The 60,948-nt window shown below is 49.7% G+C and overlaps 3 protein-coding genes and 1 long non-coding RNA gene across 4 annotated transcripts; 3 read left to right on the top strand and 1 right to left on the bottom strand.

Moving 5' to 3' along the window:
- Positions 1-9,761: 9,761 nt before the first annotated feature.
- On the bottom strand, positions 9,762-16,315 carry LOC144371542 (uncharacterized). Its single transcript, XR_013431498.1, has 2 exons — positions 14,658-16,315; positions 9,762-12,584 (listed from the first exon to the last, which is right to left on the bottom strand). It is a non-coding gene; the product is annotated as an uncharacterized LOC144371542 (long non-coding RNA).
- Positions 16,316-21,884: 5,569 nt separating this feature from the next.
- Cnbp (CCHC-type zinc finger nucleic acid binding protein) lies at positions 21,885-29,673 on the top strand. The gene is given in 6 exon segments (XM_005340445.5): positions 21,885-21,909; positions 27,018-27,134; positions 27,259-27,351; positions 27,493-27,691; positions 28,504-28,541; positions 28,544-29,673. Coding segments are annotated over 6 exon segments (519 nt in total). The 5' UTR covers positions 21,885-21,902; the 3' UTR covers positions 28,609-29,673.
- Positions 29,674-33,165: 3,492 nt separating this feature from the next.
- Positions 33,166-44,656, top strand: Isy1 (ISY1 spliceosome associated protein). Its single transcript, XM_078033912.1, has 11 exons — positions 33,166-33,750; positions 34,678-34,700; positions 35,268-35,319; positions 36,491-36,556; positions 37,233-37,275; positions 38,054-38,166; positions 39,245-39,362; positions 40,602-40,724; positions 42,050-42,174; positions 43,303-43,389; positions 43,945-44,656. Exons 1-11 carry the CDS (start codon positions 33,748-33,750, stop codon positions 44,050-44,052), a joined length of 861 nt encoding a protein of 286 aa, XP_077890038.1. The 5' UTR covers positions 33,166-33,747; the 3' UTR covers positions 44,053-44,656.
- Positions 44,657-47,240: 2,584 nt separating this feature from the next.
- On the top strand, positions 47,241-60,232 carry Rab43 (RAB43, member RAS oncogene family). The gene is made up of 3 exons (XM_078033914.1): positions 47,241-47,686; positions 58,299-58,482; positions 59,843-60,232. The coding sequence occupies exons 1-3, from the start codon at positions 47,489-47,491 to the stop codon at positions 60,091-60,093; spliced, it is 633 nt and encodes a 210-aa protein (XP_077890040.1). The 5' UTR covers positions 47,241-47,488; the 3' UTR covers positions 60,094-60,232.
- The last annotated feature ends 716 nt before the right edge of the window (positions 60,233-60,948 follow it).

The following is a 60,948-nucleotide window of genomic DNA, read 5'->3' on the forward strand; positions in this document are numbered from 1 at the left end:
CTGCCTGCCATCAAGCGAGTTGCATTGGAGATGGCAGAGCCGGGGCATGATGAGCAGGCGCTGCAATGCGCAGAACTAGCTTTTCTGGGGAGCAGGGGACCCCAGCACTGGAGTTGAGGACCAGGAGTCCCGGTGAGCTCAGTGGGAAGGGGACAGGCAGGGGCTGGGACAGAGGATCGTGGGTGGGAAAGGTGGAGTGACCTAGGAGGGACCCGGCTTTGCGGAGGCTGAGGTTCTGGTGCAGATCTGGAGCCAAGTTGAAGTTGGCAAGAGCCAGAAAGATGTTCAAAATCTTGAACCCTCCACCGCTCCCCTTTATGCGGAGGAAATTAACCAAAAAAAGGGAAACAGAGTTGCCCATGGCCGCAGTTTGCAGCAGGATAGTTGCACAAATCTATCAAGAAGGGAAGAATGGTCAGCCGAGAGCGGTGGCCGTCGCTTGTAATTCCAGGAGCTGGGGAGGCTGAGGCAGGAGGATCACAAGGTCGAGGCCAGCCTCCGCCAAAGAGAGGCACTAAGCAACTCAGGGAGACCCCGTCTCTAAATAAAATGCAAAATCGGGCTGGGGATGTGGCTCAGAGGTCAAGGGCTCCTGAGTTCAATCCCTGGAACCCAGGGTGCTTGACCATGAGGTACATCCTCAACCCTTTTATTTATTTTTAAATTTTTTTTTAATATTTATATGTGGTGCTGAGGATGGAGCCCAGTGCCTCACACATGCAAGACAAGCACTGAGCCACGACCCCAGCCCCCCCCTTTTATTTAGAGGCAGGGTCTTGCTAAGTTGCTTAGGGCCTTGCTGAGATGTTGAGGCTGGCCTCCAACTTGGGATCCTCCTGCCTCAGCCTCCCAAACTGCTGGATCACAGGTGTGCGCCACGGCATTGGGACAGGGTCACCTGTTGAGTATATATGCATATTAAGGAGGGGAACTGCCAAGCGTAGTCAAACTTACAAGATCATGTCAATTGTTTATAGAGTGTCTTCCAATTTATACTGTTACTCTGGGTCCTTGTCCTCTCCAATGTGCTAGAACCAAACTATTTTTTTTTTTTTTTTTTGGTGAACACAGTGGGTATGAAGTGGTATCTCACTGGGGTCTGATTTGCTTTTCCTGAAGCTGAAAATCATTCATCTGTTTATTGGACAGTCGTGAAACTGGCGGGTTGAGCTCCACCCACATGCACCCCTTTACATTTTAATGTCACCCCAAATCCCTGGGCAGAAACACCTAGGATAATGTTTGACCACAGATCTGGCCCTAAAGGCCCAGTTCGGTTGACACACAAAATGAACAATCACGCTTGTATCTGTCATCTCTTCACCTTCATACGTCCCTTGTCCAGGTGCAGGGGGCACACACTTATATGATTCCAGCAGCTCTGGAGGCTGAGGCAGGAGGATCGAAAGTCGGAGGCCAGCCTCAGCACCCGGTCTCAAGATCAAATTTAGAAAAGGGCTGGGGATGTGGCTCCGCGGTAGAACACCCACTGGGTTCAATTCCTGGTACAAAAAAAGGGCACGAGAAAGAAAGAAAAGAAATCCCTTCAGGTTCACTAAAACGGAAAACACAACATCAAAGTTAAATGGATGTTTGAGGGCAGAGAGTTGCATTTCTTTTTTGGGGGGGTGGGATACTGGGGGTTGAACCCAGGAGCACTTAACCCCTGAGTCCCATCCCCAGCCCTTTTTTAAATATATATTTTATTTAGAGACAGGGTCTCGCTGAGTTGCTTTAGCGCCTTGCTAAATTGCTGAGGCTGGCCTCCACCTTGCGATCCTCCTGCCTCAGCCTCCCCAGCAGCTGGCATTAGAGGCGTGCGCCCCAGGGCCGGGCATTGCGTTTCGGCGGAGAAGGGACCATCCGCAGGCTCTCCCCACCCTGCAAGAAGAGGCGGTGTGGCCGGAATAGCTATTAGTGACTCACCAGGGGCTGGTGGCCATGCACAGGAAAGATCTGGAACATCTCCACTAACCAGACTGAAGAATTGGGGTAAATTCTCCTATAAACCAAGGGGAGTGTTCATAATAAGGTCTCAGGGGCTCATTGTCCCCCTGAGGTGGCACTTCCTCCTGCAAACCATTGCACTGCGCGCGGCCAACACGCGGTGGCGCCTGCTGGATGCGATCCCAGGGGCATTTTTTCACAGCAGCTAAAATGCGCATGCGCCAAACTGTGTGTGTGTGTGCGGGGGGGGGGGGGAGTGTCAAATCACACTCGTGTGCAAAGCAGGACACATCTCACAGGCAACCACGTGGGACCCAGTTCTGTCGGAGGCCTAGAGGACATTAAATTAATTTTGGGGGGGGAAGGGACCAGGGATGGAACCCAGGGGTGCTTAATCACTGAGCCCTGTCTCCTGTCACCAGCCATCCCAGTTGGGGACCTAGGCTGGGCTCACAGATCTGACCGCTTCAATGACTTCAGGACACACTCAAGCCCAGCGGAGGACCTTGTCCAAAGCCAGGGCGGCTCTGCGACCTTAGGGCCCCGTGGGAAAGACAGAAAGAGTATGCACAGAACATTCCATCCACAGAAGGGAGGCTGCCTGCCTCCAGGTCAGGGAGGCCAGCCTCCACATTTCCATGGCTGAACGCTAGGGGGCGCTCAGCTCCTACGTGGCAGCTCCCGACAGTCAGTGCCCAGCCCCTTTTTCTGTTTTATTGAGAGACAGGGTCTCGCCAAGTTGCTGAGGGCCTCACAAAGTTGCGGAGGCTGGCCTCCACCTTGCGATCCTCCTGCCTCAGCCTCCAGAGCCGCTGGGAGGAGTGACAGTGGCCATTTTCTTTCCCCTTATTGCCCACATCCGATTCATCTGCATTCTTCTTGATCTCTTTGGCAATTAGACATCCGATTCCTCTTAGGGACCCTACCGTGTGGGCTTCTGGGGATCAGCCACAAACAGCACAGGCAACATCTCTACCCTCTTTAGGCCCCCGGTTTAGCCAAAGCGTGAGCTTTAAACCAGTTTCCTTAGCTGCACGATTGGCATAACATGGGACTGATCCCACGGAGTTGGGGACACAAGGACAAAGTGAGCTAATAAGAGGGAACATGCTTACAACAGGATCTAGCATGCAGCAGGTGCTCAATAAATGCTCGTCATTATTGTTAGAGAAAGCGAGGAGACGTATAAATGAAAAACAAAACAACAACAACAATAAAACAAAGAAGCAAAAGAGAAGATGGTCTGCATCCTGTCGAGATGGCGCACACCTGTGACCCCAGCAGCTCGGGAGGCTGAGGCAGGAGGATGGCAAGTTGGAGGCCAGCCTCTGTAATTGAACAAGTCTCTAAGCAACTCAGCGAGACCCTGTCTCTAAATAAAAAAAAATAAAAATAAAAATTACCAATGTAGGAGACCTTGTCCCCTAATAAAAAAGTGAATTAAAATAAAATAAGATTGTGCTCTATATGTGTAATAGGAAATGAATCGCATTCAGCCGTCACATGTAACAAAATAAGTAAATCATTGAATTAAAAAAATAAAATAAGAAAGGGACAGGGAATGTGGCTCAGTGGTAAAATATCCCTGGTTTTGATCCCCTGAATTAAAAAAAGGCTAAATCTATTTCCCAACTTTAAAAAAATACTATATATTCCTCCAAAAAAAGGTAAAAAAAAATGTCTATACATGTCTCCATCTATAAAATTGATGATTGTATTTTCTTTGGGGGGTGTTAGGGGATTGAAACCAGGGGCACTGAACCCCTAAGCCCTGTCCCCAGCCCTGTTTTGCAATTTATTTAGAGACAGGGTCTCGCTGAGTGGCTCAGGGCCTCACTAAGTGGCTGAGGCTGGCCTCCACCTTGCGATCCTCCTGCCTCAGCCTCCCGAGCCGCTAGAATGACAGGCGTGCACCCGTACTGTGATTTTTTAAGCCAGATTGAATATGTCTTCATAGTCAATAAACCAGAGTGATGGGATTCTCGGTCAGCCCCTGACAGATCCTGCTCCATATCAAGTCCAGCACCGGCTGGGAAGGAACGTGCCTGGATCATGCCCAACTTGCAGCCCAGGCGTAGACCCGGCAAAAAAAAAAAACGTCCCCAAGTTCAAGGGGCTGGGGGAGGCAGCTCAGCCGGACCAGATCCATCACGCATGCGCCAGGCCCTGGGTGCCATGGTCAGCACCTGCCAAATGAATTTTTTTAAAAAATAGTAAGTAGTAGTTCATTAAAATTCAAAGAAAAGAAAAACCTTGCAGGTAGCCCTTGGCGAGCGCTGCTGTGGCCTCCTCCTCTCTCCCAGCCTGGATCAGATTCCCTCCCGCCCCTTGTGTCCTGAACAGTTGTCAACTGTCAGCATGTCCCAGTGACCCTGCTGGTCCCTGGGCCCCAGCTGTAACCCAGCAACAGGCTCTAAATAACTCTCCGGAGGCCAGGCCCGGTGACAAGGCTTTCTCAATATAGTCTGTGATTTGCTTTCCAAAGGTCAACAGCTTGCGTGAAGGTTTCAAGGACAACCAGATGGCTTTGGAGTGGACGGGGGACTTTTCTGCTTAGCAGGCCAGAGCACTGGGTTCAGGCCCCGACACTGCAAAAATAAACAGGCCTCAAAAAAAAAAAATCATTTTAAATCATTTCAGAAAGAACCGAGAGCCCTTCAGAAACTGGGGAAACTCCCATTTGGAAAGCACCATCGCGATATTTTATTGAGAGACAGGGCCTCGCTTTGGCGGAGGCTGGCCTCCACCTGGCGATCCTCCTGCCTCAGCCTCCCCAAGCCACCCTGCGTGACAGGCGTGCGCCACTGCGGCACCCCGGCTAACACTGTAATTAAAAGGAAGTCTTCTCGTGGACACTCGGCTTGTTCTAGTTTTTCAGTTTTAATTGAAACATCTTGGTGCACAGGTCTTCCTCTGCGTGTTCAATTAATTACTTTCGATGATTTCCCAGGAGGAAAACTGTGGGTTTTGAATAAATGGTGCCATTGATAGACTACACTGGTAACTTGAAGCAACAGCAGCAGAGTCTTAGTGACGATTTCATAGTTGAATTAAAAGTGAGGATTGTAAGCCGGGCCTGAGGGTGCACACTCATAATCCCAGTGGCTCAGGAGGCTGAGGCAGGAGGATCGCCAAGGGTTGAGGCCAGCAACTTAGCAAGACCCTCAGCCACTCAGCCACTGTCTCCGGTGCTGGGAATGAACCCAGGGTCTTGCTCTGCCACTAGAGGTAGAGTGGGGCAGGTAGGGGAGGCAGCACTAAGGGCTGAGCCACTAGACCCAGGAGGATGTCACCACGTTGTGACTCCAGAGCCCACCGTTTATCTTCCACATCTGTTTGTTGGAACTTGTTCAAGTTTACAAAAGCCCTTCCCTGCACCAGGAGTTTGCTTTTACTCTTCACAGCCCAGAAAATCCCTTCTTCAAGACTCACAAGAAGCCAGGTGTGGAGTGGAGCGGGCCTAGTCATCCCCGTGACTCTGGAGGCTGAGGCAGGAGGATCGCAAGTCGGAGGCCAGCCTCACCGATTTAGGGAGGCCCCGAGCAACTCTGCGAGAATTAATCAATGATTCAAGTGGCTGAGGCTGGCGGCCTCCAACTTTCAATCCTCCTGCCTCAGCCTCCCGAGTTGCTAGGAACATGGGTGTGGGCCACCACCCAGCCCAAAGGACATAGTTGTGAGTTTGCCTACACATGGGTTAACACGGTGGCCTTGAGCAGGCGACAAAGATTTCCCCGCCTCACTGTGTCCTCTATAAAAATAAATAGGTGAGTAGTTTATTGCAAGTAGTTATCCTTAGGGGGATTATATCATTTTATTATTTATTTTTGGTACCAGGGATGGAACTCAGGGGTGCTTAACCACTGAGCCCCATCCCAGCCCTTTTTTTACCTTTTTATTTTGAGACAGAATCTTACTAAGCAGTGGAGGCTGGCCTTGAACTTGATCCTCCTGCCCCGGCCTCCTAAACCACTAAGAGTATGCCTCCACCCCTCTGTATATTTTAAAGGCGGTTTAAATTCCCTTCTATGGCTATAATGATAAATATATAAATAATATATATATATTTAAATAGTAATATCAAATTTGGGGGCCGGAGCTGGGGCCCAGCGGTAGAGCGCTTGCCTTGCCTGACGGAGGCACTGGGTTTGATCCCCGTTGGTGACACATACAAATAAAGACAAATAAAAGCATTATGTCCAGCCACAACTAAAAAGAAGAAATTAAAAAAATAGTAACACAGAATTTTATATATATGATATGTTTATTATACGTGTATATTGATAAATTCACATTAATTTACACAGAATGCCAATACATCCAAACCATGTATACAGATAAAACCCATCATTTTGACACATCTGTTGTTTGCTCTTTTTCAATATTAAGATTTAGTATTTATGACATTAATATTTTAAATAATTTTTCAGGATTTTTTTTTAATGAAAAAATCCTACAGTGGTAGACGCAGGGGCCTAGGCCTACCATCCTAGCGACTTGGGAGGCTGAGACAGGAGGATCGAAAATTGGAGGCCAGCCTCAGCAAATTTGTGAGGTCCTCAGCAACTTAGTGAGAGTCTGTCTCAAAAAGAAAAGGAAAGAAATTAAAAATACAAAGGGCTGGGGCTGGGGCTCAGCGGTAGAGCGCTTGCTCATCCTCAGAATCACATATAAAAATAAATAAATAAAATAAATCACATAAATAAATAAATCACATAAAGAAATAAAATAAAGGTATCATGTCCTCTACAATCAAAAATATTTTTTTTTAAGAAAAGGGGGGATGCTGGGGATGTGGCTCAGTGATGAAGCCCCTCTGGGTTCAATCCTCGGCACTAAAACACCAAACCAACCGAACCACCAATGGCCTCTGGTAATTGTTATTATTTATTAATAAATAAATAGTAAGGATAAACAATAATCTTCCAGCTGAGGATTGAAGCTGGAGGTGCTTTTCCACTGACCTACATTCTCCAGCCCTTTTTCTATTTTATTTAGAGACAGGGTCTCGCTGAGTTGCTCAGGGCCTCGCTAAGTGGTTGAGGCTGGCCTCCACCTTGCGATCCTCCTGCCTCAGCCTCCTGAGCCCCTGTGCCAGGTCTCTTGACATTTCTGTTTAAACCCTAGAATGGAAAACACCTTTGACGTCCCCAGGTGGCCTCTCACAGAGGAGAAGCAGGTCTGGAGGGGTGTCCCCCATTTCCCGGGGCCGGCCCCTGCCTTGCTGAGTGCTGTTCCTCTTTCTCTTGGTCCCACATGATTACTGAGCACAAAGTGCTGGGCCAGCCAAGATGACTCAGGGGTGAGGCCCAGGAGGCTCAGGGCGGGGTGTGGGTGGAGGACTGGGCTTGGTGGCTTGCCCAAGGCAGAGACTCAGACAGGAAGCTGCAGAAGGCTGGAGCTGGGCCAGAGGAGGCTGGCTGGAGCCCAGGGCAGCCTAGAAGCTGCACAAAGTGGACGTGGGGAGGTGGAAGACAGAGGGATGTGTTTTCTTTTTCTTCTTTCTTTTGGTCCCAGGAACACTCAACCCCTGAGCCCCGTCCCCAGCCCTTTTTCTATTTTATTTAGAGACAGGGCCTCGCTAAGTGGCTGAGGCTGGCCTCCACCTTGCAATCCTCCTGCCTCAGCCTCCTGAGCCGCTGGGATATGATGGGTGAGCACCACTTTCTCCTGCAACGTGTTGACGTCAGAAGAGACCTCTGGTCAGGATCCACAACCCAGGCAATGAGGACTCACGGGGGGTAAGAAGGTGTGAGGCTCCCTGACCTGCAACTGTCCAAGATGGTTCCAGACTTGACACAAGACGCAACTGATTCTCAAGTGGCCTGGACACGACAGTGTCCAGAAATACCACATCAAGGTGTTCAAGTGGAATCTTGAAATATATTATGATTCCCAACCTATTCTACTGCACCTATGTCACTGCAACCGTCCCCAAATTGCAAACTTTGGATTTTCATGGATCCATTTACAACCCAAAGAGCTGATATAATCTAATCGCTGTCCTGAATCCAGGTGCCCGTGGCTCAGGCCTGCAATCTCAGCAGCTCAGGAGGCCGAGGCAGGAGGATCACCAGTTGGAGGCCAGCCTCAACCATTTAGTAAGGCCCTCCACAACTTAGTGAGCCCCTGTCTCAAAAATTAAAAAATAAGGGGGCTGGGGTGTGGCTCCGCTGGAGAGCGCTTGCCTGGGTTTGATCCTCAGCACCACCTAAAAAAAATTAAATAAAGATTGTGTCCAGCTACAACTAAAAAATAAATTTTAAAAATTAGGAGCAATCATGAAGACCATTCTTTAAAAAAAAAAAAAAAAATGAAAAATGAAGACTGGAAATGTAGCTCACTGGCTTAGCACCCCTGGGTCCAATCCTCACTGAAAAAAAAAATTTACATATACAAAAATTTACATATAAATTTACATATGAAATTTACATATATAAAATTCACATACACAAAATTTACATATAAAATTTACATATATGAAAATTTACATATAAAATTTACATATATGAAATTTACATAGATAAATTTACATATATGAAAATTTACATATAAAATTTACATATATTAAATTTACATAGATAAATGTACATATATGAAAATTTACATATAAAATTTATATACATGAAATTTACATATAAAATTTACATATATGAAAATTTACATATAAAATTTACATATATTAAATTTACATAGATAAATGTACATATATGAAAATTTACATAGATAAATGTACATATATGAAAATTTACATATAAAATTTATATACATGAAATTTACATATAAAATTTACATATATGAAAATTTACATATAAAATTTACATATATGAAATTTACATATATAAAATTTACATATATGTGTATATATACATATGAATATTTAAATAATATAAAATATTTAAATTAAATCAAGTACAAAATTAAAGCAAAGATTTGAAAGTATTGCCATTTTCCTATAGACTATAAATCTCATGTCACCAGTTAATGCATATTTTTTTCCAGAAGATTCTCCTGATGCAATTCAATCTGTGATTTGTCTTGCAGTGGCTTGTCCCAGGCTGGGAAGCTTGAGATGCTCTGCCCAAGGACTTTGCAGACTCATTGGTCTTGTATTTCTCAGAAACACACTTCCAGAACTCGGACTGATTATCTGCGCACTGGCCGGATAAAGGAAAATATCTAAAAGCAAAGGATGTTGATAGATCCTCCGACTCAGCACCATTTAGAGTCTCTTTTGGCAAAGAACGTGAACCAATGTTCTCTGACTCCTCAGCTGCGGTCAATGGAGATAGCTTGGGGCTCCCTGTTGAAAGGCAGCCTCTGGGGACAGTGGCCAGGGACCAGACACTCTGCTGGTTCTGCAAGGCCTCAAGTTGGCTTGGTAGGTCCGTGTGCAAAATCAGGGCTGATTCCTGTTGTTTTAACTTGCAGCAAAATGAAGGGAAAGAAATCTAGAAAGAAGCCGGGAGCCATGGTGCGTGTGTGTGACATCCCAGTGGCTCCGGAGGCTGAGGCAGGAGGATCGCAAGGTGGAGGCCAGCCTCAGCAATTTAGGTGCTAAGCAACTCAGCCAGACCCTGTTTCTAAATAAAATATAGAAAGGGCTGGGGACGGGGCTCAGGGGTTAAGTGCCCCTGGGTTCAATCTCCAGTACCAAAAATTTAAAAAATGAGAAAAGAAAAGAAAATTTTCTGGAAGAGGGTTGAGGCCCAGACCAGGAAGAGGGACAAAGCCTGGCCTTGGACTCGGGATCCTCCTGATTCAGCCTCCCAAGTAGGCGGGATTACAGGTGAGTGCCATGACATCAGCTAGGATCATTTTTATAATAGGTTTATTGAGATAAAGAACAGACATACCATAAAAGTCACCCTTTTAATTATTTCTATTTATTTATTTATTTTGGTATCAGAGATTGAACCCAGGGGCCCTCCACCCCTGAGCCCCGTCCCCAGCCTTATTTTGTATTTTATTTAGAGACAGGGTCTCCCTGAGTGGCTCAGGGCCTTGCTTTTTGCTGAGGCTGGCCTCCACCTTGCCATTTTGAATTCCAGTTCTGGGGCGTCTAGTCCACTGTGTCATCGCAGAGGTTAGCAGAAAAGCCAAGCCAAGTGCTGTCACCAGCAGAATCAGGTGGGAAGGTACTTAGGAACAGGAAAAGCCTGTGCGGGACGCTCTGTCTGGGTGACTCTGAGGAGCAGGGCCAGGAGCTGGCCTGGGGACAGATGGGGAGGAAACTGGGCCACTCAGGGGTGACCCCAGGAGGCAGAGGGACCGCCCAGGCACCAAGCCTCAGCTTCTCTCTGGAGTCATCCTGAGACATTTCTGCTCTCAGACTCCCTGTGACGGTCCCAATGAGACATGTTGGATCCTTTGTCATCGTGGATCTAAACTCTCAGGTTTTGTTTTTGTTTTGTGTTTGCGTTTGGTCCTGGGGATGGGACTCAGGGGCACTTTACCCCTGAGCTCCCTCCCCAGCCCTTTTAAAAAAAAAAAATTGAGACAGGGTCAATTGCTGAGGGTCTGGCTAAGCTGTTGAGGTTTGGCCTCCAACTTGCGATCCTCCTGCCTCAGCCTCCCAAGTGGCTTGGATTATAGGTATGTGCCATCTCATCAGGCTCTACTATTTTTTTATATAGGAATATATAAAAGTGGGTGTAAAATAAAAATAAAAAATAGAGGCCAGGCGTGGTGGAGCACGCCTGTCATCCCAGTGGCTCAGGAGGCTGAGGCAGGAGGATCGCAAGGTGGAGGCCAGCCTTAGCCGCTTAGTGAGGTGGAAGCAATTTAGCAAGACCTCGTCTCTAAATAAAATCTAAAAAGGGCTGGGGATGGGGCTCAGTGGTAAAGCACCCCTGGGTTCAATCCCTGGTACCAAAAAAGAAAAAAGAAAATTTTTTTTTTAAAAAAAGGTTATTTTGGTCTATGAATATTTTGTAAATGAATAATGAGGGTAAAGTTTCCAATTGTTGGTTCAGCTCTGCAGACTGTCTCTGGGTGGCCCTGACCAGAGCTGGGCTCCCTCAGTCAGAGGAGGAGGACGATTCACAGGGATCCGTGGGACAGTTCCTGTGACCCGCAGCTCCAGGGTCAGGACTGCAGAGTACCAGCTTCCGCTTCCGTCCAGGGAGAGGGCAGCAGCTGAGCAGAGGAGAAGGGAGAGGAAAAAGTCTGTCACCTGACATCACAGTCACTTTGGGCCCCTCACAGCCCCGTGTCTCCTTCCAAAGTCACTGTGTGAGCACGGACCATACTAGACTCACCAGCTTGAAAAGCTGATCCTTGAGAGGCTGAGGCAGGAGGATTGAAAATTAGAGGCCAGCCTCGCTGGGGGCCACAGTAACACCAGGGGAGGACAGGATGGCCGCCTTCTAAGGGCTGGTCAAATGTGGGACACACTGTGACTTGGGGTGAGACGAGACACACATATCTGAAAGCCTCCAAAACCAAGGCCAAGGTTTGCTTTTATACACAGTGGAATATTACGCAGCCTTCAAGAAGAATAGAATGATGGCATTTGCTGGTCAATGGATGGAGCTGGAGACGATCATGCTGAGTGGAATCAGCCAGTCCCCAGAAACCAAAGGCGGAGTGTCCTCTCTGATATGGGGACGCTGACCCACAATAAGGGGGGATGGCAGTTCACTGGATGAGACACAGGGGAGTGGAGGGAAGGGAGGGGAGGGGACTGGGAGAGACAGGGGAATGAATGGACGTCCCTTTCCCATGGTCACATAGGAACCCACGACCAGGGACACCCCACAGCAGGTCCAGCCACAGGAATGCAAAGTGATACTCCACGTATGTGTGATATGACAAAATATCCACTACTGTCCTGTGTGCCTCAAAAATAATCCAAGTGGCTCAGGAGGCTGAGGCAGGAGGATCTAAAGTTGGAGGTCAGCCTCACCAATTCAGCAAGGCCCTGAGCCACTTAGCAAAACACTCAAAATAAAAAAGGACTAGGGACGTGGGTCAGTGGTATAGTGTTCCTGGATTCAATCCCCAGTCACTCGCGACCCCCAAATTTGGCTGTAGGTGGACACAATAATTTTATTTATTTGTAGGTGGGGCTGAGGCTGGAACCCAGGGCCTCGTACGTGCTACGTGAGTGTCTACCACTGAGCCTGAGCCTCAGCCACAGCCCCCAGAAAAAGCTTTTTTTAATGAGATTCGAACTCAAAACCTTATATCCTTGGTTCTTTTTTATTTCATTTTTTAAATTTTGTTCTCATCAGATAATACTTTAATAATGAGTACTTTCTGCCTGGCATTTTATATTTGGGGTATTTTGGGGGGGGATTGAACCCAGGGGTGCTTAATCCCTGAGCCCCGTCTCCAACACTTTTTATATTTTATTGAGAGACAGGGTCTCGCTAAGTGGCTGAGGCTGGCCTCCACCGTGCGATCCTCCTGCCTCAGCCTCCCAAGCTGCTGGGATGACAGGCGTGGGTCACTGTGCCTCGCCTGGTATGGTTAGAGGAGCTTTATGTATACAATATTAAATGATGAGTTATTCGTTGCTGATTCCTAGTTCAGGACGAAGCTTCGGGAAGCAGACACGCAGGATGAAAACATCAATTTAGTCTCCTCAACCTCAGCCACATAGTTTCCAAGTCGAGTCACAGAACACCATTTTCCTGTTGGCAGAGAAAAACAAAACCCGGAAAGATTTATCTATCATCTCAATAATAATAGCAGAATCTAAGGCATGTGCTCTGCAGTTGGCCCTTTCAACAGAAACGAAGAGATTTTTTGGCAGCCAACTGCTTCCCATTTTAAGGAATCCTGAATCATGCTGAATCAGTATTCTAGATGGTCCCTCTTGCAGAATTTATATACCTTCTGGGGGATTTTTTTTTTTTCTAGAACAGGGGATTGAACTCAAGGGCACTTAACCACTGAGCCACATCCTAAACCCTTTTTTAAAAAATTTTTTTTTGTAGTTGTAGATGGACAGAATGATTTTATTTTATTTCTTTATTTTTATGTGGTGCTGAGGATCAAACCCAGTGCCTCATGCATGCTAGGCAAGTGTGCTGCCATTGACCCTCGTCCCCAGCCCTTTTTCTATTTTATTGAGAGACAGGGTCTCGCTGAGTTGCTCAGGGTCTTGCTAAGTGGCTGAGGCTGGCCTTCACTTTCGATCCTCCTGCCTCAGCCTCCTGAGCCACTTGGATGACAGGACTCCCAACACCAAGCGGGGTCAACACCACTTTGTGTTTCCATTTTTTTTTCTGCTCAAGTCTTTTAAAACTCACTAGAAGTTTTGTTTATTGAAAATAAATAAAAAAGTTTTTATTTATTTATTTAAAATTGATTTCAATGAATTTTATTTATTGAAAAACACCATTTTCTTTAGCTGGTTTAAAAACGTTAATATTTCAACCCTATTTATGGCCGGGAGTGGTGGCGGCGCACAGCTGTCATTCCCAACAGCTCCGGAGGCTGAGGCAGGAGGATCGCAAATTGGAGGCCAGCCTCAGCCACTTAGGGAGGCCCTGAGCAACTCAGGGAGACCCTGTCTCTAAATAAAATAGAAAAAGGGGCTGGGGATGGGGCTCAGGGGTTGAGCACCCCTTAGTTCAATCCTTGGTACCAAAAAAAAAAAAGAATCCATATTCATGTCCCCTGACACCCTGACAATTTTGTCTTCCTGGTGTGGGGTGAGGCTCGCTGGTTGGACTTCGTACTGAGCGTCCTGTGCTATACTGATTCACTGCAGTGTCTGTAATCACCTTTACCTTGAGCTATTACAAAGATTAATCAGATTAAGCAGGAGAGATCTATAAATCTATAAAGCTGCGTCAGCTTCTTGGCCTACAACTGTCTAAATACAAAAATCCCATTTTATCATGGGGGGCTCTGGTGTTGGAGCTCAATGCATAAAACTGCCAGGCATTTATGAAACCTTTTCATTCTGAATTTTTAAAAGCATTTTGCCTTTAGATGGTTGTGGTTTAAAGAAAAAAAAATGGAAAATATGATTGATCCTTGAAATCACCCAGATATTCCCTCCTTGGTAATCGTTACCTTTTATGGACTCTGTATACAAATTTATCACCCTGATTTGATAAATGCTTTGCAATGACTAAGCACTAAGGATGGAAACCCAGGTTTAATGCCTGACTCAAACCTTGAGTTTTATTTTTTTATTATTTTTTTTGTACTGGGGAATTGAACCCAGGGATGCTTTATCACTGGGCCATATCCCTGGTCCTTTCAATTTTTTTTATTTTTTATTTTTGAGAGGGTCTAGATCAATTACCTAGGCCGGCCTCCAATTTGCAATCCTCCTGCCTCAGCCTCCTCCTGAGTGGCTGGGATTACCATGCACCACTGTGCCAGTAATCAAATCCTTAAAACTTTCCAACAATCATCCTTCTGAAAAAAAATTTTTTTTTTTTTGGTACTGAGTGGTTAAGCGGCCCTGGGTTCAATCCCTGATATCAAAAAAAGAAGAAAAAAAAAGTAAAAATCTCAAAATCAAAAATAGGGGCTGAGGTTGAGGCTCAGTGGCAGAGCGCTTGCCTAGCATGTATGAGGCACTGGGTTCGATTCTCAGCACCACACAGAAATAATTTGAACAAAATAAAGGTCCATCAACGTCTAAAAAAAATAGTAAAAAAAAACCATAAGCCTCCACTGTTGGGAACACCAGCCACAACTTGGAACAGACCCTATTTTGTATGAGTCTATAGTCATTCCAGTACCTTTTGGAGTTCAAGAGACTTGACAATCTTCCACTTCTTTCTTGCTTCTAATAAAAGCCATTGCAAAAATGGGACAGAAAGTACTAGAATGTTTTGATTCAGAATGAATTTTTTTTTTAAGTGTTGGGGATGAAACCCAGGGTCTAAAATGAATATTTTCAATTAGATGAAAACCTTTCAGATTTTTTTCTTTGAGGATCTTGGACAATACATACTTTTTTTTTTTTTTTTAGAAAATTCCAAATGCAAGGCTATTCTTAGGGGTGCACAGCAGTGCACATCTGCAATCCCAATGACTTGGGAGGCTGAGGGAGGAGGATTGCAAGTTGGAGGCCAGCCTCTGCAGCTGAGAACAACAACAAAAAAATTTCTGGGGATGGGGCTTATTGATAAAGCCTTTTTGGGTCCAATCTCCAGCACCAAAAACAAAACAAAACAAAACAAAAAAGTAAAGGCTATTCTTGAATGTGATAGCCCAAGTCAAGTGGTCTCTCTGGCCTCTGTTATAAATCCTAGGGGACATCACAAGCCCTGTTGTCATAAACATAGCCCTGTTCTTGTCCTCTACATCTTCCCTTGGGAGGGAACACCAGGTCTTTTAGGCTCTGCCCAGGATCCCTCTCAAAAACCCCCAACAATCTCAGCGGGGGTGGGGTTGGGGGTGGGGTGACAGTGACCCAGGCCTCTAATACCACCTGCTGGGAAACCAGGCAGAAGGATCTCAAGTTCCCAGGCGGCTTTGGAAATTTAGAGACCTTTGTCTCAAAAGAAAGAAAAAAAAAAAAGAACAAAAAGAGAAAGCCGTGGCGGCGCAGGCCTGTCAACCCAGCCATTTGGGAGGCTGAGGCAGGAGGATCACAGTTGGAGGCCAGCCTCAGTAAATTGAGCCTGACCCCTCAGCAACTCAAGTGAGACCCTGTCTTTAAATAAAATACAAAAACAGGGCTGGGGACTTGGCTCAGGGGGTTAAGCACCCCCTGGGTCCGATGTCTCTGGTCAAAAAAAATAAAAAATAAAAAAAAAAATAAATTAAAAAAAAATTTTTCCCAGAGGCCCCTGCGGCCCTAGCGCTGCAGCCACAGGAGGAGCCCGAGCGGGGGGCGGGGAGGCCTTTCCCTCGGTTCCACGCCAATGAAGAGTCACCGCCCTCGGAACGCGGCCCTCCGCACACTCCCAGGGTGACACTGCCCAGGGCGGGGTCGGCCGACTTCCCCGGGGGCCAGGGCGGGCCTCGGGGAGCCGAAAGGAGGAAAGTCCCGGGAGGAGATCAGGGAGGGTTGGGATCCGGGCGGGAAAAAGGCCGCGCGCGGAGCACGCCGGGAAAAGCGGCGGCCGCGCGCCGAGGCCAAAAGTCCGAGCCGCGTCGCGCCGCGCTCGTGCCAGGGTCGTCCTTCCTTGCCCCGCCCCCTGCCCCTGCCCCCGCCCCCCACCCACCCACCGCGGGCGTCCCTGATTGGCCGGCCGCGCCGTGCGCGCTGATTGGCCGCGTGGGCGAGGCGGAGGCGAGCCGTGCGCAGCGGCGTGTGTGGGGCCGTGTGCAGACCCGCGTGTGGCGCAGGCAAGGACCCTGAAAATAAACAGCCGCTGCCTGGCGAGCCGCCTTCTCCGGGCCTGCGTCCCGAGTCTCCGCTCCCCGCGGGCCCGCTCCGACGCCGAGAGGTGAGGGCCGAAGGGGGCGGCTGGGGTCCGGGGGTCGGGGAACGGGGGAGGACCGCCACGGCGGGTGGGTCCCGCGGCCCAGGCGGGCACGGCCGAGGGGGAGGCGGGAGAGGAGGCGGCGATGGCGGCCGCCCTGGGGCCTGCGCCGCGGCTGCTGCGTCAGGCGGGAAGCTCGGCGGCGGCCGCTCGGGGGCTCGGGGACCCGGCCAGACTGGGCTCGGGCGACCCTTCGTGTCCTTCGTGGGGTTCCCGGGGACCAGGCCGCGGTCCTCGGGTCGGGGTTGGGGGGGAACCTCTCCCGGCGCCCAGGCCGCACCCCAGGCCTCAGGCGGCCCGGGCCCGGAGGGTGCCCTTGGCGCGGAGGCCCGGGAAGCGGGGGGGCCCCCCCAGGGTCGATTTGGCGGGAACTTTCTGGAAAGAGGCGGTGGGGTGGGGACAGGCCCGGGAGCGGGGTTGGGGGTCGGGCGACCATGTGCGGCGGCGGCGGCGGCGGCGGCGGCCGGGGGCCATGTGCCGGGCGGGGGCCTGCGGAGGCGCCTGCGGGTCGGGGACACGGGGGTGGGGTGGGGACACTCCGCTCTGCGAGGTGGGCTCTGCCTGTTGTCCCCCCCCTTCCCCGCTCGGGCCATGCCGCTGCCATTGCACGGGGGCCACTGTCGCCGAGTCACCCGCACTTTTGACCAAGTCCAGGGGCCCCGGGACCAGGAAGGAAGGGGAATAAAATCTTATTTTTTTGGGGGGGGGCGTCCAGCGTCCACGATCTGGGCAGCCAGCAGCGGCCCTGGCCGTGGCTTCTTGGATTAAAGGGGCGCAGGTTGCAGACGGGGACCCGGGGCTCCATCTAGATCTTTCCATAGCGAGGGGACCCGCTTTGAGAGCGGCCTCTGGGTTGGGGTTTTATGGGTGGGTGAGGTTGGGTGCTGGTTGCCACATGCTAAGCACATGGCCTCGGCCCACAGGGCACTTGGCGTGCCTCTGTCTGGTCCTGGCGGGGTGGGGTGGGGGGGTCTCCCCAAAGCATACCCCTGGCTCGGGGACCGTCTGTGACTTCACGTGGCGCGCGTCATTCTGGAGGCAGCCAAGGGAGGCTCAGAGGCTCGGAGTCTGTGGCCTTTTTTTTTTTTTTTTTGAAAGCAGAGGGGGGTGATTCCTGTGTGGGGTCCCCATCCTGTGCCCAGATTCCATTTTACAAATGAGATTCCCCCCCCACCCTTCCCTTTCCCTGGCGTCTGACCCAGTTTGGGAAACATAACCCCGTGGATGTTTGCATCCAAGTTAACCTTTGGGTTTAAATGAGCAACTTTGTAACCCGTTTGCTGAAGAAGTATAAATTGAGTGTAAAAAGCTTAGGGTTTAAAAAAAATGGACGAAGTGTCGTCCTTCTCTCCTGTTTCTTTTTTTTTTATTTTAATGAGTTTAACCTTTATTTATTTTTAATTTTTTTTTCAAGTTGTCAATGGACCTTTATTTTTTTTTTCTATGCGGTGCTGAGAATCGAGCCACAACCCCAGTCCCCTGTTTTTTTTTTTTCTAAATAATTACTATTTTTTAAATGTTTATTTTTTAGCTATGGGTGGACACAATGTCTTTATTTTACTTTGTGTAGTGCTGAGGATCAAACCCAGTGCCTCAAGCATGCTAGGCGAGTGCTCTCCCTCTGAGACACAACCCCAGCCTTCATTATTTTTAAAAAATATATATATTTTTTAGTTTTAGGTGGACACTATCTGCATTTTATTTTTACGTGGTGCTAAGAATTGAACCCAGTGCCTCATGCATGGTAGGCAAGCGCCCTACAACTGAACCCCAACCCCCAGCCTCTTTTCCTTTATTTTTTTTTAACATTAAAAAGATTCATTTGATTAAGGCTTATCAAACCAGTGTCACTGAAAAGATCCATTTGATTAAGGCTTATCAAGCCAATGTCATGTCCTAGATACACATAGTTTTCAAGTTGTTGAGCCTGATTCTTGTCTACAAGGAACTCTTTGTGTATTGGAATATAAAAGGAATAATTTATTAGATTCCCAAGGGCTAAATGAAGGACTTAAAATTTTTTCTGTTTCCAAATTGCAACTCTTGGCAACAGTTTCCCCAACACAAGCTAACAGTATATATCTGTGTACTTCCCTAAATATTTCCTATCAGAAAACTATGGTTTTTCAATCCAAGAGCCACGTTTTCTTTTCCTATTGATTACCAGAGAGGTAATTTATTCCAAACAGATGTTGCAAGTCTCTCAAATATTTTGAACCAAACCAGGAGAAGATTTAGGGGGCATTTCGTGAGGCAGGCAATTGAACATCTGGAACAGGCAAAGTGATTTACAGGTATTACTTAAAGGGATTATACCTGAATCATAGATGAATTTGGTAATATGATTTATGCTTGTGGATTATTTTTAGCTTCTCAAACATGTGGCAGGTCTGTGGGAAAGTTACCAGATTGGTGCTTGTAAGCACTAGAGTCGCAGTTGCACTAATTGGAATGATTGGTCTGTTGGCTAAACAGCTGACCACAGACAGATTTTTCTTTTTTCTTTTTTCTCTTTCCCTGCAGGAGGGAGAGTTTAAAACAAACTGTTGGCTCCTCTGCTCTTCCTTAGCCTCCTGACAGTAAGTGGAGAGCCCGAGGATAGCCACGCACCCTGGCCTGCTATGTGGACCAGTGTGTCACTTAGTAGACGCCCAGTCTGGCAGGGGCAGGTGGTGCTGCAGCCAGGGAGTACTGTCAGGAGATCCCAGGAGCTGTATGCAGTGCTCTCTGGTCTTGTTAAAAAAAAAAAAAAAACAAAACTGCTGGGATAATAAAATAACAGCTTGTGGCCACCATCAGAATTCAGGTTGCAAGTTGAAGGACTTTGTTAATCAGGAACCCCTACAGTGTAACAGGGACCACCTGAGTGAATCTGTAACTACCCAAGGTGAAGGTATCAACTAGTGAGTCAGGAGGCCAGTGTTGGTGTGGCCAGGGGTGCTCCCCAAGTTCTGCCTCACAGGAGGTTAAGAGGAAAAATGACTTCAAAATTCAGGAAAACTATGTGAATATGTTGAGAATGGGACTACATATTTTTTAAACTCATCTGTCTAGTTTCACTTTGGTTTACCTAAAGAGAAGCAATGAATACTTAATAGCATTGAAGTTCAAATCAACTTTTTAAAAAGTTACTTGCCCTATTTGCTCATGTGGTATATTTGAAGTAGGGAGAGATTGGTGCTCCTATATTAGCTTTTTTGGTACCCTTTATCACTTAACAAAAGCCTCTGCAAACCATTTACAGCCAGACTGTTAAAATCCTGGTTTTGGTATGTATATGTGTTTAAATATCTTTATTTTGTATGTGGTGCTGAGGATCGAACCCAGTGCCTCACATGTGTAAGGCAAGCGCTCTGCCACTGAGCTACAGCCTCAGCCCCAAATAATATATTTTTTAATGCTTGATTCATAGTTCACGTTGAGCTCTTAATTCATACTTTCACAGGTAATCAGGGCAGAGAGAAAGAAATGTAATGAACCATGGTTCGGCAGTAAATGCAGGAACCAGGGTAACAAAAATTGCTCCTGATTATGTGCCAAGTTCTCTGTTATTTTGACTGGAAAGCAGGTAATGCCGAATGTATCTTGCTTCCTTCTATTGTATCGGCAGTTTATTTTTATTACAGCAGCAAAGTGTTTGTTGCACCGTGTTGAGACACCCAGCTGACTTACTGGAGCATAATGATCAGTAAGAACATTCAGGGCAAAGCTCCACTGTTGTCTAAATGCATTTAAGTCAACAATACAGAGACAGGGATCCCCCTGAGCTTGGGGGACAGAAGGAGATTCCAGCATACAGATGTGAGCACATAAAGATGTGTTGGTAGAAACAGGGAAGTCACTAAGCTGCACCGTCCACTTTGTTAGCGTCATTTTCATTCCCCAGCATTCCTGTTAAAGAATTTAAACATTTTAGGGTGTAGTTATGATTGGTTTGTTCGTTGGAACTCTTTTTAGTCTTAAACCTAAGGGGGTTCTTGATGTTTTTTAATATATTTTTTTAGTTGTAATTGAACACAATGCCTTTATTTTATTTATTTATTTTATATATATTTAGTTGTTGAAGGATCTTTCTTTGTATGTGGTGCTGAGAATCGAACCCAGTGTGTCACACATGCTAGGCAGGCGCACTACCACTGAGCCGCCACCCCAGCCTCTATTTTATTTTTTTTTTTATTTTTATTTTTTTTTTAAATTTTTTTAATATTTATTTTTTAGTTCTTGGCAGACACAACATCTTTGTTGGTATGTGGTGCTGAGGATCGAACCCGGGCCGCACGCATGCCAGGCGAGCGCGCTCCCGCTTGAGCCACATCCCCAGCCCCAGCCTCTATTTTATTTATTTTTATGTGGTGCTGAGGATTGAACCCAGGGCCTTGCACGTGCGCATGTGCTGGACGAGCACTCTACCCCTGAGCCACATCCCCAGCCCCTCTTGACTGTTCTTATTATCATCACATTACTGCTGTTGCTGAAGGTGAGTTAGTATTAACTATGCATGCCTTTTTTCCAGGATTTAATCCTTAAAGCCTACATAATTTGTAAAATAGCCAGACCTCTTGGGGCTGGGGTTGTGGCTCAGTGGTAGAGCGCTTTCCTAACATGGGAGAGGCCCTGGGTTGGATCCTCAGCACCACATCAAAATAAATAAAATAAAGATATTGTGTCCAACTACAACTAAAAATAAATATGTATATTTTTTAAATAGCTAGACCTCTTAGTTTGGCATAAGTAGCCTGCCTCAATGGATTTTCAGTCTTTTCTAAACATATCTTGACTGGATTGGCTGTGTTTTCTCCTTCCTGGCGGGTCCTGTGTTCCCGCCACCTCTCTAAGTGGGGTTCTGGGCATGAAATTTTGATATATAAATATTGGGGCCGAGGATTAGATAGATATTTGACTTATGGTGGTTGGACATCACCCATTTTTCTTTTACCCTTTATTCCCTTCCATTCAGGAAGTAGATTCCAAGATGGGAAGTTTGAGGGTAAGTGGACTTACCTCCTGCAGGAGCCTGCTGTGTAGGCCTCCAACTAAGTTCTGATGAATGAGTGACCAGTCTCACTAACGAGGAAGGCTAACAGTGTTCCCAGAGGACACAGCTGTACAGGTGTTCACACAGCCATCCGTAAATAAGCACAAGGTTCCCCAGAACAGTTCTCGCCACAGATCAGTTTGATCATTCCCCTCTTATAAATAGAGGGAGGACAGCCATGTGTTTTTGAGTAATTCAGGTGGGTTAGGGGTTAAGCCAGGCTCATTTTTACCAAAATCTTTTTACTCTGTCAGGATACATCAGTGCAGAAGTTATTGGGTTTTTTTTTCTTTTTTTTAAGCAAAAGAGAGAAAAGGGCTGGAGATGTAGCTCAGGGGTAGACTGGTTGCCTAACAAGTGTGACACTCTGGGTTCAACCCCCACTTGGCCACTGAGTCACATCCCAGCCCTGTTTTGTATTTCATCTAGAAACCGGTCTGAGTTGCTTAGCACCTCACTTTTGCTGAGGTTGGCTTTGAACTCACAATCCTGCCTCAGCCTCCCAAACTGCTGGGATGACAGGTATGCACACACAGCTTACTCTGCCTTTTTTTTTTTTTAATGTTAAACTAGTATATATATATATTTTTATGTTAAGCTAGTATATATGTTTTGTGGCAGTGCATATATTCAAAGTTGGGAGTTTCAAAGTCAGTGTAGTCAATTTGTAATGAGCACATATTTGAAATTACATTGCTACTTTAAATCAGTTGGTGCGGTCATTCTTGGGAATGAGAGCAAGAATTTAGGTGCTTTTGTTAGTGCTTGATTAGATTGGATACCCAGGGTCCCTCCAAGGTACAATTCGCTTGATTTATCAAATGACTAGCAGACCTTCCCATCCCTCCAAATAATTAAAAAACTGAGTTATACACTACTAGAAGCATAACTATGGATAGTTGTGCTGATTCAAAGGTGAATGACTTGGTCTCTGCCCTCAGGAATGTGATGTTGCCATCCAGTGGTGCCATTGGACAAATATTAACAAAGTGTCTTTGAGTCTTAATGGGAAGGAGAGTTGGGAGCAGGGAGATGGGTTCAGATTCTTTTATAGAGTTGGCATGTCAGTTGGCCCCTAAAGGTTGGGGAAGGATCTGACAGGTGGAGCAGGGAGGGGTAGGGGAGCAGTGTGGGGAAATCTAGCCAGGAGCAGTTGTAGGCAGAATCATGGAGAGATAATTCTCAGCCATGTCTTATCTTTGTTTTCCTAAGGAATAATGTGAAATTTTTACTTTTTTTTTTTTTTTTTGGTACCAGGAATTGAACCCAAGGGTGCTTAACCACTGAGCCAGTCACCAGCCCTGTTTTCTATTTTATGTAGACACAGGGTCTCACTGAGTTGCCTAAGTTGGTGAGGCTGGCCTTGAACTTGTGATCCTCCTGCCTCAGCCTCCCAAGTCGCTGAGATTGGCTTCTGAATACATTTTAATGAAATGTATTTGTATATTAAGAGGAGTATTAGGCTGTGGGGAACTGCTTTCTAGGATAAATTAGTGTGCCTCTGAATGTGGCAGTCGTATGTTTACTTATGCCCAAGAGAAAGGTCTTATCAGGAGGTACCAGTCATTCAGTGTAAGTGCAGAGCAGCTGGTTCACTGTTGATGATCAGTTTGGCCAGAGAGAATGCACTTTGCTTGCACGTTATGTAAGCCTGCTGGAGACACCTTTAAAAAGCATGCCATACTGATGATGGGTCTGGGCTGTTAATTAAGTTGATATTTCCCTTTTTAAGACTTTAAGTGGGATTTTGTATTCTTTACTTTTTTTGGGGGGGCTTAATTTACTATAAGAAATATTATGAGACAGAATTTGTTGATGGCAAAACATCTGAAATGTCCATTGTAGTGTACAGTTCTGCCTTTGCCACTGAGATGTATGTCAGAACAGTTTATTTTGTTAATTTATTTTGGGGGGGGTTCTGAGGAGTGAATCCAGGGATTGCTTAACTAACTGAGCCACATGGCCAGGTCCTTTTTTTGTATTTTATTGAAAGACAGGGTACACCCCCCCCCCCCAGTTACTTAGGACCTCAGCCACCATGGCCTGCTTATTTTTTATTTTGTTAATTTAATGGAGGAATACTCCTTTTTCCTTAAATGTAATTTAACTGAAATATGTTCCATATTTTAACCTTTTCAGTTGGGAATTAAGATGAAGCCGGGCCTGGTGGTGCACACCTGAAATCCCAGTGACTTTAAGTGGGATTTTGTATTGTTTACTTTTTTTTTTTGCCTTAATGTACTGTAGGAAATTATGAGGCGGGGAATCCCAAGTTTGAGGCCAGCCTCAGCAACTTGGCAAGACCCTGTCTCAAAAAATAAAAAGGGCTGGGCTGGAATGTAGCTCAGTGATTAAAAGTCCCTCTTGGCTCAATCCCTCCAGTACTGCAAAAAAAAAAAAAAAAAAGAAATAAAGAAAAAGAAGAGATGAAGTAGAGGAGCTTAATGTTAAAGTATTGCCTATCCCCTCCCCCCACCTCTGTAAACTTTGGATCTGGGTCCAATGGGTAGAGATTAAAATAAAAAAGATAAAATGGAAAACCAGATTGGGAAAGGTCTTCCCATTGGTTAATGAGTTCTTGAGTAGCTAATTTTTTTTTTAAATTGGTTATTTCTATGCTGAAATTAAACCTGGCATATTAATTGCTGACTATTCCACGGATAAGGGAATCTTTTGACCATTAGATCATTTTCCCTTGATACTTTCCAATTATGAAATGGACAGATTTTTAAAAATGATTTTGAAGGTGAGATTGTCAGGGACTGTCCTTCATTATATCTCTAGAAGTTCATGTTGAAGCTTAGTGCACTTGGTGCATTCCCCAAATTCCAGCTAAATGGGAGCCAGAAGGATTGCAAATTTGAGGCCAGTTCTGGGCAACTGAGCAAGATCCTATCTCCAGAAATAAGAACTGGGATGTAGCTGTACTCAGTGGCTATTGCAAGGAGAGGCTAGACACAGTGGCATATGGCTGCAATCCCAGGGACTCAGAAAAGAAATAGGAGGGCTGTGGTTGTGGCTCAGTGGCAGAGCACTTGCCTCACATGTGTGAGGTGCTCGGTTCGATCCTCAGAACCACATAAAAATAAATAAACCAATAAAATAAAGGCATTGTGTCTGTCTACAACTACTAAACATAGTTTTTAAAAATCTGCTAAAAATATTTAAAAGAAAGCACACAGGATCACAAGTATGAGGCCAACCTGGGCAACTTAGGAACACACTGTCTTAGAATAAGTCAGATTTTTTTCCTTCGCCAGAAGTTAAGCATCTTGTTTCAGTATTAAATAATCACATATTTAGCACTTGCCATTTGGCCTGACTTACAGTATAACTGTAGGTATTTAAATGAAAAGAACTCATTGAAAGTAATAGTTAAAGTGTTCGTAAGCTGATTTTGAGTGTAAACCAGAAAAGATGCAGAATAAAGGAAATGGGGGGGTAGTCGTAGATGGATGCAGATAAATAAATATTTATGTAGTGCTGAGGATCAAACCCAGTGCCTCATGCATGAGAGGTAAGTGTTCAACTACTGAGCCACAGCCCCAGTCTCTAGATTGATCATTTTAAAATCTCTTTTCCTGGGTGATTTCTTCTGACATGAAATGTGCATTATATGTGCATTAGACATTTGAAACCACAAGTGTCCCGTGGAGCCAACAGACTTTTTTGGCGACGTGGTCATAGCAAGTAGCAGTAGTTGGTAGAGAGATTCTTTTGGAAACTTCTCTACAATCCGATGCAGAGTATTGGCATAAGTAAGTGTTGGGCTCTTGGTTATTGACCATGGAAATGCTTTTAAAACTAAACTTTAGGGAGGGGTTGTATGTTGCTCAGTGTTAACCTTGGTTCCATCCTCAGCACCACATAAACATAAAAGTAAAACTAAAGATTGTGTCCCAAGTATAACTAAAAAAGAAAACTGAAAAAAAAACTTTAGCTTAATATTTAGTCACTTTTTAAAAATTTTTTTTAAAGTAGGGGTCTCACTAAATTGCCCAGGTTGGCCTCAAACTTGGGATCCTCCTGTTTCACCCTCCTTAACTCACTGGGATTACAAGAACTCTCCCCCATGCCTGACCTGGTCCCTAGATTTCTCTACAATGAACTGGTGACAGGGTAGAGTGAGGTAGGTCCTGCCAAATTCCTAACCAGCTTTTGGGATTTTGGTGCTGTGGACTGGTAATTCTGCTGTGCAATCTTACTCAAAGGAAAACTTTCTTTTCCTGTAGCTTTGAAGAAGGTCTTTTAAAAACTGTACCATTGCTCAGCGGGGGAATGAAGGCTAAAATACTTAGCCATGGAAGCAAGGAGATAGGAAGTTGGATTTTCATTTCATTCTATTCCATTCCATTGTATTCTATTCTGGGAGAGCCTGGGATGTATTTTTAGATGGTTACATAAGAAGCACAAAGTCCGTTCATTTCAGTGGGTGTTTTGTTTTCATTTCAAAGTGTCACCCAGTGAGAGAGTCTAGTTTGAGATAAATTCCAGGTAGCTTTGTCTTTTTTTTTTTTTAAGTTGTAGATGGACATAATATCTTCATTTTTATTGATTTATTTTTTTATCTGGTGCTGAGAATCGAACCCAGGACCTCACACATGCAAGGCAAGTGCTCTCCCACTGAGCCACAACCCCAGCCTGGTAGCCTTGTCTTAGAAGTCAAGTTACAGAAACTTGGGCAGAGGGAAGAACAGAAGAGGCCAAGTGACAGACGTTCCTAGTCCTGTGGGCAGCATTTTAGCATTTGGTGTACCACCTTGTTTTCCCAGTATTTTCAATATATTTGTGCCCTGTAGACATAGAAATAGTCTTTGAAAATGTTGTTGATGGAGACTGGCTCAGTCATGGGGCAGCTGCTGTCATGCAGCCAGTTTTATTAGGGGCTAAGATTATCCAGTGAGATCACTTTTTTCAACTGACCTCTGACCTTCAGAATCCTGCTGCAGCTGTTAGAGTTATTCCAATCGTTGTCCTCAGCCAGTGGCTTCCAGTTCACCAAACTGAAGCCTAACTGCCTTACTATCATGAAAGGGTCTCTGTGGACTGGGATTAGAAGGCAGTATTGTGTCTGGCACTGAATATTCATGGGCACTGACCCTGTGGATCTCATCAACAAGTGTGTTCGCCTACATCCTGGTGCACACATGCTTTGAACAGTCGTCAAGATCAGAAATTGTGAAGGGTGCTATTTGGGAAACTGAGGCAGGAGCATCCCACGTTCACTGTCAGCCTCAGCAATTTAACCAGACCCTGTCTCAAAAACAAGGGAAGTCGGTCGCAGTCGTGCCTGCCTGTCATCCCAGTGGCTCTGGAGGCTGAGGCAGGAGGATTGCAAGTTGGAGGCCAGCCTCAGCCATTTAGCAAGACTCTAAGCAGCTCAGCAAGACCATGACCAGGCAGACGAGCAGAAGTGCTATAAAACTAAGGAGTCTGGGGGTGTGGCTCAGTCAGTGGTCACGCTCCCTTGGGTTAGCGTGTGTCTGGGTGGTGGGTATTGCGTAAAGTACACATTTTACATTTTATTTACTTTTTTAGGTAGTTTACAGTTGATATGCAAGTGTATAGATGTGATTCTTTCATTCCAACGGAAAGTGACTTTGACTCCTGTCCTTTTCCATGTCTTGAAGATCTACCTGCAGCCATGAGCAGCAACGAGTGTTTCAAGTGTGGACGATCTGGCCACTGGGCCCGGGAGTGCCCAACCGGGGGCGGCCGCGGTCGTGGAATGAGAAGCCGCGGCAGAGGTGGTTTTACCTCGGATAGAGGTATTTTTGTCGAATACAAAATGTTGACGTGCTTCAAGTATTCCTTAGTATCAAGACTGCTCTAACCGGCCGACGTCTTCTTGTTTTCTTCTGCTCAAAATAGGTTTCCAGTTTGTTTCCTCATCTCTTCCAGACATCTGTTACCGCTGTGGTGAGTCTGGTCATCTGGCCAAGGATTGTGACCTTCAGGAGGATGGTAAGTGTCTCCCAGCTCCTCCCACGCCCTGCCCTGCCCTGCCCTGAGGGGGCGGGGCCTGGCAGGGCCCCGCCCTCCACGCCTGGCGCCATGAACTTGAGGTTCACAGCCTTGGTCTGCTTCTTTCCCCTCCTGCTGAAGCCTGCTATAACTGCGGCAGAGGTGGCCACATCGCCAAGGACTGCAAGGAGCCCAAGAGGGAGCGGGAGCAGTGCTGCTATAACTGTGGCAAACCAGGCCACCTGGCTCGTGACTGTGACCACGCGGACGAGCAGAAGTGCTATTCTTGTGGCGAGTTCGGACACATTCAGAAAGATTGCACCAAAGTGAAGTGCTATAGGTAAGTTGGGGTGGCCCTGGAGGGGTTCTGAGTCTCCAGAAGTGGCCTGAGTGTACGTGGAAGGACCCTCCAGTGGGAGCTAGCTGGCTGCGGCCTCATGCAAAACCCCCCTGCCCCCCACCTTCCTGTCTGGGAGTGAACCCAGGACTCTCTGTGGCCGTCCCTATTTATTTCTCCTTTTGCCACAAGGGTCCTGCTGAGTTGCCCAGGGTGATCTGGAACTTAGGATCCTCCTCCTTTAGGCTCCCCAATAGCTAGGATTACAGGTGTGTTACTGCCCAGCAGAGCTGATGCCTTTAAGGACTTTTTGTTTGGGTTGGCTGGTTGGTTCTTGAGACAATGTCTGGCTACTAGAACTTGTGGTCCTCTTGTCTGCCTCTTCAGTAGCTGTGATTACAGGCATGCGCAACTGCACTTAGCTCTTAGGACACTTTTTTTTTTTTTGTACCTGGGATTGAACTCGGGGGCACTCGACCCCTGAGCCCCATCCCCAGCCCTGTTTTGTATTTTATTTAGAGACAGGGTCTCCCTGAGTTGCCGAGGGCCTTGGCTAAGTTGCTGAGGCTGGCCTCCAAATTGCGATCCTCCTGCCTCAGCCTCCTGAGCTGCTGGGATAACAGGCATGCGCCCTTGCACCCAAATTTTCTAAGATAATTTCTTGTTTCTGCCCTTACTTTATTAATGTAAATATTTATAGCCTTGAAGTGTTCCTTGGCTTGCTAATGGCTTTTTATTCTGTTTGGTAGATAGTTTGACTTGTTCAGAGCATCACTGGGAAAACGTAAATCTTTTTTTTTTTTTTCCCCCCTTAGGTGTGGTGAGACTGGTCATGTAGCCATCAACTGCAGCAAGACAAGCGAAGTCAATTGTTACCGCTGTGGCGAGTCAGGGCATCTTGCACGGGAATGCACAATTGAGGCCACAGCCTAATTATTTTCCTTTGTCGCCCCTCCTTTTTCTGATTGATGGTTGTATTATTTTCTCTGAATCCTCTTCACTGGCCAAAGGTTGGCAGATAGAGGCTACTCCCAGGCCAGTGAGCTTTACTTGCCGTGTAAAAGGAGGAAAGGGGTGGAAAAAAAAAAAACAAAAAACCGACTTTCTGCATTTAACTACAAAAAAAAAAAAAGTTTATGTTTAGTTTGGTAGAGGTGTTATGTATAATGCTTTGTTAAAGAACCCCCTTTCCGCGCCACTGGTGAATAGGGATTGATGACTGGGAAGAGTGGAGTCCGACCAGTAAGGCCGCTCTGGGCTTCTTGGATAAGTTCCCATGTAGGAGGTAAACCAATTCTGGAAGTGTCTTGGAACTTCCATAAGTAACTTTAATTTTAGCATAATGATGGCCGTGGATTGCCTGACCTCAGTAGCTATTAAATAACATCAAGTAACATCTGTATCAGGCCCTCACGCAACATACAGTTAAGTGGGAGTAAACAAAAAAAGTCGAAAGTGTGTGTCGATGGCTAAGGCGAGAGCACCCGGGATAAAAAAAATGCCTAAAAACAAGAAACAGCTTGTCCGCAGCAGCAGCTGCTGCTGCTGCTGGACCTACAGATGGTGACGGCAAAGGTTTAGAACACATTGTTTTTTTTTTTTTTCAAAGACGAAATCTAAAAAAAGAAAAAAAAAGAAAAAAAAAGAAAACCCAGAGTCAACATCGATGCTCGAGAGTTAGCATAATTTGGAGTTATTCAGGAATTGCAGAGAAATGCATTTTCACAGAAATCAAGATGTTATTTTTGTATACTATATCACTTAGACAACTGTGTTTCATTTGCTGTAATCAGTTTTTAAAAGTCAGATGGAAAAAGCAACTGGAGTCCTAGGGAAAAAAAAAATAGAAAAATGTAATTTTAAACTATTCCAATAAAGGTGGAGGAGGAAGGGGAATTTGACTAAAGTTCTTTTTGTTTCCAATTTTTCATTCATGTATATAGTGTGAAATGCCATATTAAAGAGGGGAATGTGGAGGACTGAAAGCCAGCAGTTTGGATTTTTTCTTTGGGTACGAAACTAGTCATGACTGCGGTGAGCACATTCTGAGGACACGCCTGGAGTGGATCTTCAGGGTCTGCTGTAGGAAATCGAATTCTCTTCTTTTGGGGGGTGAGTGGGGAGGGCGTAACCAGGGATTTGAACCCCTTTTTATATTTTCTGAGATGGCATTGCTGAGGCTGGCCTCCAACCTGCAATCCTCCTGCCTTGGCCTCCAGAGCTGCTGGGATCGGCCTCATGTCTCAGATCCTAAATCCGCTAAGTAGCAAACATTGTGAATGAACCCCCCTTTTATCCTGTCCTCCTTTTTTGAACACACAGGCTCTACCACTGAACTGTTTGATTTTTGAAACAGTCTCTTGCTAAACTGCCACGACTGACCCTGAACTTGTGATCTGCCCACCCCAACCTCAGCAGCTGACCTGTTCCCAACAAACCACCACATTTCCCTTCAGAAGACCATTTTTGACCTTGACCCTGATGATGGAGGAGTTGCAACATGAACATGTATTTAACAGGGAAACCCAACTCGACAGGCATCCATGTGCGATTCGCATAGGAATGAGAATTTCGCTGAAAAACCTGGTGGGAAGGTAGAAAACATGGCTTTGTCTGAATGTCGTCTTGGAATTGAAATTGGATAAGGCGAGGTGGTGCACGCCTCTGGCTCAGTGGTGTGGAGCACTGGCCTGGCCTCTGTGAGGCACTGGGTTCCATTCTCAGCACCGCATAGAAATAAATGAAGGTCCATTGACTAAAAAGAAACTTGGGATCCTCCTGCCTCAGCCTCATCTGGGATGGCAGAGGTGCCTCACTTCACCTGGCCATGTTCCTATTGGGGCTTCAGTTAACAGTCAGGACCAGACTGCTTTTAGGAACTGTGTCTTCACGTTTTGATCAGGTGTGGACCACATAGTGATCTTGCCTATCGAGTGCGTTTGAAGAATTTCAAAAAGAGTGATTGAAGGGACTGATCAGAGGGGTGACATCTGTAGTTGAACCATTTGAAAGTAAGTTCCACCAGTGGATCTGGAGGCTGAGGCAGGAGGATCGCAAATTCAAAGTCAGCCTCAACTTAGTGAGACTCTGTCTTTAGATAAAAAATGGCTGGGCATGTGGCTAACATGGTTAGTCTATCAACAACTAAGAAATAGATAAAAATGTTTTCTCTTTAAAAGAGAACAATAAAGTATTATCAATATGAAAAAATGTTTTCTCATAATCATGATGCCATTATAATAATTCAGTATTATCCCCTTAAACCATCTGACCAAAGTAGCCCTAATTTGCCAAAGGCAGCCAGGACCCAGGCTAAGTTTGGGAGTTTGGTTTGGTTACATGTTTGGTCTAACCTCTGCCCCCATAATCTTGATTTCTGAAAAGATCAGAATAGTTTTCAAAAAAATTTTTTCGTAGCTGTACATGGACACAATAACTTTATTTATTTCTATGTGGTGCTGTGGATGGAACACAGGGCCTCACGCATGCTGGGTAAGCCCCCAGCCCCAGAATAGTTTTCTGCAAAGTCAAATTCACCAATTATTTCCTAGGGTGTCATTTATTCAGTGTCCCCAACATTTTCTGGTCTGCAGGCTTGTGCATTAGATTGAGCTTCAGGCTTTTGGGGGCAGGAGTGTTTTACAGGTATGTGGCAGACGCTGGGTCACGTGGCACTCTCTGCTAACACAACTGATGGAAACCAATCTTGCAGATTTTCCATGACACGGGCCCGTGTTTCCTGTGGAAATGTGGTCATGGGACCCTTGGCTCCTGATGTCCTTTGAGTTGATGTTTTTAGCATTTATTATCCCTTTTGTGAATGTGAATGTAGCCTTGTTCCCATGTCACACGATGGACAGGAATAGATACAGGGGTTCCATGGTTTTGAGGGTTTTAATAAATACTGAAAACCAATTAAAAAAATCACCCAAGGATCAGGGTGCAGTGGCGCGTCCCTGTCATCCCAGCAACTCGGAGGCCGAGGCAGGAGGATCGCAAGGTGGAGGCCAGCCTCAGTAACTTAGGCCCTAAGCAACAGAGTGAGACCCTGTCTCTAAATAAAATATGAAAAGGGCTGGGGATGGGGCTCAGGGGTTAAGCACCCCTGGATTCCGTCCCTGGTACCCAGGACTTCGCATATGCTAGGTGAGTGCTCTACTGCTGAACCCCAACCCCAGCCCGCACTATAAGCAAGTGATCAGGCCTAAGAATAGATACCCATCTGCACTGTGGCCTTGTGGCATGGAGGATCATCAGAATTTCCGTGTAGCATTTTCACCAACCTAGTAGGAATTTGGGGCTCTGAGCCCCATAGTGGCATCCAGCTCAGCCACAGACTGAAGGCTTCCAGAAACTTCACCTATTTGTCATCATCCCCACAAATTCATTTCTGTATGTGGCATAACCTTGCTTGGCTTTGTATCCCAATCTGGGCACTTCCTCTGGCCAGGTGGGGAGCCCAAATACTGCCAATGGTGGACCCTCAGGAGTAAGTGACACTGTGGTCCGTCCCTGTAATCGCAGCAACTCCGGAGGCTGAGGCAGGAGGATCACAAATTAGAGGCCAGCCTCAGCAATTTAAGGAGACCTCTCAAAAAATAAAAAAGAACTGGATTAGTCCTCAGTACCAAAACAAGTCACATGGAACTACTGTTTCCTCCACACCTCCTGGAGGTACATGTTGTCCTCACCTTGGCACGCGTGATGGCTGTCACCAAACAGAAAGGCAAGTGACAGTGTATTTTTATTAGGTTCTTTAAAAGATAACTTAAAAAGGATACATATCCTCAGAGGCGGTTTCCTCATCGGTGGGAGGACAAATCCCATCTGATTGCACAAGGGAAAAGTTATGGAACATGTTTTGTAAAAAAATATAAATAAAAATAAAAAACAGAAAGCAAGGAATCACATCACAGCCAGGCACGGTGGCACACGCCTGTCATCCAAGCAGTTCTGGAGGCTGAGGCAGGAGGATCACAACTTGGAGGCCAGCCTCGGCCAAAGCAAGGTGCTAAGCAACTCGGTGAGACCGTGTCTCTAAATAAATATTAAAAGGGCTGGGGATGGGGCTTGGTGGTTAAGGGCTCCTGGGTTCAACCCTTGGTGCCACTGAGCCCATCTCCAGCCTTTTTTTATTTAGAGACAGGGCCTCCCTAAGTGGCTGAGGCTGGTCTCCAACTTGCGATCCTCCTGCCTCAGCCTCCCGAGTCGCTGGGATGACAGGCGCGAACTCCGCGCCCGGCTTCAGTCCTTCTTTTAGAGGAGGATGACGTCCTGCGCCCCTCGGTGCCAGCGGACGAGCTCAGCAAACGCCCAGACCCCATGTAAATGACAAGGGAAGGTGACGTTTACGCGAGTCCCCGAGGAAGGGACTCGCGTTCCCATCGGACCCGAGACACCGGATTTCTGCAGCTGCTGGGGCCACAGTCCACGAGGGCGGGTGGTGAAGACTCCGTTTGTGCGAAGAGAGGGGGACAAATAGTTTCTAAAGGAATGACATTTGCTCTCACGGAAGAACCAAGAAGAGGCGACAATAACCCCCAACGGCTGCGCGCACCTACCAACCCCGATTTCCCTCACTTCCGCCGCATCCACAGGTCACACGTAAAACACTTGTTATCGCGAGAAACAGTGGCTATCGCGGGAAACACTTGTTAGCGCGAGAAGCACATGTTCTCGCGAGAAGAAAACCCGGCCGCCCAAACATCCCCGTTGCACTGCGCAAGCGTAATTCTACCGACGCCCCTCTCTCCACCGCCCCTCCCCACGTACTCGCGTTATTTTGCGTCTTACGGTCGTGGGAAGGCCACCCAGCCCCCCCAAGAGCGTTCCTACGTTATTTTCCTCCTCCCTCGGCTCACATTGACTTCCTGTCCTTCACTTCCGGTCCTTCAAGTGCACGTTTACTTCCGGCCCTTTTCCTTTATTCTTCCGACGGAAAGCTCCGTGTCTGGCGGCACTTAGAGTTTTCAGTTCCCGGGAGCGGCGGCCTCGTAGCCGGCTGTGAAGCAAGGTGGGCCGGGGCCGCGAGGCCCCAGCGCGGCGGCCTCACCCTCGCCATGGTGAGTCGGGTGGGTGGGTGGGCGGGGAAGGAGGGGACCGGCGGCAGGTCGCGAGGGCTCCCGGCGTCGGGGTTCGGCCGTGCACGTTTGCGTGGGTTTCAGGCTCCTTAGGCATAACCCTGGACTCTCCTCCTCCTGCCTCCTGTAGCTGTTGAGGCTGGGAGAGAAAACGGAGGCCACCTCGAGGGGTGTCTTATTTTTAAAATTTTTTTGTTACCTATTATTGAACCCACAGGCCCTTAGCCACTGAGCCACATCCCCAGCCCTTTTTGGATCATTATCTCGCTGCGTTGCTCAGGGCCTCGCTCAGTTGCTGAGGCTGGCCTCCAACTCGCGATCCTCCTGCCTCAGCCTCCCGAGCTGCTGGGATGACAGGCGTGCACCACGGCGCCGGCGTTGCTGGCTCTTTGGTTCCAGGAACATTACAATGTGTCAACATTGCAAGTGCACAGAGTGCTGGTGCCAAGAGGCTTGGTTATTGTAATGTTAGTTCCTGAATTTTTATTAGGTGAGATTTTTACTAGTCTGTAATTTACTAGCGACTTTGCGCCCAAGTGGATCTCAGGTTTCGGGGTGTCTTTAAGTTGATCGGTGGTGGAGTGAGACCCGGATGACCTCCTCTACAAAAATAACCTTGTTGGATAAGTGTTTACCTATATGTGCACAGAGAAGAATATTTATTTCATACTTGCAAGCATGTTCATAGCCATAGAAGTATGTATGTATGTAAAACTGAGTTATTTAAATAAAAATAGATACATTAAAAAATAAACACAGGCTGGGCCCCGTGGCACCTATATTTCCAACCCTTTGGGAGGCTGAGGCAGGAGGATCGCATATTGGAGGCCAGCCTCAGCAATTTAGCAAGGCCCTAAAGCAACTGAGCGAGACCCTGTCTCTTATATTTTTTTTCTTCTCTTTTTCTAGGCTCGAAATGCAGAAAAGGCCATGTAAGTATTAATTCTTTTTTTATTATTATTTTTAAAGAAGTTTTTTTTTTTGTCAGTGTACCTTTATTTATTTAGGCCGCTGGGAATCAAAGCCAATACCTTACACATGCTAGGCTCCCTCTCCAAGTAACTACCACTCAGCTACAACCCCAGCCGTCAATCCATTTTCAGCTGAAAAATTGTCTCCTCTAGTAAATTCTGGCAGCTTCCAGAATCTACACTGGCTGAATATTTGTTCACCTCTGGATAGGGCGAGATTGACCGCTAGGACACCCTGAGATGTCACTCTGTTAACATCTGGATGTCGTTTATCACAGTGGTCTGTGAACTAGAGTCTCCCCGAGTCCTTCTGTGCAGTGGAAGTCAAATAGATAGCTAGGCACGGTGATGCAGGCTTGTGATCCCAGTGGCTCAGGAGGCTGAGGCAGGAGGATCGCAAGGTGGAGGCCAGCCTCAGCCACTTAGTGAGGCCCTAAGCAACTCAGGGAGACCCCAGCCAGTGTCTTGGTTGGGAGGAGATCCGGGAGCAGGACCTAATGCAGTGTTTTTTTTTTTAATCCTTCCTAGGACGGCCTTAGCCCGATTTCGCCAAGCTCAATTGGAAGAAGGAAAAGTGAAGGTTGGTATCAATCTTCCTCATTTTCTAGTAAACATACCTCAAGACCCGATGCAAGGAAACTCCTTCCTGGGCGGACTTTGAGCTCCAGATCTTCCTGCCTGCACTTGGCTGATGTGCGAAAAAGAGTCTGTACGCTTGAGCAGGGTGCCCTGGCCCCATATGTGTAATCTTGGCGATTTGGGAGGCTGAGGCAGGAGGATCGCAAGTTTCGAGGCCAGCCTCTGCAACTGAGAGAGAGAGAAAGAGAGAGAGCCCATCTCAAAATAAATATATAAATAAAATAAAAAATATGTTTTGAGACATCCTGAAAAGTCTGGGGATGAAGTTCAGTGTTAAAGTTCTCCTGGATTCTACCCCTCATACTGCATAAATAAATAAGTAAATAAAATAAATCTGTGTCCTTCAATTCCAGATGTTCCCCACTGTACCTGGGACAGCGTGATCATCTGTCTCCTTGATTTTCCATTTTCTCCAGTGAATTGCCACCCGCCCTCCCCTTATCATGGGTCAGCACCCACACATCAGAGCGGACATTCGGCCTTTGGTTTGGAGGGACTGGCTTATTTCACTTAGCGGGATAGTCTCCAGCTCCATCCATTTACCTGCAAATACTATGATTTTATTTTTTCTTTATTAGGTGTCACATGTTAAGATGGCGTAACTGCCACAGGGTGGATGCTTTATTGAGCCATCTCTCTTACCGCTGGACATCTGTTGGGGTGTTTGACTGTCCTAGATACATTGAATTGAATATTTTTTTCTCTATTTATTTATTTATTTTTTGGATAACCAGGGATTGAACCCTGGGGTGCCCAACCCCTGAGCCCCGTCCCCAGCCCTTTTTCTATTTTATTTAGAGACAGGGTCTCTCTTGAGTTGCTCAGGGCCTCGCTAAGTGGCTGAGGCTGGCCTCCACCTTGCGATCCTCCTGCCTCGGCCTCCCGAGCCACTGGGGCAACAGGCGTGCGCCACCGCACCTTGCTTTGATATTTGGTTTCTGAGAAGTGATTGCAGGGTGAGGTTTGAAGCTGGATGAGACTCTTCTTCTGGGACTTGACACTTCCCTGTGTGTTTACACCATCAGACATTCTAGGCTGTAGCCGGGAATCCGCTGTGAAGGCCGCCTGAGTTTGTGACAAGTGGCCACACGTGCTATTTTGTTTCTCCACAGGAAAGAAGACCCTTCCTTGCTTCAGAATGTACAGAGCTGCCCAAAGCTGAGAAATGGAGGCGACAGGTACTTTCTGGGTGACTCTGCTATCAGTCTCTGATGGGGCGGGGCCAGGCCAGTGGGCGGGGCCAGACTGGTGGTGGGATAGACCAGTGGGCGGGGCCAGACTGGTGGTGGGCGGGGCCAGGCTGGTGGTGGTATAGGCCAGTGGGTGGAGCCAGGCTGATGGGTGGGGCCAGACTGGTATGGGATAGACTGTGGGCGGGGCCAGGCTGCTGGTGGGATAGGCTGGTGGGCGGGGCCAGGTCTGTGGGCGGGGCCAGGTCCTCTGCTGTGTCCTGTGAACCTAGCACAGTGCCTGGGACTCAGCCATCAGTGCTGCTTGGTGGGAAGATAGTTGGACACATACAGATACATGCGTGCATAGGACAGAGGGTAGCAGGATGATTTTAAATATATTTTTTTAAATTTTTTTAGTTGTAGATGACATAATATCTTTATTTATTTTTAAGTGGCCACAACACCTTTATTTTCTTTATTTATTTTAATATGGTGCTGAGGATCGAACCCAGGGCCTCCCTAATGCATGCGAGGCAAGTGCTCTGCCACTCAGCCCCAGCCCCCTGATCTTCTAAGTATTTTTAATCAGTAATTTTGAATTACAGTTTTCCAGTGTTTTTCGGTGTATTCAAACCTCATGAATGCACTACTTTATTTGTTCTTTTTTTTTTTCCCCCCACAGATCATTGGAGAGATCTCCAAAAAAGTGGCTCAGATTCAGAATGGTAAGAGACCTTGTCATTTATTTTCTTTTATTTTTTGGTGTCAGGAATTTTAATCAGGGACGCTTAACCCCTGAGCCCCGTCCTTAGCCCTTTTTTCTATTTTATTTAGAGACAGGGTCTCGCTGAGTTGCTCAGGGCCTCGCTAAGTGGCTGAGACTGGCCTCCAACTTGCGATCCTCCTGCCTCAGCCTCCTGAGCTCTTGAGATTACTGATGTTTGCCACCGAGCCCAGCTAATAACTTGTTATTTTAATAATTGTATAAATGAAACTGTAGGTTTTTAGGTTATAGGATGTCTTGGGTTGCTAATCAGAATAAAGTTTTTTTTTTTTTTTTTTTTTAAGGATTTCTGTTTTCTCTTACATTAGTGGGAACTCATCTGGGCATGGTGGCACACACCTAATCCCAGCGGCTCAGGAGGCTGAGGCAGGAGGATCGCAGGTTCCAAGCCAGCCTCAGCCACAGCGAGGCCCTAAGCCACTCAGGGAGACCCTGTCTCTAAATAAAATACAAAGTAGGGCTGGGGAGGGGGCTCAGGGGTTCAGGCCCCTGGGTTCAATCCTGGTCCCCCCCCCCAAAAAAAAAAAATTAGTGGGAGCCCTTGATAACCGTAGCCCTTCGTTTGCATGGGTGGCTTGTCCCTGTGCACCGTTGGGGCTCTGCACCTGCAGGGTGCGGCCATAGTGCGGGGCGGGTGTGCAGTGCCCGTGTTGGGGCGCTGTGGTCTTTTCTGAGGGGTGGCGTTTGGGAGAACCGCATTGACAGGTGCGTTCCTCCAGCTGGTTTAGGTGAATTCCGAATTCGCGACCTGAATGACGAGATCAACAAGCTGCTGAGGGAGAAGGGACACTGGGAGGTCCGCATCAAGGAGCTGGGCGGCCCCGATTATGGAGTAAGTGCACCGCAGCCCCCAGGGGCGGGGCCGTGCTGGTGGGCGGGGCTTGTGGTGGGTGGGCCTGTGCTGATGGGCGGGGCTGTGAAGATGGGCGGGGCCGTGATGGTAGGTGGGTCCAGGCTGGTGGGTGTGTCCAGGCTGGTGGGCGGGGCCAGGCTGAGGGTGGGGCCAGGCTTGTGGGCGGGGCTTGGGCACTGGGTGGGGCCGGATAGGTGATGGGATAGGCCGGTGGGCGGGGCCAGGCCGGTGGGCGGGGCCAGGCCGGTGGGCGGGGCCAGGCAGGGCAGGTGGCCTCGCAGTTCTGCCAGCCCCCTCTCTTGTTCTATCACCCAGGAGGGCTTTGGTCACCATCATTACCCAGATTTATCTCCCTCTCAACTGGGGGTTGAACCAAGGGATGTTTATTAACCCGTGAGCCCTGTCCCCAGCCTTTTGAATACTCTTTATTTAGAGACAGGGTCTCACTGAGTGGCTTAGAGCCTCACTGAGATGCTGAGGCTGGCCTCCACCTTGTGAGCCTCCTGTCTCAGCCTCCAAAGCTGCTGGGATGACAGGTGTGCGCCACAGCTCTGGACAAATATATCTACACATTTTTATTTATTTATTTATTTATATTTAAATATCTATTTCATTTTTATGTGGTGCTGAGGATCGAACCTAGAGCCTCCCATGTGCTAGGTGAGCGCTCTACCACTAAGCCACAAACCCAGCCCCTATTTTTTTATATTTTGAGCTAGGGTCTTGCTAAGTTACCCACACTGGTCTTCAACTTGAACTTCTCAGCCTCCTGAGTTGCTAGGATTATGAGTGTATGCCACTGTATTTAGCCTTATTATTATTTTTTTAAGAAATTATCATTACCCTTTTTTTTTTAACATTTACTTTTTAGCTGTCGGGGGGCCCAATATCTTTATTTTATTTATTTTTACGTGGTGCTGAGGATCAAACCCAGGGCCTCAGATGTGCCAGGCGAGCGCTCTACCCCAGCCCCATGGGTATCTTAAAATATATTTATAGACATGGAAATAGTAAGTGTATAAATCAGGTCTATATGTTCTTCTTCCCTTCCTGTAAGAAAGTCGGCCCTAAAATGCTGGATCATGAAGGGAAAGAAGTCCCAGGAAACCGAGGTTACAAGTACTTTGGAGCAGCAAAAGATCTGCCTGGAGTTAGAGAGCTGTTTGAAAAAGAACGTAAGTAACTCGTATTTGTAAAATTCTTAGCCTCCAGATGTTGTCGTTCATAACAGTAGATAAGTGTATGGTCTCGTTGTTTTTTGGTATTAGGAATTGAACCCAGAGGCACTGAGCTCCATCCCCAGCCCTTTTTGTATTTTATGTAGAGACAGGGTCTCATTCAGTTATTTAGGGCCTCGCTAAATTTTTGAGGCTGGCCTCCCACCTTCAATCCTCCTGCCTCAGCCTCCCTAGCTGCTGGGATGCAGGCATGCCCCACCACACCTGGCTCTATGCTATATGTGCTATATGTAAGGTGATCTTCCGTATTATGTGTTAGCTTGCACCACATCCCTGTTGCATAGGAATTTATTTTTCCCGATTTCAAATGAGAAAATATGAACATTAATATATAATATATATATAATAGGCTGAAATCCCAGGTCTAGGGCACAAAATTGGGGCTGCAAAGCGAGCCCAGGATTGGCTGGTGCGGAATTGTACCCTCTCTGTACAGGCTCGATCGTCCATCTGGATAGTGGGGTTCCCCAAAGTGATAGAGGCAGGTTCTGAAGTTATTGAGTCATGTTCACGTCGCAGTTGAAAAAAATCATAACTCACAAACAAATAAAAACCTTGTGCCAAACCCTAACTCGTATAAATGGAAGAAAGAACTGTAATTTGAAAATGCTGGCCTGGAGCTGAAGTGTATTTTAATTTTGCTTCTGAGAAAAGTCGTCTAAATAAACACTTTGTTCCAAAAAAAAAAAGGGAGAAGCAGAAAAGAATGGGACCAGTGTTCTCTGTGCTGTTGACATTGTCCTGTGTTGTTTTCTGGTTGTTTTATTCTCCCTTTTAAAAAAAATATAATTCTATTTATTAAAACTGCATATTGGGGCTGGGGCTCGGGGGAAGAGCACTTGCCTGGCATGTGTGAGGCCCTGGGTTCGAGTCTCAGCAGCTTATATAAATCAATAAATTAAATAAAGGCCCATCGACAGCTCAAAAAGTATTAAATAAACATATAAACCCCTGAGCCCCGTCCCCAGCCCCTTTTTCTATTTTATTTAGAGACAGGGTCTTGCTGAGTGGCTCAGGGTCTCGCTAAGTGGCTGAGGCTGGCCTCCACCTGGCGATCCTCCTGCGTCAGCCTCCCCGGCTGCAGGGACCCTATGAGGTCCCTCCACTACATGAACATGACAAAGGCCCAGGGGACTGTCCCCTGCGCACTCACCTGAGACCCTCTGTTTCTGGTAGCTCTTCCTCCTCCCAGAAAGACGCGGGCCGAGCTCATGAAGGCGATTGACTTTGAATACTATGGATACCTGGATGAGGACGACGGTGTCATCGTGCCCCTGGAGCAAGAGTATGAGAAGAAACGTGAGTGAGCACCATTGCTCTCCGGGTGGCCTCTGGGTCCGGTCTCTGCTTTCAGAATGTGCTGTATTTCTTTCTTTTTTGCACCAGGGATTGAACTCAGGGACATTTAACCCCTGAGCCCTGTCCCCAGCCCTTTTTCTATTTTATTCAGAGACAGGGTCTCGCTGAGTCGCTCAGGGCCTTGCTGAGTTGTTGAGGCTGGCCTCCAATTTGCGATCCTCCTGCCTCAGCCTCCCCAGCTGCTGGGATGCCAGGCGTGGGCCACTGTCCTGGCTGAAAGTGGGGTTTTCAATAGAGCCTTATGCCGGAAAGGAATTGTCTCCAAAAGGAGACTTAGCCAGATCCTATTTTAAAAGTCATCTTGAAGCAAGGGCTAGGGTATAGCCCAGTGGGAGATCCCTGATCGAGTCCCGAATAACACGCTTCCTTACAGTGGCCCAGAGTCAGACATGGGTCAGAATGGCAGGCAGCTGTCAATAAGGGACAACAGTGTGGGTGAGCATGTGGGGAGATGGGCACTCACTCATGGCTGCTGGGTTGCTGCGGCCACTCTGGAGAGCAGGATGGAGATGCCTCAGAAAGTGTGGAATGGGGCCACCATGGGACCCGGCTGTCCCACTCCTTGGTTTAAATCCAAAGGGCTTAAAATCAAGCACAGGACAGGGACACAGCCACAACAATATTTATAGCAGCTCAATTCACAACATCTGAGCTAGGGAACCAGCCTAGGTGCCCTTCAGCAGATGGACGGATAAAAACACTGTGGTGTTTATGCACAGTGGAATATTACTCAGCCATCAAGAAGGATGAAATGATGGCATTCGCTGGTCAATGGATGGAGCTGGAGACCATCATGCTGAGTGGAATCAGCCAGTCCCCAGAAACCAAAGGCGGAGTGTCCTCCCTGATATGGGGACGCTGACTCACAATAAGGGGGGGGTGGCAGTTCATTGGATGAGACGCAGGGGAGTGGAGGGAAGGGAGGGGAGGGACTGGGAGAGACAGGGGAATGGATGGACGTCCCTTTCCCACGTTCACAGAGGAACCCACGACCAGGGACACCCCGCAGCAGGTCCAGCCACAGGAATGGGAAGTCACGCCCCGTGTAGGTGGGACATGGCAGGATGCTCAGTGCTGTCATGGGGAGCCAAGGAGAAGACATTTTTAAAAAACTATAAATAAATAAATAGTCAGACGGTGCCGGGCTGGTGCGGTCCCCTCCCTCCAGGGCAGAATGAGGGGACCCTTTCCCGAGGGGCATCTTGGTCTTTTCCTGTGGCTGGTGGGAGCTGAGAATGACCAGCGCCCGCTGCTCCTGTCTGCAGTCAGAGCTGAGCTGGTGGAGAAATGGAAGGCCGAGAGAGACGCCCGACTGGCCAGAGGGGAGAAGGAGGAGGAGGAGGAGGAGGAGGAGGAGGAGGTCAACATCTACGCCGTCACCGAGGAGGAGGTAGGGCCCGGGTGCCCTGGGTGCTCACTCACCTCTGCTCTCAGAGGCCGGAGAAGCTGTGTCCAGAAACCAGGGGTCAAGGCCAGCTGCCTCACCTGCAGGGTGTCGGTCACCTGAGCATCACAGAGGGATTCCAGCAGCATGGCCGTGGGGACTCCAGGGATGACCTGCTTCCCCCTTAAAGATGGGCCTTTCAGCTGGGGACGGTGGAGCTTGGATGTCATCCTAGGGGCTCTGGAGGCTGAGGCAGGAGGATCGCAAGGTGGAGGCTGGCCTCAGCCCTAAGCAACTCCGTGAGACCCTGACTCTAAATAAAACATAAAAAGGGCTGGGGCTCAGGGCCCATGCCTGGCCCATGTGAGGCCCTGGGTTCGATCCTCAGCACCCCATAAAATAAATAAAATAAATCTCTTGTGTCTACAAGTAAAAAAAGAATGAAAAAGTTTTTTCTTTCACTTTTGAGACAGGATCTCACTAAGTTGCTGAGGCTGGCCTCCACCTTGAGATCCTCCAGCCTTAGCCTCCCCAGTTCCTGGGATTACAGGCGTGTGCTCCCTCCCTATAGCCCATGTTTGAGTCACACTCATTACTAACGCAGTTCCCCACTCGGAGGCTGGGTGGCCACCCTTCCGAGTCTCCGTTATTTCCTTAGTTATTAGTGACCCACTCCTAGGCAGCCTCTGAGTTGATCTTTTTTTCTTTGTAAGGTTCATTTTTAAATTGAAAAAAAAAAAATTGGGCTGGGTTGGTGGCTCAGTGGTAGAGCGCTTGCCTAGCACGTGCAAGGCCCTGGGTTCAGTCCTCTGCACCACCGAAAAATAAATAAAATAAAGGTATTGTGGAGGCTGAGGCAGGAGGATCACAAGTTGGAGGCCAGCCTCAGCAACATCATAATCTCTAAGCTACTTAGTGAGACCCTGTCTCAAGTTAAAAAGTAAAAAGGAGGGGGACAGGGCTCAGGGGTCAAGCGCCCCTGGGTCCCGACCCCAGCGTGTGTCTAGTGTGTCTGGCGTAAGCATCCGGGCTCCCTCGTTGGTTGGCCCACAGCTGTGTGTCGCGGTGCGTTTTATTGAGATGCTAACCTCCCCGTGGCGGGTCAGCTGACCGTCTTGTGCTTGCTGTCTCTAGTCGGATGAGGAAGGCAGCCAGGAGCGGACAGGCGAGGACGGGCAGCAAAAGTTCATCGCACACGTCCCAGTACCATCCCAACAGGAGGTAGGATGGAGCTTCGGGCGGCACGGAGTGGGTGCTGCTGGGGTCCCTGGGTCACCAGAGCAGGCTCCGCAGAGTACCCCAGGGGGGTCTGTGGGGCCCTTCTTCTCCAGGGCGCTCGCCATCTTGCTCATGGAAGGGCCTGGAACCCAGAGATCCTGCAGCCTTAGCCTCAAACACATTCTTTTAGTCAAATGTTTCCAAAAGGAGGGAGAAGCCCCCCTTTAGTGCCCCCTCTTCTGTGGACGTCTCCCACAGGGACTCCCTCCTTGATGGGTTCTGCCTCTGCGAGGCCCTGCTCCCTAGATAAAGAGTGAGTCCTGCTGGCAGCACCCACCTGTCATCCCAGTGCCTCCGGAGGCTAAGGCAGGAGGATCGCAAATTGGAGGCCAGCCTCAACAACTTAGGTGCTAAGCAGCTCAGGGAGACCCTGTCTCTAAACAAAATGCAAAATAGGGCTGGGGACGAGGCTCAGGGGTCGAGGGCCCCTGGGTTCCATTCCTGGTCCCCCCTCACCCCAAATATAAAGAGTCAGCCCTCTACTCTGGACATCCACAGATCGAAGAGGCGCTCGTGCGCAGGAAGAAGATGGAGTTGCTGCAGAAGTATGCCAGCGAGACCCTGCAGGCCCAGAGTGAGGAGGCCCGAAGGCTCCTGGGATATTAGGCCAGGCTGGTGCCCTCCCAGGAGTCTGGAAGGTGGGCTCGATGTCTGGCGCCCCTGCAGCCACCCTGTGTGCCAACAGGTGGTGCTTCGAGGAGGCCCTGCTCCCTTCTCACCCTTCATCTCTTTCCTGGTCTCCTGGGCTAATCCCCGGGGAGGGCTTTGCCAGCTGCTCCAAAGTGTGTAAAAGGAGCCAGCACGGTGGCCCACGCCGTGATCCCAGCAGCTCGGGAGGCTGAGGCAGGAGGATCGAAAGTTGGAGGCCAGCCTCAGCCACGTAACAAGATCCTATCTTTCCATAGAAACTAAGCAGCAGCACGGGGGTGGCTCAGTGGTGGAACGTCACTGGTTCATTCCCTGGAACCACACACAACAAAAAAAAAGTGTTGATTTTTTTTCTAGAAAATTGAGATGCTGGGTTGACCCTGAACCCTCCCCCATGGGCCGCCAGCCAGAGTGGCCCTGTCCCTCTGGGCCCTGCGCTGGCTCTGACTACCCCAGCCTGCTTCCCGTCTCCCGCCCAGGGACCAAGACCACTGAACTGGTCCCTTCTGTTTTCTAACCTGTTCTGCACACAACTATTTTTATTAAAGATTTTTCTAAGAAAGAGGAAGCTCTGTGCCTGGCGTTTGTTCCCTGAGGTGACAACTAAGTGACAGGAATGAGAGTCCACAAGAAAGAACCTGCCAGGCCAGAGTTGCTGAGGGACTCTGCGGCCTGCAGGGGGCGCTCTGGGGCTGCAGGGAACTGAGCAGCCCTAGAGCTGTGAACAGGGAAGCGGGAGGTGAGGGCTGGAGCCTTGGCAGCCCTGAGAGACTCTGGGTCCAGCAGCAGCCCAGGCTTGGCTGGAGCTGGGGGCTGAGGCGTGAGCATGCTGAGTCCCTCTGGGCCTCGGCTGTAAGTCCAGGAGTGCTCCCGCTGTCTCAAAGTTTGTCTTGGCGACCCTGTGGTCTGGACAGAGGTTTCAGATGGCCTGAGAACCAACTGACGTATCTCTGAGCCCCTGGGATGGTGGACTGGGCCCAGGGCCTGGGTGAGCCTGGGCCCAGGTAGGTGTTTGTCTCCCAAGGGGCACAGCTGGGCCACAGTGCTCCTTCCTGCATTTAGGGGGAGGACAGCAGGGAATTCAAACACTTGGGAAGAGGGTGCACCTGGAGCAAGCCCATCCTGAAAGCCAAGTGTTCTAGGCTTTTGGTAGACTAAGCCCCTCGTCTCCTCCTCGGGTCCTTATCAGGCTGCCTGGGGTGCAGGTGCAACAGGCCTCTACAATGAGACATGTGACACCCTTGGTCACCCTGGGAGCAGAGGAAGGTCCCCAAAGGGCTACTATCCAAGCCTCAGGACATTGGGCAGCTGACTGGGTAGGTGTGACCACCGTTGCGGATGTGGTCATCTTGGCCCAACTCCTTGCTCAGGGGACAGAACCAGTCTGGGCAGCTTTTTGTTTGCTTAAGAAGATCCTGTTGGTGTTCTATGTTAGTTTTGGCCCGACCTGCGGTTGCAAAAATAGGTAATTTTTCCAGAGACACATTTCCATCTTTTTTTCCTCCTCTTCCCTCACCCCTCCCAATTTTCCTGTGAGTCTAAAACAGTCTCCCTCCCATGGCTTTAAGAGTAACCAGGTGCGGTGGCGCACACCTGCGATCCCAGCAGCTCGGGAGGCTGAGGCAGGAGGATCGCAAGGTGGAGGCCAGCCTCAGCCACTTAGCAAGGCCCTCAGCAACTCAGTGACACTGGGGTCTTCCGTCTGGACTTATTGGCTGATTCCCAGGAAGGGGACTTCAATGTGTCAGAACAAACAACCCTCGGCTTGGCCTTTGCTGCTCTGCACCCTGCAGGAAGGCTGCTGGGGGGCTGGGGTCCTGGGCTGCTGGCGGTGTCCTTGAACTGGGTCCCTGTCCTTTGCAGCTGGGAAGCCCTTGAGGGGGCTTCTCACAGATGCTCGGCTCACATTTCTCTGGGATCCCAGGTCTCCAGGCCAGCCCTGCCCTTGTGCGCCGCCGCCTGTCACTAGGACAGCGGGTCTGGCTGTCCCCCGCCCCGGGGACCCACTGCGCACAAGGCCCTTGGGATCCAGGGCTGGCCAGACCCGGGGCTGGGAGGCCAGTGGGTAGAGCAGGCTGGCGGAGGCCCAGGGGAGCGAAGCAGAGGACCTGGGGTGGGGACTGGCGGACAGGGCGTGGCGGGTGCAGGGGAAGAGGTCCCCCGGGCGGCCCCGGGCTCCCCCTGGGGCTGGGGGCGAGGCCGCGAGCAGGATGTGGGCGGGGCCTTCCTGGTGGGCGGGACCCAACGTGGCTACGGGGAGGAGCGGGCGGACTTCCGGGACGCTGTTCCAAGGGCGGGGTCGGGAGGCTGTGGGCGGAGTCAGGAGGGTGCTGGGGGAGAAGCGCTGTGGAGGGAAAGAGCGGCGCTGGGGGGGCGGAGTCGGAAGGGGGCGGAGTCGGGGTGTTGGGGGCGGAGCGCTGCTGAGGGAAAGAGCAGTGCTGGGGGCGGAGTCGGAAGGGGGCGGAGTCGGAGTGTTGGGCGGAGCGCTGCTGAGGGAAAGAGCGGCGCTGGGAGCCGAGTCGGAAGGGGGCGGAGTCGGGTGCTAAGCGCCGCTAGGGGCAAAAGCGGGCGCTGGGGGCGGTGTAGGGTGCTGGGGGCGGAGCGCTTCTGAGGGAAAGAGCGGCGCTGGGGGCGGAGTCGGAGTGTTGGGGGCGGAGCGCTTCTGAGGGAAAGAGCGGCGCTGGGGGCGGAGTCGGGAGGGGGCGGAGTCGTGTCGGGGTGGGAGCGCTGCGGAAGGAAAGAGCGGCGCTGGGGACAGAGTCGGAAGGGGGGCGGAGTCGGGGAGCTGGGAGTAGAGCGCGGCTGAGGGGAAAGAGCGGCGCTGGGGGCGGAGTCGGAGTGTTGGGGGCGGAGTCGGGGTGCTGGGAGTGGAGCGCTGCTGAGGGAAAGAGCGGCGCTGGGGGCGGAGTCCGGAGGGGGCGGAGTCGTGGTGTTGGGGTGGGAGCGCTGCTGAAGGAAAGAGCGGCGCTGGGAGGACAGAGTCGGAAGGGGGGCGGAGTCGGGGAGCTGGGAGTAGAGCGCGGCTGAGGGGAAAGAGTGGCGCTGGGGGCGGAGTCTTGTCGTGGCGGGGCCATGGGAAGGTGGGGCGCAGCCATTGGGCCGAGGCGCGTCCGGAGGCGTGGCCGGGGGCGGTCCTGAGGGGCGGGCTCGCCGAGCGCCGAGCGGAGGGCGGCCGCGAGCCCAGCCGAGGGCCGGGCGAGGCGAGTCCTCCGGGGCGTCAGCGAAGCCGCGGGACTTCGGGGCGGGGCGGAGGCCGGCGGCGTCGGCGCCACCGGTTCAGGTGTTGCGGCGGCTCCACGTCGACCCTAGCGGCCCGCGGGGCTGGAGCGCGCGGAGCCCGGGGCGCGCCCGGCGTGAGAGCCGGGACGGGCCGCGGCGTCCGAGCCGGGCGGCCATGGCGGGCCCGGGCCCGGGGGACCCCGACGAGCAGTACGACTTCCTGTTCAAGCTGGTCCTGGTGGGCGACGCGAGCGTGGGCAAGACGTGCGTGGTGCAGCGCTTCAAGACGGGCGCCTTCGCCGAGCGCCAGGGCAGCACCATCGGCGTGGACTTCACCATGAAGACGCTCGAGATCCAGGGCAAGAGGGTCAAGGTGGGCGCCCGCCCGGGGGTCCCGGGGGGGGGTACGGCGGAGGAGGAACCCGGCTCCCGAGCGACTTTGGCGGGTGGCAGGCGACAGCCGCGCGACACCCCGCTCTGCAGCTGGCACCGATCGGGCCACCCCACAGGGGCGTGGGGACAGACCCTCCCCCCGTGTCCACCGCCCGGGGACCTCCCCCTCCCCCATCTGCTGGGCGGCCCGGTCCCGATCGGCGACACCCCCGCGGGTCCCCCTGTGCACGGGGAGCGACCAGGAAGTCGTGGCTCCGGGGACCCGGAGGCCAAAAGTTGTCGTTGTTATTGTTTTTTGGGTTTTTTTTGGGGGGGGGGGTCCTGGCCACGCCCCCTCCGCAGCCTCTTTGTGGACCCGGAGGTGGCGGTGGAACTTTCCTGGATGGGACGGGCGGGCGGGGACAGCGCCGGGTCCCCTCCCCCCACCCCCACCCCCACCCCCCGCGGGAGGGCGACAGAAACCGAGAAGTGCACACAGATACCGGAAGGTGGGGGAGAGGACCCGGGCTCTGGCAGTGGCCCCAAGACCAACGGGCAGGATGTGGCTGCCCCAGTGTCCTGGCCAGCGTGGGGGGGGGGACTGATAAAGGATCGTGAGGGGGGAGATCCCAGTGTCCTCGCCTCCGTGTCCGCGTCCCCAATGGAGATCAGGACGGGGCAGGACGGTATCCTGCACAGAAAGGGCGCTCCAACTGTCCCCTGCCTGGTCTGAACGTCTCAAGTTCTTGGGATCTTGAGGACAACTCCCAGCCTCGGGGCAGGGGCTGTGTCCCCTCCTTCCTTTCTTTTCTAGATCCCTGGGATGGAACCCAGGGGGGTCCTCAAGCCCTGAGCCCCGTCCCCAGCCCTATTTTCGATTTTATTGAGAGACAAGGTCTCGCTGAGTGGCTCAGGGCCTTGCTAAATGGCTGAGGCTGGCCTCCACCTTGCCATCCTCCTGCCTCAGCCTCCCGAGTCTCAAGGATGACAGGCGGGAGCCACCGCGCCGGGCTGTGTCTTCAAGAAGTGGATGAGAGTCCCCAGAGCCCTGTTTCTCGGTGACTCTGCCCCTCTGGGTGCTCGAGGCCTGCTCCTTGTTGTCCTTGGCCAGGATACTAACGCACCACGTCTTTGTTTCTGTTAAAATTGGGATAATTTCTGGGTGTTGCCTTGGAGAAAAAGTTAAGCCAACCGGGTCTGAGTGACCTCAGCTCCTCTTGGAGTCTGGAGAGGGCAAGGTGCGAAGGGCTGCCTGGGGGTGGAGTGTGCCCCTGGGGCTGAGTTTGCACCCGGTGATGATGGCAGCAGCCAGACTGAGTCACCAGGAACATCCAATCAACAAAGAGCAGCTAGTGCTTGAGGTTGACTTGTGTGTTTTGTTTTATTTGGTCCCAGAGATTGACCCTAGGGGTGCTTCACCCCTGAGCCCCATCCCCAGCCCTTTTTCTATTTTATTTAGAGACAGGGTCTCGCTGAGTTGCTTTACAGCCTTGCTAAATGGCTGAGGCTGGCTTCCACCTTGCGATCCTCCTGCCTCAGCCTCCCAAGCAGTTATAGGTATATTCTGCTCTTGGAAGCAGTATTATTATTATTATTATTATTATTATTTTGCATTTCCATTGTTGTTATTGTTGCTTTTTTCCCCCTTGGAACCCTTCTGCATGCTAAGCACTCTGCCACTCAGCTAAGTCCCCAACTATCTCCCAAAGGACAAGCTTGCCTTTGGGCACTGAGCTAGGGACTGATCGTGGGACTTCAAAACATTTTGATCTTCCCCCCAGGGCAGGGCTGCTTCTCAGAGTCTGGTTGTTTGGACTGGGAAAGCCTTTGGCAGTGACTTACCTTTTTGTGTGTGTGTGTGTGTGTGTGTGTGTGTGTGTGGTTAGAGAAATCTGAAGCCCAGCCCAGCCCCCTAAGCCATTGAATTTAAGGGAACCTTGTCCTTAAGGTCCAGGAGACCTGGGGTCTGCTGACTCAGCAGGAGGAAGTCATTTTTCTTCTCCCCAGTGTGTTTCCTAATCCAGAAAGGACTTCTGAGGTGTCCTGTAGCAATGAGATTTTATTTTTTAAATTTTTGGTCCTGGGGATTGAATCCAGGGGTGTATATAACCACTGAGCCACATCACCAGCAACCCCCTCCTTTTTTTTTTTTTTTTTTTTTGTGTGTGTTTTATTTAGAGACAGAGTCTCGCTGACTTGCTAAGGTCCTCAAAAAGTTGCTGAGGCTGGCCTCCAACTTGCCATCCTCCTGCCTCAGCCTCCTGAGTCACTGGGATTACAGTGCCCACTGCGCATGGCTGTGATTTTTTTTTTTTTGTAATTCCATTTATTAAGATTTAAGGGCTGGGGATGTAGGTCAGTTGGAAGAGTGCTTGCCTCACATGCACAAGGCCCTGAGTTCAATCCCCCCAGCACCACAAAAAATAAAAATAAAAGAAAAATATGTAATATACAGGGGCTGGGGTTGTGGCTCAGTGGCAGAGCGCTTGCCTTGCGCATGTGAGGCCCTGGGTTCGATCCTCAGCACCACATGACAATGAAATAAATAAAATAAAGGTATTGTGTCCGTCTACAACCAAAAAAAAAAAAATTTAAAGGCTATTTGGGTTTAAGAAAAAATCATTTAATTTACACACAGTAAACCAGGGATGGAACCCAGGGGCACTTACTGACTGAGCCCCATCCCCAGCCCTTTTTTATATTTTATTTAGAGACAGGGTCTCACTGAGTTGCTTAGGGCCTCTCGAGTTTCTGAGGCTGGCCTCCAACTTGGGATCCTCCTGTCTCAGCCTCCTTTACACACAGTACACCAGGGATGGAACCCAGGGGCACTTACTGACTGAGCCCCATCCCCAGCCCTTTTTTCTATTTTATTTAGAGACAGGGTCTCACTGAGTTGCTCAGGGCCTCGCGAGTTTCTGAGGCTGGCCTCCAACTTGGGATCCTCCTGCCTCAGCCTCCCAAACTGCTGGGATGACAGGCGTGGGCCACCGCATTCTGCTGAGTTTGAGGACTCTGACGTCTGCTGGTGTTCCAGCTCTTTGAGGCTTGAAAGTCAAAGGTAAAAGCCAACAGGGCCAAGGTTCAAAGGGCTTATTTTTGCAGTCCTGGGGATTGGACACAGAGGTGATCTACTGCCTAGCTACACTTGTAGCTGCCCCCATTTTTTTTTCTGATTTTTTTGGGGGCAGGGGAGGAGATGCTGAGAATTTATTTAAGTACCAGGAATTGAACCCAGGGGTGCTCAACCACTGAGCCCCATCCCCAGCCCTTTTCATATGTTATTTAGTGACAGGATCTCACCCAGTTGCTTAGTGCCTTGCTAAATTGCTGAGGCTGCCCTCAAACCCTTAATCCCCTCCAACTCTTAATCCTCCTGCCTCAGCCTCCTGAACTGGACTGTGCACCCTGAGTTGCTTTCCGTCCTTACTAAGTTGTTGAGGCTGGCCTCCAACTTGTGATCCTCCTGCCTCAGCCTCCCAAGCGGTTAGAGGTATATTCTGCTCCTGGAGGGCATTATTATTATTATTCCTTCAAGTCACAGGGCTGCAGGTGGCCAGAGACAGACATGCCATTCCGTCCTTGACTGTTTATCTGTTCATATTTATTAGAGAGCCGCTGAGATAAGGAGTGATTGGCCAACCCATGGTCTCCTACAAGTCAAAAAGGCCAAACCAGGATTTGAACTCAGGGTGGGCCTGGTTCCTAAGCCCCGGGTTCATTTTTTGTGGGGTTCATTTTTTGTGCTTGATGACTCTTCTGATTCCCCAGAGGGTTTTTTGTTTGTTGTTTGCTTGAGTATTGGAGGCTGGACCTATGGGTGCTCTTTTGTGCCCAACCTTGCCACTTCTTTTTGTGGTGCTGGACATTGAACCCAAGGTCTTGTGCCTGCGAGCCAACTGAGCTACATCCCCATCCACATGCCCAGCCCTTTAAAAAAATGTTCTTTTTGATTTTTGAAACAGGCTCTCACTGAGCTGCTGAGGCTGGCCTCCAATTTGCGATCCTCCTGCCTCAGCCTCCCAGATCGGCTGGGATTACAAGTGTGCCACCCCCCACCCATTTTAAGTTCAATTAATGTAGTAAAAATGCAGTTGTGGCCATTGCACTTACTGAAAGAAGTAAACTTGGGGCTTTTTTTTTTCTTTTTTGAAATCAAGTTTTTCATAGTAAGGATTGACTTAAAGAATCAGGATTTTGATCAATTAGCTAGAATATTTAGATTGCCCACAGGCAGCTCACATGGGCTGCCCACTAGATTCTGTGTCATTCCTTGTACCCTCATGGATGCCTTTGGCTCTTGCTCCCAGGACTTAAAAAGTGAGTCAGAGAACTCGGCGCTCGCCTGAAGTTACGGTAGTTCTGGAGGCTGAGGCAGGAGGATAGCAAATTGGAGGCCAGGTTCAGCAATTTAGGGAGACCCTAAACAATTTGGTGAGACCCTGGGATGGGGCTTATAGATCAAGTGCCCCCCTGGGTTTAATCCCCAGTACCCCCCCAAAAAAAGAAAGCTAGGTGTGGGGCTGAGTGTCTGGTATCCCAGTCACCTGGGAGGCTGAGGCCGGAGGATCGCAAGGTTGAGGCCAGCCTCGGCAATTTCACGAGAACCTGTCTCAAAATAAATAAAAAGGGGCTGGGGATGTGTCTCTATGGTTCAAATAAAATGATAAACAGGAAAGATGTCCCTTTTACCTTTGTCTTCTAAACAGTGTCCTCTAAAAAGAAGAATTTCTAGTTCATTCCAAAAATGCTATTGCAAATAAAACCCCAAAGTGCATCATGCACACTAATATAAGGGCTTGTTTTCCGCTTGCTGTTGTTACCCGGTCCTCCCTGGTGACACAGAGGACAGGTCTGGGTTTGCCCTTCCCTTCCCACCTGCACACCCCCCCCCTCCCCAGGAAATCTCAGCTCGTTCTAAATCCTTACAAGGTCTTGGTGGCTCTTGAGTCCCTGTTATCTGGGGCGACACAGAGGCCTGTTATGTAAACTGGGTTTTGCAGATCACTAGACTCGGCCTCCCGAGCCGAGCTGAGGCTGGCCTTGTTCAAGTGTCTCCCCTTGATTCAATTCTCCACTGGGGACAGGCCACTTCTCTTCTCCCGCCGAGGTAGACTCTGTGCCCTTGGACCTGGGCCTTGGTTTTCAGTCTCAAGTGGCCCTCGTCCCCACCTGTTATTTTGGATTTTCTGGCTTTCAGAAGAAAGGGCAGTTAGCTGGGTGTGGGGCATGTGGGGGCGCACGCACAGGCCTGTCATCCCAAATCTCAGCTCTGGAGGCTGAGGCAGGAGGATCGCAAGGTGGAGGCCAGCCTCGACCACTTAGCGAGGCCCTGAGCAACTCAGTGAGACCCTGTCTCTCAATAAAATAGAAAAAGGGCTGGGGACGGGGCTCAGGGGTTAGGCACCCCTGGGTTCAATCTCTGGGACCAAAAAAAAAATTAATTAATATTAATTTTAAGAAAATTTTATTGCTATGATCCACAGACCGTGAATCACTCCACCCAGGGTACAGTTCCGTGATTTGTCCTTGTTTGTTACTATGGTCACAGAATTGTCCAAACGTCACCACAGCCCATTTTAGGATATTTCCATCATTCCAAAAGAACTCGCCTGTCACTCCCAGATGCCACTCCTCCAGCCCCCTGGCAACCACTATCTATTTTCTGTCACTATAGATTTGCTCGCTCTGGACTTCACAACAGGGTGGTATTTATTTTATTTTATTTTTCTAATTTTTATTTTATTTATTTGTATATTTTTTTGGTCCCAGGGATTGAACCCAGGGCTGCTTCACCCCTGAGCCCCGTCCCCAGCCCCTTTTTCTATTTTATTGAGAGACAGGGTCTCGCTGAGTTGCTCAGGGCCTTCCTAAGTGGCTGAGGCTGGCCTCCACCTTGCGATCCTCCTGCCTCAGCCTCCCAAGTCACTGGGATGACAGGGGTGCAGCACCGCGCTCAGTTTCATTTCTTTTTATTTTCAAAGATTCCTCTTTGCTTTTCTGAATTTGTTTTTTTGAGCATAAAGATCTGTAGCCTTGGGGCTAGGGAGACCCTAGATTCCATCCTAGTGAGGTGGGGGGGGGTGGTAGGGAAGGTTTTTGAACTGATCTTTTGTTCCTCTCCAGAGCCTCAAGCAAGTTGAGATGGAATGAAAAGGGAAGAGAACTCGGGAACCAGGGGTGCTGCCCTGGAGTCCCAGTGGCTGGGGAGGCTGAGGCAGGAGGATGGCAATTTGGAGGCCAGCCTCAGCAACTCAGCCAGACCCTGTCTCTAAATAAAATATGACAAGGGCTGGGAGGTGGCTCAGGGGTTAAGCAGCCCTGGATTCAATCCCCAGCACCAAAAAAAAAGGGTAAATCTGAGGCAGACCCTGTTCTTTGAGGCTCACCTCTGGATGGGGGACAGATGTGTAAACAGGCTCCGATCATGTGATACTGTTAGTGCCGTTGCCATGGTGACTGGGATTTCCAAGCCAAGCATCAGACCACGTGCCTGACAAGTTCACTTAGGTTTATTGTGGTGACGGCAGGACCCAGTGTTGACAATGTGGCCAGGCCCTGGGTTGCCAGGATTGTAGTGGAGATGTGCTAGGGGACCCGGCCGTCAGCGCTGCCCAGAGCCACAGGAATGTGTGGGCTTGGTGAGGCCCTGAGGGTGGGTGAGTTGCTGCGCAGAGGAGGCCGGGGCTTTGGGGGGAGAGGAAGCTGTAGTCACTGCAGCTCAGGAGGCTGAGGCAGGAGGATCGCAAGGTGGAGGCCAGCCTCAGCCATTTAGTGAGGACCTGAGCAACTCAGCGAGACCCTGTCTCTCAATAAAATGTAAAAAGGGCTGGGGACGGGGCTCAGGGGTTAGCTCCCCTGGGTTCAATCCCCAGGACCAAGGAAAAAAAAAACTGGGAGGAGCTTGCCACCCCTTATTGTTCCCTTGGTACCCTCCTGTCCCAGTGGACAGGAACTGGGCTGAGTTCCCTTGGAGGGCTCCTGATCCCCAAGTGTTTCCCCCTGGTGTCCAGAGGCCTGTCCGCGTGGTGTCCCGTTGACAACAGGAAGAGGCCCTGGTGGAAGCTCCTTGGTAGGTGGCCAGTGTTATCTTCCTGTGAAGGAAGACGAGAGTGCTGGAAGCCGGCAGCCTTTGTGAGCAACTGAGGCAGGATCTGTGGGCCACGTACTGAGGTCCTTTGCCATATCATGACTGGCTGCCCATGTGCTCGTGTCATCGGCAAGTCCCTAGAGACCTGGTGTCTTATCATTGTCTTGTCCCTTACCTGTGCCTGAGCTCAGGAGAACAGACGCGGAGCTGCCCAGAGGAGGGGCCCAGCACCCACCCCTGGGTTGTTCTCTCCACATCCCAAGACGCCATGAAAAATAGCTCAGGAACTTGAATTTGGGTCATTGTGACCGTTTCAGTGTTTGTCTTGAGAACTCACTTGTCCCAGGTCCCTTTTCTGATTTAAAGACGCAGAGAACTTTCCACTCCCTGCCTCAGAACTCAGGAGAGAGACTTCTGATAAATTCCTCTCTGTTTCCTTCTAGAGGGACAGAGGGGGGCTCTGGGCTTTTTGGGGGGGGTCCTGGGTATTGAACTTAGGGCCCTGAGCCCTGTCCCCAGCCCCTTTTTCTATTTTATTTAGAGACAGGGTCTCGCTAAGTGGCTGAGGCTGGCCTCCACCTTGCGATCCTCCTGCCTCAGCCTCCAGAGTTGCAGGGATTCCACGTGCGTGCGCCACCGGAGCACCTCAAATCGATTTTTTTTTGGACATTATACATTAAAAACACTGGCCTCAAAAATTATAGTGGATCCAGAAAGATTGTAGAATGGATGCATTTATCAGGCCCCTTTTGTATGCGAGCTCCAGCCAGTTGATTGTGTTAGCTGTGACCCTATTGGTCCCTTTATTGACAGATGAAAAAACTGAATTAGGTTGTGGCCCAGACACACAAAGCTTGTGACAGAATGGGGTCACCATCTCGGGCCTGTTGGGGTCCAGACCAGCCACTGCCCATTTTGCTCTCATTTGCAGGGAGTGGTGAGGGTGAGACACCCCAGGTCCTGGTTTCTCCAAATATCTCCTCTGTCCCTGCCCACGTCCCAGCCACAGGGTGACCTAGATTCCCCGGTCTGTCGTTATTTGTTTGTTTATTTGTTTTGCATTTTTATTTTTACCTTATTTTTAGTTTTCTTTTCAAATTAACTTCTATGTATATGTATTTTTCAAACTGTGCTTGTTGATTTTCTGCTCATGTTTGTATATTGTGTAATGAGGAGATCCAGGTCATGGGCATAGGGACCATGTCACACACATGTGTCATTTCTTTGTGTTGGAAACATCCAAAGTCCTCTCTGGGAGTTGCTTTGAAATATTCAATTGAAGCCAGGGGTCGCGGCCCACAGCCTGTAATCTTAGAGGCTCTGGAGGCTGAGGCAGGAGGATCGCAAGGTGGAGGCCAGCCTCAGACACTTATAGCAAGGCCCTGAGCCACTCGGCGAGACCCTGTCTCTCAATAAAAAATAAAAAGGGCTGGGGACGGGGTTCAGGGGTTAGGTGTCTCTGCATTCGATTCTGGATTCCAAAAACTAAAAAGAGAGGAAACCCCCCAGTAGCTCAGAATATATAGGCCAAAGTCCTTCCTTGAGGGTCTCCAAGATCCATTTTTCTGCATATTTCTGTGTCACTCTGTTGCTGTCCTTCTCTTTATTCTGCTCCAAAAGTACCAGTCATGGTCTCTGCCTCAGGGGACATCTTAGCTCATTTTCCGTTGCTATAACAAAGTGCCCGAGGCCAGTTACCTTATAGAGCAAAAAGGTTCATGTGACTCAAAGTCTTCAGTATTGTGAAGCGTGACAGCAGCATCTGCTCAGCTTGACGCCCCCTTGGCCACCTCATGTCATGCCAGATGGCATCCCGGGAAGGTGGGGTGGGGGGAAGGCTTGTGAAGGGGAGAGATCACACAATGAGACAGGAGGCCCAGGCTGACAAGTGCCCGGCTCCCTCTGATAACAGGAGCTACCTGGGTTCCTGTCTAGGGGACACCCCTGTCACTCTCCTCCAAGGGCTCCATCACCTCGACCCCACCCCACTAAGGACCCGACGCACCTCATGAACCCTCCACATGCTCCAAATGACCACAGGGCCTTGGGACTTCCTCCCTTCCAGAATGTTCTCTGGGCTCCCTCTCTTTCCAGTGAGTATGTCAGGGGGGGCCATCCTGAGGTTCACTCCTCCCAGAATGCACAGCTCCTGTCTCTGCTTGGTTTTTCCTATCCCTCTCCAGTGGACTTGTATTATTGTTGTTGTTGTGGAGGCTGGCCTCCAACTTGCAATCCTCCTGCCTCAGCCTCCCAAGTCACTGGGCTCATGGGCATGCGCCACCGCACTTGGCTGTTTTAATTGTTTTGCAGTCAGGATCATCTTCTGTTCAGAGTGGACATCTTACTGGATGACCCCGTCGGGGAGTTGGTCCTGGTGCACATGTCACCTCTACTTGAAAAAAAGAGGTGCCCTTGTGCAGGGTTGGATGTTTTGTTCTAGAAGTGTCAAGACTGAGTCAAGAGTGTTGCTTAGACACTTGTCATTCTGCTATTCCCCCCCCCCCATTGTGTATGAGCACCCACATATCAGAGAGGACACTCAGCCTTTGGTTTTGGGGGACTGGCTTATTTCACTCAGCTTGATCATCTCCAGCTCCATCCATTTATCCAATTACCAGCCAATGCCGCCATTTCATTCTTCTTGATGGCTGCGTAATATTCCACTGTGTATATGGACCCTAGTTTCTTTATCCGTTCATCTGTTGAAGGGCACCTGTCAATTTTTCGGAAATGGGTGTTAAAATCTTCAACTACATTTTTGGACTTATTTTTCCCTTTATTTGCATACTTTTTTTTTTTACTTTGAGAAATTTAAAACTCTCATTAGACTGTATGAGATGCGCACAGTTTGGTACCATTGTGTCTCTGACAGATGCCCCTTTGTCATTATCTTTAGTTTGGTTGTGAGATCGGTCTTGCTGTGCTGCCCAAGCCAGTCTCTAACTCCTGGGCTGAAGAGATCCTCCTGACTCAGCCTCCCCAATATTAAATGTCATTTATTTCTTGTAGCTCTTTATTTGGAATGGCTCCTTGACCTGAAATTACACTCTATCATTTACATACTTTGTCATGAATATTTTATATGTATGTATAATTCATGTCCTTTCTTCCTATTTGTATCCTTACAGTATATCTCGGTGGATGGCATATATTTGGGTCTTATTATTATTTATTTTGGTCTAGTCTCTTTTAATCTGATATCTGGCTTTTAACTCAATCATTTAGTGAATTTATGTTTCCTTATTTGTTTATTTATGGATCCTGAGGATTGAACTCCTGAGCCCCGTCCCCAGCCCTTTTGATGTTCTATTTAGAGACAGGGTCTCACTAAGTTGCTGAGGCCGGCCTCCAACTTGCAGTCCTCCTGCCTCAGCCTCCCGATCCTCTGGGATGACAGCAAGCGCTGCTCTCTGGGTCTCAGGTGGCTTGTCCCCGCGGATCTGCTGGGGGCTGGTTCTGTGGGTCCCTCTCCCTGTCCCTGTCCTCAGTGATCCCCCCCATTCACGCACCCTTGTCCCCACAGCTGCAGATCTGGGACACGGCCGGCCAGGAGCGCTTCCGCACCATCACCCAGAGCTACTACCGCAGCGCCAACGGCGCCATCCTGGCCTACGACATCACCAAGCGGAGCTCCTTCCTGTCGGTCCCTCACTGGATCGAGGACGTGCGCAAGTACGCAGGCGCCAACATCGTGCAGCTGCTGATCGGTGAGCTGGGGGGGCCACAGACTGCCTTTGCCCCGCCCCCTTCTCTAGTTCCCGGATTGAACCCAGGAGCCTTTACCCCCGAACCACCCCTCCTTCCTTGTGTTTTTAATTTTGAGACAGGGTCTTGCTCAGTGGCTTGGGGGCTGAATCCCAGCAGCTCGGGAGGCTGAGGCAGGAGGATCACAAGGTGGAGGCCAGCCTCAGCAACTTAGGCCCTGAGCCACTCAGCGAGACCCTGTCTCTAAATAAAATGTGAAAAGGGCTGGGGACGGGGCTCAGGGGTTAAGTGCCCCTGGGACGAGAGAGAGAGAGAGAGAGAGAGAGAGAGAGAGAGAGAGAGGTTTACTTTGGCTCCTAGTTGTAGAGGCCCAAGGCCAACAGGCTGTTTGTGCAGATGGCCTTGTTGCTGGCAGAGCCCGGTCACAGTCACGCGCGGCAGGCGACGTGCCTTATCTCTCTGGTTTTAGAAATCAGGATTCCATCTTGGGACTCCTCCCTGATGGCCTTATCTCCTCGCTGTGGCCACCCCCTGTGAACATGGCAATTGGATTGTTTCTACCCTGTGAGAACCTCACGGGTCATAAACCGCATCCTGAGTTGGTGTGAGACCAGACCATGTTAAGTCATAGGACCCGTCAGGCCCAGTGTCCACGCCTGTAGTCCCAGTGAGTCAGGAGGCTGAGGCGAGAGGTTTGCAAGTTGGAGGCCAGCCTCTACATTTTACCAAGACCCTGTCCTAAAACGACTGAACGAGGGCCAGGGGTGAGCTCAGCTACAGAATTTCCCTGAATTCCATCCCCTGCACCATCCATCACCCATCAATCAACTTAAATCAGGTGTCCAGGTACAGTGGCCTCTGTTCCCTCAGGAGGCCGAGGCAGGAGGATCACTTGAGGCCACCTGGTGAGGCCCTGTCTTTCAAACAAGGTTAACAGCCTCTGAGGGTTAACGAGGCCCTAAGCGACTTAGCAAGACCCCATCTCACAATAGAAATAAATACATGAGTAGATACTTGGAAAGGGCCATGTCCTAGCTTGGTGGCCCAGTGCCACCAAAAGAAAGGTTAGAATCAAAAAGGCCGTTTTAATAAAGATTGTTGACTGACTGACTGACGGACTCCGCAGGCCAGCTCAGGGGGAAGGGTCTACTGGGGCTTCCTGGATTCAGAGGCTGCGTCTGTGGTCCCAGACCCCATGGCTCTGGGCCCAGGGGAGGTGGGGGACAGGGACAGGCCTGCCCAGCTCGTAGCAGATTGGGAAGAGGGGAGGGGACAGGGCCAGGGCAGGGTGGCCCTCAGGGCTGCCCATTCCTGGGGACCAGGTGGCCTTGGGCCCACTCACCGCCCCGCGTCCACCCCCAGGGAACAAGGCGGACCTGGCCGAGCTCCGGGAGGTGCCGCTGGCCGAGGCCCAGAGCCTGGCCCGGCACTACGACATCCTGTGCGCCATCGAGACCTCGGCCAAGGACTCGCGCAACGTGGAGGAGGCCTTCCTCAGGGTGGCCTCGGAGCTCATCATGCGGCACGGCGGCCCCCTGTTCAGCGAGAAGAGCGGCGACCACATCCAACTGGACAGCAAGGACGTGGCCGAGGGCTGGGGCTGTGGCTGCTGACCGGCCTCTGTCCCCCTCCGCCCCCCTGGCACCTTCCAGAGCTGGGGGAGCCGCGGGGGCCACCCTGTGACCCGCCACCCTGTGATAGGGCAGGTGGGAGCCCGTCCTTCACATGCCAAGACTGGCCTGAGCCCCGCAGGGCCACCCTGTGACCACCTTCTGCCCAGCAGGTGGCTGCCCTCCAGGGAGGTGGCTGGCACCCTAGCTTCTTCCAGATCATTCCGGAACCTTCTGGATCATTCCGGAACCTTCCGGATCATTCCGGAACCTTCCGGATCATTCTGGAACCTTCCAGATCCCTCTGGAGCCTCTGTCTAGAGCCCAGAGAGCAAGATGACCTGGGCAGCCAACTGGACTCGTCCCTCGGGCTGCCCTTCCTCCTCACTGCCAGCCTCAGGCCCCACACTCTGGGCGTGGCTCGTCACCTTATCAGGACCTCGGGTTTTCCTGGTTTTCCATGGAGCTTGTCAAGTGGCCCAAGATTGGGGTCGTGGCCCGTGGCCAGCTGGACACTGCGTTGGCTTGGGGCCCAGGGACTGGCCACTCAGGTTGCACCGTAGCTGATCCGTCAGTGCTGGCACAGAAGTCTGGCCAGTCGGGGACGAGGCAGGGACAGGCCTCGGAGGCTAGGGCAGCTCAGGAGGCCCTGGGTCCCTCCTCAGTGGCAGGACAGACGGAGGACTCCTCAAGACGGTCGGGGGGGACCTGGAGGCACGAGCCTGTCATCCCAGCAGCTTGGGAGGCTGAGGCTGGAGGATTGCAAGTTGGAGGCCAGCCTCAGCCACTCAGGATGACCCTGACTAAATAAAACCTAAAAAGGCTGGGGACAGGGCTCTGTGGTGAGGCACCCCTGGG

This window comes from Ictidomys tridecemlineatus, chromosome 16 (genome assembly GCF_052094955.1).
Source record: "Ictidomys tridecemlineatus isolate mIctTri1 chromosome 16, mIctTri1.hap1, whole genome shotgun sequence".
NCBI lineage: Eukaryota > Metazoa > Chordata > Mammalia > Rodentia > Sciuridae > Ictidomys > Ictidomys tridecemlineatus.

Bases quoted from the DNA above. Each gene is read 5' to 3' on its own strand.
- Rab43 (XM_078033914.1), top strand. From the start codon at position 47,489: ATGGCGGGCCCGGGCCCGGGGGACCCCGACGAGCAGTACGACTTCCTG. The intron at 47,687-58,298 runs GTGGGCGCCCGC...TTGTCCCCACAG, and splicing joins TCCAGGGCAAGAGGGTCAAG to CTGCAGATCTGGGACACGGC. The intron at 58,483-59,842 runs GTGAGCTGGGGG...GTCCACCCCCAG, and splicing joins CATCGTGCAGCTGCTGATCG to GGAACAAGGCGGACCTGGCC.
- Isy1 (XM_078033912.1), top strand. The intron at 34,701-35,267 runs GTAAGTATTAAT...AATCCTTCCTAG, and splicing joins CGAAATGCAGAAAAGGCCAT to GACGGCCTTAGCCCGATTTC. The intron at 40,725-42,049 runs GTGAGTGAGCAC...TCCTGTCTGCAG, and splicing joins GCAAGAGTATGAGAAGAAAC to TCAGAGCTGAGCTGGTGGAG.